Source organism: Macadamia integrifolia, unplaced genomic scaffold (genome assembly GCF_013358625.1).
Source record: "Macadamia integrifolia cultivar HAES 741 unplaced genomic scaffold, SCU_Mint_v3 scaffold553, whole genome shotgun sequence".
Classification (NCBI taxonomy): domain Eukaryota; kingdom Viridiplantae; phylum Streptophyta; class Magnoliopsida; order Proteales; family Proteaceae; genus Macadamia; species Macadamia integrifolia.
Genome location: NW_024870482.1, coordinates 456,866 through 514,383, shown reverse-complemented (window position 1 = coordinate 514,383; position 57,518 = coordinate 456,866). Strand labels below are relative to the sequence as shown.

The 57,518-nt window shown below is 38.8% G+C and overlaps 2 protein-coding genes across 3 annotated transcripts; one reads left to right on the top strand and one right to left on the bottom strand.

Moving 5' to 3' along the window:
* Positions 1–16,960: 16,960 nt before the first annotated feature.
* LOC122069197 (tryptophan synthase beta chain 1) lies at positions 16,961–41,118 on the top strand. Its single transcript, XM_042633151.1, has 5 exons — positions 16,961–17,333; positions 17,584–17,940; positions 22,334–22,776; positions 22,894–22,988; positions 40,687–41,118. The coding sequence occupies exons 1-5, from the start codon at positions 17,001–17,003 to the stop codon at positions 40,860–40,862; spliced, it is 1,404 nt and encodes a 467-aa protein (XP_042489085.1). The 5' UTR covers positions 16,961–17,000; the 3' UTR covers positions 40,863–41,118.
* Positions 41,119–45,479: 4,361 nt separating this feature from the next.
* Positions 45,480–49,106, bottom strand: LOC122069198 (glucose-6-phosphate/phosphate translocator 2, chloroplastic-like). 2 transcript variants are annotated; one of them, XM_042633153.1, is made up of 6 exons: positions 48,992–49,106; positions 48,144–48,827; positions 47,831–48,056; positions 47,491–47,713; positions 46,359–46,572; positions 45,480–45,851 (listed from the first exon to the last, which is right to left on the bottom strand). In XM_042633153.1, exons 2-6 carry the CDS (start codon positions 48,666–48,668, stop codon positions 45,840–45,842), a joined length of 1,200 nt encoding a protein of 399 aa, XP_042489087.1. In that variant the 5' UTR covers positions 48,669–48,827; positions 48,992–49,106; the 3' UTR covers positions 45,480–45,839. The 2 variants fall into 2 exon arrangements, with proteins under 2 accessions (XP_042489087.1, XP_042489086.1); XM_042633152.1 differs by having other exon boundaries at positions 48,144–49,067.
* Between the last annotated feature and the right edge of the window lie 8,412 nt (positions 49,107–57,518).

The following is a 57,518-nucleotide window of genomic DNA, read 5'->3' as shown; positions in this document are numbered from 1 at the left end:
GTAACCGCAAATGTACAAATCAGTGTAGCTACGGGTCAAACACAGGGAGAGTAGCCACTTTTTTTTTTTTTTTTTTTTTGCTCTTTTAATAATGCAAAAGTGAACCAATTAATGGTTGTGATCTAATTCTAATTACCGTCCTAAACATATGTATCTAAAATAACGTCTTAACCATTCGTCATCTAAGAATTTAAAGACGCAAGCCACTCAATTAAAATTAAATAAATAAATAACTGAAAATAAACAACCCACGCATTTAAAAAAAAAAACAATAAAGGAAAAAAAATGTTGAAATAAAAATAAAATAAAAGAAAGGGGATAAAACTAGAGAGAGACTCACAAGTAGGTTTCTCTACTTAGCTCGAGGGATGCATCATAATATGAGCTTCCCTACTTGACCAGAGAGTCACCCTCACAAGTAGGTTTCTCTACTTGGCTTTAGGAAAAATGAGACAATTAAAATAAAAACAATAAAATGATGGTTTTATGGCTTGGAGGGGCATAGCCAATACATACACTAACCATGAACCTTGGGGGAAAGGGATAGCAATAATGTAACGACTGAAATTAAAATCTTAAATTAAGAAAGAAAGGATAGTCAGAAGAGGGAATGAGAGGGAAGAGAGAAGACTACTAAAGGAGCCTACTTACTTGAACTTCAACCCTTGAACTGAAAACTTGATCGATTTGAGATACTACCAATACTAAAAACCAGTTATGGAATAAACCAAATCTGAAATTTCTAGTATTAGAGAAAACAAATTTGAAGAAAACTAAAAAACTTGAACTTCAACCCTTGAAAGACATGCTTCATAGCTTGTTCTTGTCACCTAGAACTAGAACTTGAAAATTACAACTTCAATTGCTTAAACAATAAAAATAAAAGACTGAATAAAAAACACAAGTGTTTGCATTAATTGAATAAAAAGAACTTACAAAATTGTTTAAAGCATAAACCTAAAACTAGAGCTAGAGAAAGAGAAAACTAGAGAAAGAGATAGAGCAATTAAGAAAAAACCCTAGAAGAAGAATGAAATGCTTCATCCCCTTGTGTTAATTGTATTATATCGAGAATGGGGGGGAGGGAAGCTAAAATTTTAGCTTCTAAAAAAAAAAATATATATATATATATATATATTATATATATATTTATCTTGTTGATTAGGTGGAGGAGAGAGACGATAAAGAATTATAGGAAGTAGGGAATCTCCAACGATTTTGCTTCCTTTTTCCTTCTTTTTTTTTATTTTTTTCTCTCTCTTCTTCAAATGTGGGTAGCATTTTGGATGATTTTTTTTAATTATTCTTTTCCTTTTTTTTCCCTTTCCTATTTTTCTCCCTTTTTTTCTATTTTTCTCTTTATTTCCTTATTTCTCTCTCCTCTTGATTAAGAAACCCTTTGGCCGACCTCCTTTGAGTGATGAGTAGGAAAGAGAAAATCTTCTAAAATAAAAACCACAGAACTTGAGACCTCCTAATAAGCAAGGGATTTTCCACACCACAACTCACCAACTACGTTAGGCAGTTGTTGTTATCAAAAACGAATCTTCAATCGCTTAAGGATGTAGTCCATCGATCCTTGTTGGCATTTGGAATATTCTTGTACCTCTAGGACAACTGCAAACTGGCTGGTTCTGCATCTTGGTTAAGTTCTGATCCATTATTCTTTTTCTGCCCTGAAAAGAATATGACCAAACAAATGTATGCTTTTAATTGAACATGTCCATCTTGCTTAGAATTTCGTCCTCTTCGCAACCATGAAAAAAAATAGGACTTCTTTACGTGTAAAATTGGAGATATCGTCCGATAGTCCTTAAGGCCTTGAAAATATAAAGCATGCAAAAAGAGAGTAGAGCCAAGGTAGCTCCATTCTAAATATGTAAAATGCATGTTTTACTACACTATATTTCACACATAAATGTATTCATCATATATCAATGCCCAAACTATCTTGCATGCAAATGACTGTTGTATATGCATTTAATGTCTTGCTTTAACATATTGTATGGAAGTATTACGTTCTAGACTCGGGATATGCGAGTATGAATGTTATTTGACATTGTTCAAATGAGAGAGATAGAGAGAGATCATATACCAGATTATAATGGAGGGAGAAGACAGTGCACAAGTACTAAGGAATTGCTCAATTATAGACATTCTTCTTTAAGGAATCAATTGTTTTGGGATTTTAAATCAAGATTCCCTATTTTAAAAAACATGCCTCAATTCTCACTTGATACCTTGTTGCGGACTTCATAACATCAAATCTGAACAAATAGCAGATGAACTTTTTCAACAATTCGGAGAAGACTACTAATGAAGAGAGAACTAGGAGCAGGAAGATGGGGATGTTGCTGGTACTTCTACATCAATCCATTAGGTTAGTCAATGTTCAGGAAGAAAAAAGATTTAAAAGCTAAGGATACAAATTGGAAATCATATGGCTATAGATAAGGGTTATCCCCCAATTTGATTTTTTATGTACTAAAATTTCAATACACCTATTTGTAATTCCTATAAACTTAAATGAGAAACTTTTGTTTTATTGTTAAGATGAATGTGAAAAATTTTTACACTTTTGTTTATGTATTTTCATTTAGTGTAATGGTATTTTAAAAAACAATTTCAATGACAAAGTATTTCCTTATTTAAGTTAAATTTCACCAGAATAGCATGTCTACGAAACCTGATTATGTTCTTTTCATATTCTAATGACAAATCTGGAAAAATTTTACCAAATGTTGTTTCTATTTATTTTTATTTATTTATTTATTTATTTATTTTGTATGGAAACATTGTTTTTATTCCACCAAAGTATTCTCGCAACATGAAATAAAAAATAAATACTTCTATAAAAGAACACTTTCTAAAAATAAAATATTATCAACCGGTACCTTAAAGATTTGCTTCTCCGTATATAAAACAATGATTATCGATTGAAGATTTTGTCTTCTCATTGTAAAATAATATGACATAATCTTATCCAATCTCTTTTTGGCTAAGAAAACTATATTGGTGCTGAATAAATGTGCTAGTTGGAGATATAGATCCGTCCTAATATTCATCTCCCTTCTACCAAAAAAAAAAAAAAAATAAATCAAGAAAAAACTAGAAACAATTTTAATTAAACCCGTTCGAGATTTTTTTTTTTTTATTTTATAAATCCTTGACAGACCATGTGTACACAATACCACATGCATTAATTTTCAAAATTGGAAGCAAGGTCACGTGCACCACTTAGAGCCGTTTGCAGCCAGATTTTGTTGGCACTTGATAAGATAAAATATGACAAGACTACCGTCCCTGGATTTAAGTATCGGCAATACTGATCCCATACTGATCTGGATAATATCGGGTTGGATCAAATTTATACTATATGGTTGGAAATATTTTACCTTTATTTTCATCCTACTTGTTATTGGAGTCAAATATTTAGAGCCTTTCCTTATACAAATTTTTGGGAAAAAAATACTAAAAATCTGAAAAATCTCGCTTAAGCTTATCTTGGAGGATAGATCGAATCTCAACTACTACTCTCTGGTTCCTCCCTTCCACCTCTACTTCATTACAATTTTTTAAGGGATAATTTACAATGCCACTCTCTAGAGAATGTCACTATTATAAGAACATCCCCTCTGTTTCATCAAATTAGACTCAAACCCCCTACCATCAATCACTGTTAAGGAATATACTTTATATGCTGATGTGAGCTACTATCTTTTATTTTAAATATCAAAATGTCCTTACTAAATGTGAAGTACTTAAAATACCCATGTAATAACGCCCTTGCGTTTCTTCTCTGCAAGCGAAACCCCTCATTATCCTCTCATTCCCGGTTTTGATCATTGCCAAAATCAGAAGAAGAATGATGGATCCACGTATAGGTCGACAATCTCCACGTCCCTAATCTTTTCGGACGGCTCAATGAACATTTCTCCCGACATAGTGTGATAGTATCAGCCCTTGTTGGAGAATATTCTCTAAAATATTCTTTATTATTGTCCTATATACCAATTAGGTTATTGACTGATACTAATCTCATAGAATTGGATTCCAAATAAGAAACCTACTCCTCATCAAATTAGGGAAAAGAGTCTTACCCTATTTGCACATTTTGATGGGAGGGTGCAAAACTTTATTTTAAAAGGACTCTAGGTCCTCCTCCTACTCTAACGTTAATCTCATTATTGGTTCCATCACCAAGAGAGCATTAAGAGAGCTAGTGGGAGAAACCTAGAAGATCCGTTGTGTTCATGATTGGGATTGCAAAAATAAAAATACAGGAAAAATATAATAGCGGCAAATTCTTCACAGTCGATGGTGAACGGTATACATCGACCATTATAGTTTAATTTTGTGATTCAATGATTGTATAGCAAGATCCTATCTGTTGTTATTAGTAGGAATAATATCCCTCCAGTGATATCAGAGCTTCATGGCTATGCCAATGCATTCTTGAATCACATGGAGAGTACTGTTCATGAATAGTATTTGGTACTGTTCATAAACAGTACCCATTTTATGCTAAAGTAGGTGGGTGAGGTTCGGTTCATTAGCGCCGATACTATTCGAGGCACTGTTCATAAATAGTGTCGATACTGTTCATGACAGTACTCGACCCATATTATATTTGTATGATCCGATTGATCGGATCGGCTTGAATGAGATGAATTATATTAATTTTGATATTAATTCATATGATTCATGACCAATATTATACGAACAATTGTAAAATCTTCTTTATGTTATTTGCATGGGACTCACAAGTATTGAAAATATTTAAACTCTAATTATAAATTAGGGTTTATTTGTTATACTTTATCCAAGGGTTTATTTTGTATAATATAATTTAGGGTATTGGGTTTGTGGCACCCTACTTTCAAAAAAAAAAAAAAACCCCATATGTGGGGTTTAATAAACTAAACCCATTATGAAAGCCCATATTATGGGATTTAATGAAATAAACCCATTATGTAAGCCTATCTTCTCTTTATGCCTTATTTCTGATTCTAATCATAATAGATATAGTGTCTTTGTACTCTCTATTTAAGTTTGTATATATTTCATGGATTGTACATCTATTTCTACTTATGCTCTATATTATCAACTGAATTTCTATGTTTTTTTAGAATACTTTTATGGTAGAAATAGATAGAAATAGATGTTGTCTATGTCTTTATGCATTATTTTAGAATACCTATAATGCTTGGATGACAATTTATGTTAAATTTAAATTAAAAGTGTATAATTCTCAATTTTAAATGCGTTTGGGGCATCGATGATTATGTGATTAAGTTGAATGGGAGTATCCATAGGTATACATTTTTCTTGATCACAATAATTATATATGTTAACCTTAAACATAATCGTATCACACATTCAATTTAAATCTCAAACTTTAAGGTCTTATGATGGTCGTTATGTAACGGTCAAGATAGAATAGGAATATCCACAAGTATACATTCTTGAATGACTGCGTTGATCTATATATGATAGTTTAACAATTAAATGGGATGGGAATATCCACAGGTATACATATTATTTGACAATTTTGATGACTTAAATATTTTACCCTAATGATGTCTTCCATCTAATGTAAAGTGAACCATTAGTAGGTTACTATCTCAATCCCACAGGATAGATTGTAAATTATGCAATAGGTTGCTTTCTAGAATTTTAATATTCTATTACTGAAACTCAAAGCATGATGATTGATATGCCACTTCTGAATGGATCAAACTTTAATGACTAGCATGAAGAACTTATTTATTACCTTGCTGCCATGGATCATGATTATGCCTTACATAATGAGAAACTTACTGCTTTCACTGATGAGAGCACTGATGATGAGGTTACATTACATAATTGGTGAGAGTGTTCCAACCGTCTTTGCCTTTTATATATCAAAAAGACGATTAGCAAGACTATTAATAGCTCCATACCAACTTCTGAAAATGCAAAGGATACCTAATCAATGTAGAGAACCGTTTTGCTACTGTTGATAAATCTTTGGCTGGGACTTTGATGACCAAACTAGTAACAATGAAGTATACTGGTACTAATGGGATAGGAGACCATATCTCTGAAATGGCAAGTATCTGTGCACAACTAAAACCCCTCGAATTGATAATGAATAAAGGTTACCTTGCCCGAATAATTCTGACTTCACTTTCTCCTCGTTTTGGAGCATTCAAGATCCACTATAATACAACTAAAGATAAGTGGACTCTAAATGAACTTCAGAGTATGTGTGTCCAAAAGGAAATGAGATTGAATGACGAGGGATGCTAGGAGATCAATTTTGTATCCAACCAGAATAAAAGGAAGAAAGAAAATTTTAAAAAGAACAATGCATCAAAGAAAGCCTCCAATCCAAAGTTTGATGACAAGGAAAAGAAAACTGATAAGTTGAAGTGTTTCTTCTGTAAGAAAGTAGGACACCTTCAGAAAAACTGTCAGAAACGCAAGATTTGATTCGAAAAGAAGGGTAATGATTCTATCCTAGTATGTTTTCAAACCAATCTTGTTGATGTTCCTTGTAATACTTAGTGGATTGATTCAGGAGCAACTGTTCATATTTCTAATTCTATGCAGGGCTTTCTTACAACCCGAAAACCAAATCAAAGTTAGAACGTTGTCTACAAGGGAAATCGGCAAGAGTCTGAAGTTCGATCCATCGACACTTATAGACTCATTTTGGACACCAGATTCCAGTTGGACCTTATGGATACTCTTTATGTTCCTTCTATTTCTAGAAATTTAGTTTCATTATCGAGACTTGATTGTGAAGGTTTTAAGTTTAATTTTGGTGATAATGTTGTAAACGTTTTTAAAGACACCAATCTAGTTTGCACTGGAATTTATGTGAAGTCTTTATAAACTTAATTTGGATTCTAATTTTTCTAAATCCATTCTTGCACTGTATGTGAATATTGGAACAAAGCGTAAATCCAACAATGATGATTCCTCATCCCTATGGCATAGATATTTAGGTCATATTTCTAGACCTAGAATGGAGAGGTTAGTGAAACATCAAATATTGTCAAATCTAGATTTCACTAATTTCACCACTTGTATAGATTGCATCAAAGGTAAGCAATCTAAGACAAATAAAGTTACTGCCAAAAGGACAAATTCACTTCTGAAATTGATACACACTGACATTTGTGGCCATTTTGATCCTTGTATAACTGGTGAAAAATATTTCATCACCTTCATTGATGATTACTCACGATATTGTTATGTCTAATTATTAAAAGAAAAATCTGATGCTTTAAATGCTTTTGAAGTGTTCTGTGCTGAAGTAAAAAATAAGTTAGATAGAAATATTAAAACTGTGAGATCTGATAGAGGGGGTGAATATTATGGTAGACATACTGATGTAGGGCAAAGTGAAGGACCATTTGCCCGATTTCTTAAGTTGAAGGGTATAACCACCGAATACACAACTCCTGGTACGCCTGAATAAAATGGGGTTACAGAAAGACGCAATCATACCATCACAGATATGGTACGTAATATGATGAGAAACTCCTCATTGCCTAAATTCTTGTGGAGCGAAGCATTAAAGACAACTGTGTATATCTTGAACTGGGTTCTTAGAATGGAAGGAAACCTAGTTTAGGGCATTTACATGTATGGGGTTGTCCTGCTGAAGCTAGATTGTACAATCCACATGAAAGAAAACTTGACCCTAAAACCATAAGTTGTTACTTTATTGGTTATTGTCAGTGGTCAAAGGGTTACAGGTTTTATGCACCAACACACAGTACCAGAATTGTGAAAACTCGAACTGCTAGATTCTTAGAGGATGGTAACATTAGTGGGAGTGAGAAACCACGTAATGTGGTATTTGAAGAATATCAAATTTCGTTACCAACTTATGTACATCGTGATAACATTGTTGTTCCACGAGTGACTATTCATAATGATCTAGTGGAACAATAAACTATAAAAGATGTACATATTCATCATAATGATGTTGTCCCACAGGCAACTATTGAAAATGATCCTATGGAATAACAAACTATTGAAGATGTATCACTCCATGATGTAGTTACCACTGATAATACTATGAATGTTTCTCAACTGAAAATTCAAGGAAGATCTCAAAGGGTTCGAAGGTCTGCTATTCCTGATGACTATATATGTATCACTCCATGATGTAGTTACCACTGATAATACTATGAATGACCCATTAACCTTTTCACAGACCATAAACGATAATGATTCTCTTAAATGGGTAGATGCCATGAAAGATGAGATGAAGTCCATGAGTGATAATGATGTGTGGGATCTCGTTCAATTACCAACGGGCTTTAAGGCAATTGGTTGTAAATGGGTATTTAAAACCAAACGCGACTCGAAGGGTAATATTAAGAGACATAAAGCTAGACTAGTTGCAAAGGGATTCACTCAGAAAAGAAGGCATTGATTACCATGAAACCTTCTTTCCTGTCTCTAAGAAGGATTCTCTGAGAATCATATTGGCATTAGTAGCTCATTATGATCTAGAGCTTCACCAAATTGATGTGAAAACTGTATTCTTCAATGGGGATTTAGATGAGAAAGTCTACATGAACCAACCTGAGGGATTTAGTGATCAAGGAAAAGAAAATCTAGTGTACAAACTTAAGAAATTCATATACGGACTTAAACAAGCTTCCAGACAGTGGTATATTAAATTTAACCATATCATTGTTTCCTTCGGATTTGTTGAGAACACTTTTGATAGGTGTATATATCTCAAACTTAGTGGGAGTAAATTTATATTTCTGGCCTTATATATGGATGATATTTTACTTGCTAGTAATGATTTTGGTTTGTTGAGTGATACAAAGACCTTTCTTTCTAAGAACTTTGAAATGAAAGATAAAGGTTTAGCTTTTTTCGTTATCGGCATTGAGATATTTCATGATAGATCTCGTCGGATACTTGGGCTATCAAAGAAAACCTATATTAACAAAGTTTTGAAAAGGTATGGCATGATGAATTACAAATCAGGTGTTTCCCCCCATTATCAAAGGAGATAAGTTCAGTCTAAATCAATGCCCAAAGAATGATCTGGAAAGAGCACAAATGAAGGATATTCCCTATTCTTCCGCAGTAGGGAGTCTTATGCATGCAATGACTTGTACTCGTCCAGACATCAGTTTTTTTCTGTTGGTATGTTAGGCAGATATGTGAGTAATCCTGACATGGATCATTAGGTTGCAGGAAAGAAGGTGATGAGGTATTTAAAGGGGACTAGGGAGTACATGCTTACTTACAGAGCATCTGATCGGTTTGAAGTGATCGGATATTCAGACTCTGATTATGCAGGATGCCTCGACAGTAGGAAATCTACATCAGGATACATCTTTCTACTTATTGGTGGGACGATTTCTTGAAAGTCCAAGAAATAGACTTGTGTCTCTACTTCTACTATGGAAGCAGAGTTTGTGGCATGCTTTGAGGCCACATCTATGGTAATTTGATTACGGAACATTATCTCAGGACTTCGGGTTGTCGACACCATTTCGAAGCCGCTGATAATGTATTGTGACAATGTTACTGCGTATATCATTTTTACTTATTTATTTAAATGATCATGATATTTGTTGTTTCTAAATATTTCTCACTTTATTATTGTGTGTACACATTTTATTTAATATATGTGAGATATTATGTTTGACCATTTAGTTACAAACTTTTCTAGTCTATTCCCTACTTTTGAACCTATTTGGATGAAGTTATTAGTGTTGTGACTATGGAAGGGAGTATGTCGTTATATAATGTATAATCGTCATGATCCAAATTAGTAGTTTTGTTCAAGTATGGTATTATGATTGTGATGACATAAAGTTGATGGGTTTACTTTCAAATACTGCAGTATAATGTTAGAATCCAAATTATGTTTGAGATTATAATTATGTGGTCATATGGTTCAAGTGGGAGATTGTAAGAATATTCTCTATTATTGTCCCATATACCAATTAGGTTATTGACCGATACTAATCTCATAGAATTGGATTCCAAATAGAAAACCCATTCCTCGTCAAATTAGGGAAAATAATCCTACCTTATTTGCACACCTTGATGGGAGGGTGCAAAACTTTATTTTAAAAGGACTCTAGGTCCTCCTCCTACTCTAACGTCAATCTCATTATTGGTTCTATCACCAAGAGAGCATTAAGAGAGCTAGTGGGAGAAACCTAGAAGATCCATTGTGTTCGTGATTGGGATTGCAGAAATAAAAATACAGGAAGAATATAATGACGGCAAATTCTTCACAGTCGATGGTGAACGGTATGCGTCGACCCTTATAGTTTAATTTTGTGATTCAATGATTGTATGGTAAGATCCTATCTATTGTTATTAGTAGGAATAACATCCTTCAAGGGAACCTTACCTTTTGTGTACCCAAGAGCCGCAACCACACCGGGATTTGGTACAACTATCATAACATCACAATCTACAGGCGCTTCGTGATTCATAGATTGATCGACCAAAAACCCAAATATCCTTACTCCTCAACCACTATCAATGGTTGATCACCCTGACGATTTAGATGAAATCCTCGATAAGTAAGCTTAAACAAAAAACCCTCTTTTTGTTTCTTCCTCTCAACCTGTTTGTCACCCAATCGGTTTGTTTATTGACCATTGAATGTGGGGGTTTTTTTTTCCAAGGCGCTTTGGACAATTTTCAGAATCTCAACCTTAATTCCTCTGTTCAAAGGTATGAACTTTTCTCGCTTTTAATCTTTAATCAAAGTTCCGCAATTATGGTCTCGGATACCTAGATTTGAATTATTAATTCATTCGTTTAGGAGTGAAGATGGTGGAGAGAAGCCTGCTTTGCCCGGTGGGGTTCTGACACGATTGAGATTAATCAGAAATGGATCAAACAAGTCCGATTGATATACTGAGTGAAGTCACTGAGAAAGATATTATTCAATGATTTTCCTTTTTCTTCTTCTTCTTCTTCATCTACTAATTAAAACCCTCTTCGTGAGTTGCAGAGGAGAATCATGAAGAAAGAAATCAGAAAAAAATTATGGGGAAAAGAAGAAAGGGAAGGAGAAAAAACTACATGTTCGCCATTGTTCCGAAAAAGGAAGTCCCTCACTCATGACGAGAGGAGCAATTTGATATTTATCTTCTCTCTCCTTATTCTCTGTACCACTGATCTTCCCTTTCCCTGTTCAATCTGAAGCTTTTATCACAGCAGTGTCCTGAAAGATCAGAGCTGAGGTGAAGGAATCTCTTGTTAAGTTTGTCTCGAATTCTTGACCCAATCCGACATATTTTGGTGGCTATCCGAATGGAAATTTTTTTGAGATCTGTGATGGAAGCAGAGGGGTTAGGCCAATAGGCCCAAGCCCGGAGCCCATCACTGATCTAGTATGGGGGTGCGGGGACTACGTCCCCGTGGTATAGTTCGATCGGATCGACTGCGACCCGATGGGTCGATTCTCGATTTTGGAGTATATATATAATGTACTGTTGCTTATTGAGAAAGTCATTGTATTCCAGGGTTTTCATGCAGCTAGGGTTTCAGGGCGAGTTTTTCCTCACCGCTGCTAGGGTATAATTTCTGTTATGCATAGTGAATCATCTTCTTCTTCGCCCGAGGACGTAGCACACCACCCTGGTGTGTGAACCTCGTTAAATCTCTGTGTCGTACGAATCTATTGTCTCTTTATTATTTATGTTTTTTGGTGTTTGATCTTACAAACTGGTATCAGAGCTCTGGGTTACTTGGATCCATGGCTTCAACGAAATATGATATTGATAGGTTCGACGGTAATATCAGTTTTAGTTTATAGCAGGTTCGAATGATGGCTATTCTCACGCAGCAGGGTTTGAAGAAAACCCTATTTGGGAAGGTGAAGAAACCTGCAACTATATCCGATGATGATTAGAACGATTTGGATGATAAAGCCCTTTTAGCTATTCAGTTGTGTCTTTCGAATGATGTTCTACAGGAAGTTCTCTCAGAGAAAATGGCTGCAGAGTTATGGGTGAAGTTAGAGAACCTCTACCTCACCAAATCCCTCACCAATAGGTTGAGATTGAAGCAACAACTGTATACCCTTCATATGGGTGAAGTTAGAGACCTCTACCTCACCAAATCCCATATATCTGAGTTCAATCCTATTGTTTCTGATTTGAAAATGATAGATGTTAAAATAGACGATGAAGATTTGGCACTATTATTGTTATGTTCTCTGCCTCCATCTTGTAAGCATTTTAGGGATACCATGATTTATAGTAGAGAGACAATCTCTATTGAGGATGTCAAAACGAATCTGCAAAGCAAGCAGAAGATTGATGATGAGTTGATATCTACCAATAAATCTGATGGTGTTGGTTTGGTAGCTAGAGGGAAAACGAATGAAAAAGGTTCAAATGGTGACAAAAAGAAGGCTAGATCAAAATCTAAACACAAGAATTTAACCTGCAATTACTGTAAGAAAAAAGAGACATATTAAATCTGAATGCTATAAGCTTTTAAATAAGCAGAAGGCAAGTGGTGGTGCCCAAAGTCAACAGAAAAGAGATGATTTTGCAGAAGCTAGTATTGCTGAAGATGAGAGTGAGTCTGATATGCTTTTGGTGACTGATGATAAAGTTAAATCACAGGATGAATGGATTCTTGACTCTGGTTGTTCCTACCATATGTGTCATAATCGTGAGTGGTTCTCCACATACGAATCAGTTGGAGGTGGAGTTGTGTTGACTCTGGTTGTTCCTACCATATGTGTCACAATCGTGAATGGGAACGATCAATATCAAGATGTATGATGGCATTGTCAGAACCTTGTCAAATGTCAGGCATGTCCCTGATCTGAAGAAGAATCTCATCAGTTTAGGCACTCTTGATTCAAATGGGTGCAAGTATACAACTGAAGGTGGAGTCATGAAGGTCAGTAAGGGTGTTCTCCTATTGATGAAAGGAATCAATGTTGACAGTTTGTATATATTGCAGGGTACTACAGTCATTGGGTCAAGTAACAGCTTCATCATCATGTCTGAATCAGATGTCACAATTTTATGGCACATGAGGTTAGGCCATATGAGTGAAAGAGTGATGACATCATTAAGTAAAATGGGCTTGTTGTGTGGTCAGAGTACAGGAGCAATAGAGTTCTATGAGCATTGTGTGTTTCGGAAGCAGAAAAGAGTTAGTTTCAGTACTGCTATTCATAGGACCAAATGAACTTTGGACTACATTCATTCAAACCTATGGGGGCCCTCTAGGGTTGCTTCAAAGGGGGATGGTGCAAGATACTTGCTTACTTTCATTGATGATTTCTCTAGGAAGGTTTGGGTCTATTTCTTGAAGCACAAAAATGAAGTATTTGTCACTTTCAAACAGTGGAAGAATTTGCTTGAGAAGCAGACCGGGAAACAAATTAAAAGGTTGAGAACCGATAATGGCCTAGAGTTTTGTGAAGGTGACTTTAATGAATTTTGTAAAAATGAAGTATTGAGAAGCAGACCAAACAAATTAAAACACCCCAGAGAAGCAGAGTGGAAACAAATGAAAGGTTGAGAACCTTGTTAGAAAAGGCGAGGTGTATGTTATCAAATGCAGGATTGAGAAGGAGTTCTGAGCAGAAACAGTTAACACAGCAACCTTGTTGGTGAACAGATCTCCTTGCACAACTATTGAGTGCAAGATTCCAGAAGAAGTTTGGTTAGATAAACCTGCAGACTACTCAAATTTAAAAGTATTTGGATGTCCTGCTTATGCACATGTAAATGAAAGGAAGTTGGAACCTAGGGCTAAAAAATGCATTTTTATTAGGTATGGATCTGGATACAGGTTGTGGTGTCCTAATCCAAAGTCTCCAAAATTTCTTATTAGCAGAGATGTTACTTTTGATGAATCTGCTATGTTGCATCTTAAGAAAGAAGCTCATATTTATTGTGATGAAGGTCAAGAAAAATCTAGAGAGAATGTGGAGTTTGAAATTGGTGGTTCATCTTCAAACAAAGCACAATCTACTTTAGTCCAGTTGCCTACTTTTACTAAAAGAGATGATGCTCAAGAGTATCAAGAAGAAGAGGGGACAGTATTGCCAAGGATAGACCAATGAAGAATATTAGACAACCACAAAAGTATGGGCATACTGAATTTGTTGCTTATGCATTGTCTGTTGCAAATACAATTGAAAATAGTGAGCCTGCAACATATTCTGAAGTTGTTGTTTCAATTGATTCTACAAAATGGTTGATTGCCATGAATGAGGAGATGGAATCTCTTCATAAAAATCAGACTTGGGAGCTTGTGAAGCTGAGAACAAAGAAGAAAATTATTGGTTGCAAATAGGTCTTCAAGAAGAAGGAATCTACCTCAGGTGTTGAAGATGCTAGGTACAAGGCACATTTGGTTGCAAAGGGCTACAGTCAGGTACAAGGAATTGATTTTAATGATGTTTTTTCACTTGTTGTTAAGCATAGTTCTATTCATGTCCTATTTGCTTTAGTTGCTATGCATGATTTGGAGTTGGAGCAACTTGATGTGAAAACAACATTCTTGCATGGTGAATTAGAAGAACAGATTTATATGCATCAACCTGAAGGGTTTGTTATTGAAGGTAAGGAGGACTATGTATGCTTGTTGAAGAAGTCCCTATATGGTTTAAAACAGTCTCCTAGACAGTGGTATAAAAGGTTTGATTCAGTTATGACTAGTTTTGGATACTCCAGGTGTCAATATGATTGTTGTGTTTATTTCAGAAAGCTCTCTGATGGGTTATTCATATATTTGTTGTTTTATGTTGATGATATGTTGATTGCAACAAAAGATAGGAATGAGGTCAATAGGTTAAAGGAACAATTAAGTTCTGAATTTGAGATGAAAGATTTGGGGGCAGCAAGGAAAATCTTTGGTATGGAGATCAAGAGGGATAGAAAAGCAACGAAGCTATCGCTACCTCAACAAAAGTACACTGAGAAGGTATTGAATCGTTTTGGCATGAAAGATGCCAAACCTGTAACTACTCCTCTTGCATCTCATTTTAGACTTTCAACTGCTCTATCACCTAAGATAGATGAAGAGGTGGAGTACATGTCACATGTTCCATACTCTAGTGCAATTGGCTCTGTTATGTATGCTATGATTTGCACTCGTCCTGACATTTCACAAGCTGTCAGAGTGGTGAGCAGATATTTGTCATGTCCAGGTAAAGCTCATTGGGAAGCAGTGAAGTACAAGCAGTCAAGTACTTAGGTACTTGAAAGGGACCTCTGGTGTTTGTTTGGAGTTTGGGAGGAATGGTGATAGTTTATCTGGTTATGTTGATTTAGATTATGCAGGTGATCTTGACAAGAAGAGGTCACTCACAGGCTATGTATTTACTCTTGGAGGAAGTACGGTTAGTTGGAAAACTACTTTACAAGCTACAATTGCATTATTTACTACTGAAGCAGAGTATATGACAGTGGTGGCAATTAAACAAGCTATTTGGCTTAGAGGTTTGTTGGGAGAACTCAGCATGGATCATGGGGTGACTGTTGTCCATTGTGATAGCCAAAGTGCTATTCACTTGACTAAAGATCCAATGTATCATGAGAGGACAAAGCACATTGATGTTCGATATCATTTCATAAAAGAGATAATTGTTCAAAGTAATATTCATGGGGTGACTGTTGTCCATTGTGAAGCCAAAGTGCTATTCACTTGACTAAGCCTTTATGTGTTGGTAAGTTTGAGCATTGCTTGAACTTACTTCGTGTTTGTTGTGTTTGAGTTCAGCCCTTTGGAGGGCTATTGGAGAAGTGAAGATATTAGCTATTTGTTTATCTGTTGGAGGAGAATTCAAGGCAATGTGGAGATTTGTTAAGTTTGTCTCGAATTTTTAACCCGATTCGACATATTTTGGTGGCGACCCGAATGAGAATTTTTCTGAGATTTGTGATGGAAGCAGAGGGGTCGACCCGTGATTTTGGAGTATATATATAATGTACTGTTACTTGTTGAGAAAGTCATTGTATTCAACGGTTTTCACGCAGCTAGGGTTTCAGGGTGAGTTTTTTCTCGCCGCTACTAGGGTGTAATTTCTCTTCTGCATAGTGAATCATTTTCTTCTTCACCCGAGGACGTAGCACACCACCCTGGTGTGTGAACCTCGTTAAATCTCTGTGTCGTACGAATCTATTGTCTCTTTATTATTCATGTTTCTTGGTGTGTGAACCTCGTTAAATCTCTACTGCCGCAGTCAAAGCCGTCGCCGTTGAGGAGGTCGTACAGAATATTGACATATACGGGCTTTTCTTCTGTGATTCCGGCGACAGAGGAAACACCATTAATTAACCTTGGGTTAACGGTTAATAGGGAGGGGTATAACGATTATTTTAATTCTTTATTTAACAATGACAAACGGTAAAATGTATGAGTCTAATTAGATGAAATAGAGGGAATGTTCTTATAATAATAATAATATCTAAGGAGGATATTGTAAATTATCTTTTTTTAAATGCATTTCCGGCTATGTTTTAATAAAAATATATTATTTTACCTTTTAAACGATATGAATAATTACTCCAAATCAATCAAATATATCAATACAATACGACCGATTCACGATACGGATACTTGAAAGTTGAAACGATGTTACAGTCACTTGTAAATTGCAATGCCTGAAAGAAGTACCAAGTAGCGTTCAGAAAATGTTTACCAAACGTAGTTTTCACAAATGTATGAAATCAACGGTCTAAATTCAACAATCATAAATGATGGCGACGGTCAGGCAGTGACCGTTGTGGGACCCAATTGTATCATCTTACGTAGGTTGCGGAGCCGCATAAATTGACTTCCGACAAGAACCTTCGTCCAATTCTCCCTGCTCGTGATCCTTTTACAATCCACACACGATGGGTCACATCTCCACGTGATGCCCCGATTTTCTGATTATTACGATATTGCCATTATTTAGTCCAAGAATTGGCGAGGATTTCCATCCTCTCTAAGTAAGTAGTAACTATTCTTTAAACTATCTCAGTTCTCAAATGGCGATTTCCTCCAGCCCCAGTTGTGGAAACTCAACGTCCCTTTACAAGTCTTGCTTATCTTCCTCCATTCATCCTCGGATTCCCTTCAAAATTGAGAAATTCCAGTCTGGCTCTTCTTCTGCCATTAAAGTTGCTTCTTTTTCCTGTGTTATGACCAGTGAATCAGCTCAAATGGAGGTGAAAGAGAAGAAACCGAAGGATTTTCAGAGACCGGATTCGTTCGGTCGGTTTGGGAAGTTTGGAGGGAAATACGTACCGGAAACCCTAATGTATGCTCTCACGGAGCTCGAGTCAGCGTTCCGGTCACTTGCAGGGGATCAGGAATTCCAGGTTTGTTCATTCAATCGTATTTTTTTGACTTTATGACTTTATTCTTTTACCGTTTCCTCTTTTCCAATTTCGTGACTGATTATTGATTAGTTTTGTCAGCAACTAAAAGTTTCGATTTTGATGATTTTATTTGGGTTGCCTTTGAATTAGTAATTTCAAACACATGAATTTCATTGCATTTGGTATTTTGGTTTTTGTTGCTGGCCCATTTCGTTATTTTGATTTTTAGTGGTGACTTATTTAATTGCAGAAAGAATTAGATGGACTTTTGAGGGACTATGTTGGGCGGGAAAGCCCTCTCTACTTTGCGGAGCGGCTCACAGAGCACTATAAGCTCCCTAATGGTGAAGGGCCTCACATATACTTGAAGAGGGAAGATCTCAATCACACAGGGGCTCACAAGATCAACAATGCAATCGCCCAAGCTCTGCTTGCCAAGCGCTTGGGAAAAAAACGCATAATTGCTGAGACAGGTGCTGGTCAACATGGAGTTGCAACAGCTACTGTATGTGCTAGGTTCGGTTTGCAGTGCGTTATCTACATGGGTGCTCAAGACATGGAGAGGCAATCCCTTAATGTTTTTAGAATGCAACTTCTTGGGGCTGAGGTTTGCTATCACCCTTAATTAATTTATTCTATCTATTAATGGTTTGAACGTTTTAGTATTTCTTCTTTAATGTTTAGCTGTATCTTGATTTGAGCCATCAATTACTCTTGTTCAATCTCTATCTTCTTTTGCAACAGAGAATTTCTTTTCATGGATTCATTTTAACAACATAGTAGATTTAGGAATCCCAAGCAAAATCGTTGAAACTAAAACCAGCAGTAGGAAAACCAGCATAGAAACTATGGATGGATTGTAGTAAATCTATCCAACCCTTATGGAAAAAAGGGAGTACCCAATGCACGAGGCTGGCGGGGTTTGGGGAGGGTCATAATGTACGCAGCCTTACACCCACTTTGCGGAGAGGCTGTTTCCTAAGTCGAACTCGTGACCACTTGGTCATAATGGAGAAACTTTATAGTTGCACCAAGGTCCACCCTCTAGAAACACTACTAAAATAAAGAATACAACTTTCTAAAATGGAAACTAACATTAATCCCATATAGACCTTAAATCCCTTGGACCTTAGGTAAATTGCAGGGTCATGTTATGTGCATGGGTTACAATAACTGTTTCTCTCACTACTAGAAAAGGCCTAATATAATCCCATTACTTCATAATTAAATAAACTACTCCCATGATAATAATAACCAACATCCTTAACTAATTGACACCATAATACTAACCCACGTAACATACTACTAACCAAACCCATGCACTTGCAGCCTTGTGTAACCCACACTCATAACATTCCACCCTCCTTAAATTTGTCCTTGTCCTCAAGGGAGATAAGGTACAAAAGGATTTTTTTTTAAAAAAGGAAATACCACCAGGATCCCAAACCTTGGTGGAGTCTTTTTCGCCATTGAATTTAGGTAAGTCAAATCTCACAAACTTGAGAAAGAACCTGACAAAATCAAACTGCCCTTCACCAAGAAAGATTTTTGAGCACTTTACTTATGATGTTTAACAAGGGAATTTGCCGTAATTGGATCCTCCATAACGACAATGATTTTGTTCAAACTCAAACCCTTTCTAGGTTCCTTGGGCTCGTCTAATAAGATTTCATGAATTTGACAATGAGCTTCTTTCCTTGTCTCCTTCCTCAACTCAGACAAATTATGTTGGACACGGTGACAAATTTTAGTCATCTTGTTGGAGATCGCCATCATGTCCTGAATGGATTACCACATGGCTTCGATGATCTCCATCTTCGTACCCATAGTCGTAGGAGTGACCATGCACTGATACCATGATACCAGATGTTGCGTACACAAGAGAGAGAGAATGAGGATTTTTGGCTAATTAGGAGGCAGCCGGCCTCTTGGCTTTGCGGAGGAAGCCTGACCCCTTTTCTCACAAGAGAGAAAATGTAGGAACCAATTTATCCAAGTCTAACTATTTCATTGATAACAAGATATTTAAAGAGAATTTCAATTGGTTGCAATAACCGTTCCTCCCACTACTAGAAAAGACCTAATATAATCCCATTACTTCATAATTAAATAAAATACTCCCACGATAATAATAACCAACACTCTCAACTTAACTAATTCACACCACAATACTAACCCACGTAACATTACTACTAACCAAACCCATGCACCTGCCACCATGTGTAACCCAAGCACATAAACAAGTCAAGGCTAAGGCAAGGCTGTACTGCTCAAGGCCATGATATTCGATGACTATAGGATTAACCCAAAAAGCAAACAACCTAATCACTTGTTTTTTTGGGGGCGGGGGAAGGTCAGATCAGCAGTCTTGTGAGTGTTTTTTTTTTTTTTTTTTGCGAAATCACCATTGCGTGGTATTTCTATTGCTTTCATGCCAATATTTCTTAAATTTCTCTCTCTCTCTCTCTCTCTATATATATATATATATATATATATTAATGAAATATCTTTCTAGCAGTTGGATTAGTAAAAATATCACCTGCATTTGGTAATCCTTAGCAACCATTGAGAATTCTGTGCATTTGAAGAGACCATCTGTTTGTTTACTAAGATTGTCATTTTTCTTTATGGAATTAAATGGTTCTTGAGCAGTCCAAAAGGGCTTCATATTTTGTCGAACGACACTCTACTTGTGTTATACGTCAGCCCTGAGGCACTGCCTATTTGGAAACATAAAGCCTTCTGCTTCGCTATTGAAATTATAATTGGATTCTGCACACATTTTGGCCCATGCAATTGACCTGGATTTTGAAACTTGACAAGTGGCCAATCCTAAGGGTCCTCTATGAAGTGGACTGTCTAGATTGGTTAGATCAACATTCAATGTAGCTGTATTCAGAATAATCACCTGTTAGAAATCTGTATGAGGCACCTTCAAAACCTTTCTTGTACCAAATATGTAAGGCATATGCAATGAATTTCGGAATCATTCTGAGTGTTGCTTATCGGAATCATGTGTTCATGTAGGGTAATAAAAAAAAAATTCACCCAAAAAAAAAAGGCATATGCAATGAATTTCATATTGTGGGATCGAATGGCAACACCCAAGAGGGGCTGAATTGGGAAACTACTTTTCTTGCTTTTTACTATCAACTAATTTTTAAATTTGGAGAATAATTAAAGTAAAGTGTAAATAAAAGAAGCAAGTAGGAAAGCAAAGGAGAGATAGAGTAAGAGACAATGGAGTACTCAAGCAGTTTGGAGTGATTTGGAACCAAGATCCATTGGACCAAGGATTTCTTCGACTATGGGGTTTCCTTTCCAAACGGCAAGAATCAAGCCTTACAACCAATCACAGTCCCTCAGATTGGTACCCAAATCACCGGCCAAGGATTTTCACAACTCAATCACAGTCCCTCGGATTGAGCACCCAAACCACATTAGCTAAGGATTTCCTTCAAACCCAATCACAGTCCCTCAGATTGAGTACTTGGACCATCGGCTAAGGATTTCGCACTTGTACACACAGTACAACAATGAGCTTCTTCAAGCTTACAAATACAGTGCAGACTTCTTTACAAGCCAGGTGTTGAACCAGTTTAAGCTCAAATGATTCTCAGAGGAAATTCTTTTCCTTTTCAAAACATTATATTCTTTTAAGCTTTATATATCTTATGTTTGTTTCAAATGACTCAAGTCTTTTTATAGGCAACCGACTAGCCATTAAATTAGTTGTTAAGAGTCAAACACAGTCTTCTTAAGGTGGGAAATATTCAAGTTCAAAAACAAAACCGTTTCAGTTTCAATCTAATGGGAAGTATTAAATCATCTGAAATGTTCAAGACCTAATCTTAGTTCCAAGAAAAACTAGATGTCAGAGCTTATTAACATCATTTAAGATGTCTAGAGTTCCCCAAAGTTAGTTAGAGTCCAAGTGATGCATTAAATGTTTAATCAATGAGTTAAACATCACTAGTGCGGAACAGTAATTTCTCCATGCACGGAAGATCGTCAGTTTCCATGGTTGGTTGCAAAACAAAAGACTCAACTGATTGCTTCTGTTTTGACGGAAGGACCCCACAGACTACTGTCCATGAGTCCGTCTGATTGACTTAGAATTAATCAATGAAGCACGAATGATCGCAGCTAGTCACAAAAGATTGGGAATAGCATTTCATAAAAATTTCCAAGTCAAACCACTTAGTTTCTTGGATTTGTTCATTTAGGTTCTTTTATGTCTTTTATAGGGCTTTCATTCTTATGGACATCAATATCTAGATTACATAGAAATAACACTTTTCAATCTCAGATAATCTTGATCTACATAAAAAGACTTCTTCTGAATTTTCCTTTGAAGTGCTTGAGTCTCTAATCTGTAAATGCATGCACGGTCACCAAATTGGCAATCAAAGCCAATCTACATGAAATTTTGAATTTGTGATAAAAACTGCACTAGTAAGTCAATCCAAGTTATACTGATCTGAAATATGCCTTCTGTTGGCTAATGTGTTAGATTAGCTGTATCACTAAAGTTTATGACACTCTAGGTATTCTGCCCATCACATTTTTTTTGCCCTTCTTATAGTTAAATTGCCTCAGAAAACTACTATTGTTCAGTGATATTAGAGTCTTGAATTTTTTTTGTCCATGAATTGTATGTTTTGACCTTCCTGGTTGATTCTTCATTATTAACTTAATACTTAATACATATTGGTAATCATAGTCACACTTAATACGTAATACATATTGGTAATCATAGTCGCAATAGTTTACAAATGAATTAACTTTGGTAATCGTAGTCCCAGTAGTTTACCTCCTTGTGGGTTCCTAATGTAAATTCTGTTACCTTGCTCAACCTGAGAAGGTGATATGTGAATATACTGTCTCTTTTTCATGTGCAAGTTGATTGCTTACTTGTTTACAGTTTTATTGTCTGTTCTTTTTTTTTTTTTTATTTAATTTAATTATTCATATTTTTTTTGGGGGGGGGTTTAATGTAGGTTAGAGCTGTCCATTCTGGGGCCGCCACACTGAAGGATGCCACATCACAGGCTATACGGGACTGGGTAACTAATGTTGAGTCAACCCATTACATTCTGGGTTCTGTTGCTGGACCTCATCCATACCCTATGATGGTCAGAGATTTCCATGCTGTGATTGGGAAAGAAACAAGGAAACAAGCTATGGAGAAATGGGGTGGCAGGCCAGATGTACTAGTTGCTTGTGTTGGTGGAGGTTCAAATGCAATGGGGCTATTCCATGAGTTTATTGATGATGCAGATGTTAGGTTGATTGGTGTGGAGGCTGCTGGTTTTGGTGTAGATAGTGGTAAGCATGCTGCTACTTTGACAAAAGGGGAGGTAGGGGTGTTGCATGGAGCTATGAGCTATTTATTGCAGGATGATGATGGACAAATAATTGAGCCGCATTCTATAAGTGCCGGGTAAAAAATAAAAACTTATTGTCTACCTATTCCATTGGTTCATTCTGTTTATTTTGTGCTACTATTTTCTGCTTTTGATTTATGTGGCGATTGTAAATGAATGCTGGGTGACATTAGGTTGGATTACCCTGGGGTTGGACCAGAGCATAGTTTCTTGAAAGATATTGGGCGTGCTGAATACTATAGCGTCACTGATGAAGAGGCACTGGAAGGTACGTACATATGCGTTAGATCTGGATAATTTTCTGCAAGCTAGTAACCCCCCCCCCTCTTCCTCCCCACGGTGGGATGATGAAAACACTTCACCGCAAAGACCCCGAGGGCAAACTGAACAAGAAGCACCTTCTCTTGGAACATGGGAGAAAATTTGATAAGCAATATATGAATGATAAAGAATTACTTGCACATAGAAAATGCGTAGCCTCTTTTAATACAGATTCCTTAGCTAGAGAATCAGCTATGGAGTTGGCTAATCATGGCTTCTACTGGCGTGGGATGTTTCAAGATTCTTAATGACCTAGCTTGCCAGATAAAGTTTGATAGCCTGCATGGCCAACCTCTAACAGAGGAAATCAGACAGATAACCAGCTTTAAATTGCCTTCTTTTTTTTTCTTTTTTTTTTTTTTGGGTAAAGTTTAAATTGCCTTCAAAAGATTATTGTCCCTCTGCTTATATTTGATGTTGGTCTGTTATGGGTAGAGTGAGATGCCATGCCAAAACATCATATATGTGGTTCTTTCTGTTCAATGCCCATCTGCTTGTAGAAACTAGCTTGATATGTGGTTGGATGGTGGTTAATGTGCTGAGCTTTTCGCTTTGAGTATAAGCTGAAGCTTCTAGTGAGGTGGGCCGACCATGACTCAGCTCAGGCTCAGCTAAATAACCACAAAACAAGGCTCAGGCTTGGCATAAGTGACTGGAGCAGAGGAATGAACAGAGGTTGACTGAATAATTCAGAATCCTAATCATTGTTGAGGCTTTTACTTTGTTGCTTGAAAATTTGATGTTGTTATTTTCTGACTGTAAAAACTGCATGCACAATGCCTGTCTTCTCTCCTCCAAAGAAAGCACATAAATAATCTGTTTTTACCAGGGCATCTCGAAAAAATTAATTTCGACAAAATTAAGATCCCTTTTGTTGGCTATACTTCGCTATTGATGAAAATTTCCTGCAGGATAATCATTTCTTAACTAATTTCTTGATGAACTTTTGGTGTTATAATCCAATGATCCTGAAGTCTCTGGTTCAGCATCAGTCAACTTTTGGGGTGTGAGATGCTGGGAATTTAGGGCCTGGGCCATAATCTACAAAGAGGAGCTTTTCCATCCTTGTGTAGGATGTATCTAGTACATAGCATTGTTTACTATCTCACTTGGATCGTTTTTAAAAACTGTCCTATCTTATTTTACTGTGTCCACCTTTTGTGGTTTGCAACTTTATCTCTTGAATTTGTGAAGATGTTACTCATGTGAGTTGGTGCTTATGTTGGCAAGCCATGGGCTATCTTCTGGATATGTAGTATTATGACTGTGTGGGTTGAATAAATAGAGACTTACAGGATCCTATTTGAAAACTGTATAATGTTGGAAGCTATGAATAAACATTGAAAAATCAGAATTACTTTATGTTCTCTAAGCCTGAGTACAACTGGACCTTTGGTAGCTCTTTTGTTGATGAGGGCTTGCCAGAAAACAGTTGAGTTTCTTATGCAGATTAGTCACCTAAATGGGTTATTTATTAGAAATAAGCTTTGGGTTGGGTTATATATGTGTTGGGTTTTTTGTCCAATGGATTTTCTTTGTAATGGGCTGCTTTGATGGGCATATAATATGGGTAGAAGTTAGGCATACAGGATTAGTTAGTTAAGTGTCTAAATTCGTAGTTGTCAAGGTGACAAGGTGTTCCAAGCTGGTGGAGGGGTGGCTAAGCGTTTAGGCGATTAGGCATAGGCGCCCATGTATTATTTTTTTTTTATTTTTCCTATTTTCTAACATTATTTAATATGCTACAATATATCCCCTATAACGTGAAAAATCAATATTAAGCAACATCAAGTCATAAAAAATCGACAGACTCATCAAGTCATCAAAAATATTTGGAATATGACTAAATTGAGTTAATCACTACTGTTGGTCTCCATTATTAAAATCTCTTAACCATGAACTTAACTTTAACAAGAGATTGATGGGACACCTGAATGGCATACTGAAATGAGGTCTCTGTTACAGTTGTATAAATCCACATAAATAAGAAGTAACACAATTTGTATAACATTCAAATTTCAGAAGAAAAAAAAAATCTCGAAAATTGTTTCAAGAACCCAACTAATGATTTTGCAGCCAAGTAATAGAGAGACAGAAAACCTGCTCGAATGGGATAATATCACCAAAAACAAAACCACAGCCAGACAAGAAAAAAAGAACCCATAACACAAAATATATCATGAATTGAAACTCCAATTGAATAATTGATTGAATTGATTTTTCTTAACCATAACGTAAAATATATCTTGAATTTAGAATGAGTAAGAGAAAAAACCCAGAACAGCACTCAGAAGAAGAAGCAGGCTCGGTAAGGTTAAAAAAAATACAAAGAACTCACAACCCAGAAGCAGCCAAAAAAAAAAAAAGAACCCAGCCACTTACCCACAAGGCCATAATTGACTTAAAAAAGAGAGAGGAAGCAGTAGAGGAAGAAGAAAAATAGAAAAAACAGAAGACGACGACGAAAAGTCGAAAAAACAGAAGAAGAAAGATAACTGTTTACATACCTTGCCAGCATGGTTTAAGATCTCGGCAAGATCTCGCTAATATCTCTCTTTTTAGGTTTTTTGAGACAGATGATTGGCGATATACAAAATCAACCATATCTTGACCAAGATCTCAAGATCGAGATCTTGCCACCTCTCGACCACATTTTGTCGAGAAACAGCCCAAAACTCACCTGTCGCTACACTTTGAAGAAGAAAAAAAACGTTGTTGATGGGATTTTGGTGCTTTTTCCTGCCTAACTTCATTCCTACACTACATGTAATATATCTACATGTGTTATGTAATATGTACTATGTCTATGTAGCTATGTGGCTTATAATATGTCATTTCAATGTATGTGAATGTGACTCAGCATCAGTCATGAATGTTAAATGTTAAACAATTAAGTAATTATCTATAATGTCTTTTAAATTCTTATAAATATTTACACTTTTTAAATTGATTATATGTGTTCTAACTGCTAAAAGTATTAGATGTGTCGTGTGTGGAATGTGGATTGTGAAATACAACATATTAGCCTAGGGTCCGAATATTTGAAGACTACTTACGTAGGGTACGAAGTCAAAGTATCATTTTAGGTTTATGTGAGGGTAGCGGCCCGCGAATCGATCACTCTCTCCCTGTCGGGGGAAGGTTTCCGTTCGGGCCCTCTCTCCTCTCTCTTTATCTTAGAGGATAAGGAAAGTGTTGGTTGTGTGTGCTTCTACTGGCCCCGCACTGCTGTATCGCTGCTCAGAAATACGTGGAGGCCTATTTCGCTGGTGTGTCGGGTTCGTTGTAAAGACGGGGCTTGATGATGGTCCAATACGGGGGATTGGGATCATGCAAAAAAAAAAAAGGGTTGGAGTCGCCACCTAAGATTATGAACCCGGGGGTGGGCCCAATTCTGGAGAAAATGGCCCGAAAGTCGATCTGGTCTAGAGATTCGGGGAAAGAGTCAGGTTGTAGAATTGAGAAGGTGTTAGGCTCCCAATTTACCCGGTTCAACCAGTCTTCCTACTAGATGCTTAAGAACTAATATTTTCCACAATTATTTCTATTCCACATGCATGGTTAAATTATCAAACATATGTACATTAAATAAAATTAACTATTTATGTATACTAAAACGAAATTAATTAAATATCTACATTACGCTAAATGAGGAGAGAGATTATAATTGGATTTGACCCCTATTTTGGGTCAAAAGGGGTGGGCCCCTGGTTGGCGCGGACTTTCTTGTAGATTCTCCCGGCTCAGGGAAAGATGGTCTTGACCTCCAACTTCCTGTTTTGAGAGATGCTAACTGTGGTAGTGTGCGGACAGAGGTCTGGCTTAGGGTTGGTTACATTTGGGCTGTTGATTCCGGTAGAGCTTCCGCTGGGGATGGGCTACTTCCGAGAAAAGTCGGGTTGGAACTTCGGTAGAGCTTCCGCTAGGGATAGGCTCCTTTCGGGAAAAGTCGGGTCAAAATTTCGGCAGAGCTTCCGCTAGGGATATGCTACTTCCTAGAAAAGTCGGGTTGGCACGAAGGGTAGGGGTTCGGCTAGGATTTTTGAAAAAAATATATTTTTGGAAAAGATGATTGAAGTGCTTTGAAGGCTTGAAGAACACTTTGGATCTTGATGAAGATCTCTCTGCAGACTAGAAACACCTTAATAGGGGAGGGGATTTAGGAGAGAGAAAGTGCTCTTCACAAAGAGACTAGAAAATGGCAAGTGGGTTCTTTTTCAAAGGAAGGGGGTATTTATAGCGTTTTTATGGGCCAAAGGGGTGAAGGGAAATTTCGCTTCACCCAAAATGGTGAAAAGATATTTTGGGCTAAAGGGGTGAAGAGAAACTTCTCTTCACCCAAAAAGATGAAAATATATTTTTGTTGTCCAAAAAGGTGAAAAGATATATTTTTTTTTAAAGAGGTGAAGGGAAACTTCTCTTCACCCAAAAAGGTGAAGATATTTGGTACACTAGTGGAAGCGTGTGGATCGTGCAAGCGGGTAAAGGGGGGATCTTTTCCCAAAATCCAGTTTTTAGCAGAAAATTTCGATCGCCGGTGGGATGTTATGGGAAAATGCGGGAGTGTGGGACAGTTGGCGGGCACCAAGCAGCAGACAAAGGTGTCCAACAGCTGTCGGGGGCGCGAAGGGCACAGAACAGGGGGTACAGCCCTGGACAGGGCTTTGCAGCTCTGTATAGGGCCGCAGGTGGGTGGCTGTCATGGGTGGATGGCTGGGGGTGGTCGGTTGTTGGTGGACGACTGTGTATGCATATGCGGGACAACTTCCGAGAATGATTGCGGAAGATCCGTTGGTCCGATTTTGATGCACCATATATCATTGGAATCGTAATTCGGAGCACTATCCATCCATACGATCACATTGGACCGAATTCCTTTGCATATGCGAAGTCAAAATTTGGACATTTTCTCTCCTGCACATGGTTCTGGGATTTTGTTGGGGTAAGCAGGGATTGGTTGGGTAAGGGAATCTCAGTCATCTGTATCTCTTTCAACTGGAAATGAGAAGTCGCAACCAAGATCCGTGTATCGTCATTGCTGGGGAAGGGTGACAAAATTTGGTGTCTGTCGAAGGGCAAAGAAAAGAACGACCACATTTTGTCACCCAAAGCATGTACTGCCATCATCTTGCTCAACAATAACGGAGTTGAAAATGCAACAGGTAGTCTCTTCTAACTATTCAAAGTTTAGAATCATACCTGATTCATTGGTTTTGTGTCATTGTTTGTAGGGATTCGCACCATTCCCACAAAAAATGTTAGTATCAAGTCATTACCTATAGGGATTCGCACCATTCCTACAGAAAATGTTAGTATCGAGCCAATGTTCACAGGGATTCGCACCATTCTTGCAAAAGATGTTAGTGTCCGATTCTTGTTTACAGGGTTTCGTACCATTCTTGCAAAAGATGTTAAGACCGAACCATCATTTACAAGGTTTCGCACCATCCATAAATGATAACAAGGCATGTCCTGCAATGCTGTCGACCAATACATCAATATGAGGCAATGGGAAGTCATCTTTCGGGCTCACTTGGTTGAGATCTCGAAAATCCACGCACATACGTACCCTTCCATCTTTCTTCGGAACTGGTATGATGTTGGCCAACCATTGAGGGTATTTTACTACTTGTAAGAACCCTGCATTCCACTGTTTCATGACTTCTTCTCTGATCTTCTCACTCCATTCAGGACGCATCCTTCTGAGCTTCTGCTTGATGGGCTTTGCCCCAGGGTAAGTCGGCAAGCAATGCTGTACAATGTTGGGGTCAATTCCAGGCATATCTTCATACGACCAAGCAAAAATTTCTACAAACTCCTTCAGGAGGCTGATCATCTGCTCCACTTCTTCATCTTCTAGGGTGCTACCGATTTTTACCTCTCGAGGGCATTAGTCAGTTCCCAAATTAATAACTCGGGTATCCTCATGGATGGGTTGGGCTTTCTTTGGTTTGCATTGTTTTATTAAGTTATGATATTGATTAAGATCATCATCAGAAAAAAGGAGGCAATTCATACTCGGAATTGGAAATTTCATTCATGAATGAAGGAGTAATAAACTCGACATATATGGACTCATGACTTCCCTCAAGAGGGGCAACTGACTCACCAATAGATGCAGAAGTTTCAACAACAAACTTAACAACTGACTTAATAATGCTATTATCAGTGGTACTTAGGCCGGTTGTCTCAGTAGCATGGGTGAACTTGAAGTCCTCTCCAATGCTTGTCCAGTTCAAAAAAGGTTCAATGGACTGGTGGATGAGGAGGTGAGGCAAAGGGATGTCTTCTTTTCCTTCCAGGCTGATCAATGCTATCTCCTCTACTGTGCTGTGGCTGTCTTGTTTCTTCTTTGGGCCAAATGTCATTTGGCTGGTCTCATATTCCCTGAAGCCAAACTTGCTGAGGGGAGAAAAGCGGTCAAGGCTGCTCAGCCCCCTTTCTATGTAATCCATCTTCTTGAGCCTGTTGAGCGAGGCCATCCCTGTTCCTTGGTCACACCTTTGACCACTTTCACAGGTCTTCCCGTTGCAGTTGGTTCGAGCACAGTATATGCCGACCGTCATCCTTTGTGCTCTTCTTTGCTTAGCATAGACACTTCTTCCTCGGAAAGATCTAGGCTTGAGGTTATGGAGCTCCTGAGCTCGAGGTTCTTGTAGGAGAGAATAGATGTGAATCTTCAGATCAGTGGGAAGGCGTAAACTCCAGGCGAGTCTTATCTTCTTCTCCCACTCTCTTTTCAGGAGAATCCGAGGGCTCGGCGGGTCTTTTGATCGGATCAAAGTTGTAGGATTGCCACTGGAAGACCATTTTCAATCAGTACAACTTCAGTTATTCCAGTAATGCAGCTCTCTTGATCATTTCTTTTGACTTGTAGCTGTTCCATCTCATGAGTTACCCAGTCGAACTCATCTTGGAAGAACACTTCAAACCCTGGTTGCATCTTAGCAGCGGTTTCATCAAACCATGGCTCAACATTCCCATAGAATGGGAAATCTTCTCCTTCCTTCACAAAGTACCCATTAAGAGTAGGGTAGTATGTGGCTGATATCTTCCTGGTCATCTTCAATACTCTGTGGCCCTTCGACCCACTGAAATTCTTTCTTTTGTTTGGAGGAACATATCCCAACCCGTTCTTTCCCTTGTTTGCAAGGCGATTGGCAATTTGGATATCCCCTGTGCATACTTTCCCAATCCCATGCCGGGGAAGTATTGCATGTTCTTCGTCATCCGGCCCACTGCAGGACTCAAAGATGTACTCAACTGGGATGTTTTCTTCAACTGTCCCTTTTGCGAGCACAGCACAAGTCCCTTCTATTTCAAATCCACCAAGGCGGACTTCATCTGTCTACGCTTCTCCTTTATATTTGCCAAGGTATTGACCACTTCAGGGTCTCCTGAGACAACAATCACCTTTTATCCATGTAGGAATTTGACCTTTTGATGGAGATTGGACGGCACTGCTTTTGCATGGTGTAACTAGGGCCTTCCTTAGAGCATGTTGAAGGAAGCCGGTATGTCAATAACTTGGAAGTCCACATCAAACTTTGCTGGGCCAACTATCACAGCTATGGTAAGCGCTTCCAGAATCTCCCTTTTGGTGTTATCATAAGCCCTTTTCGTTTGGCTTGATGCCTTCATCTTCTCTATGTTGACGCCGATATTGTTGGCCGATCTCAATGGTAAGACATTCAAAGCAGACCCATTGTCTATGAGAACCTGAGGAACGGTCTTATCAAGGCAATCCACAATTATGTATAGAGCTTTGTTGTGAGAAGCCCCCTTACTGGGAATTTTAGAATCTGAGAATGCAAGAGACTTCATTGCATATGTTGCCCCTACTATGTGGGAGAGCTGCACTGGATCTATCTCAATTGGTACTTGCACATGAGTGAGGGACTTCAACACCGCCTCACGATGAGAGGGAGAGGCTATCAACAATCCTCAGATTGAGATATTGGCCTGAGCCTTCTTTAGCTGAGCCAAAACTGGATTCTCCGGTTCCTTCTTCAAGCCACTGGAACTTGCTTCATGCCTGCTGGGTTTCTCCACTGCTAGGGCCTTGCCCTTGTAATCTTTCCCACTTCTGGTCTCTATCACCCTGGCGGGCTTCTTTACAATGATTTCAATGGGGTATTGATCCTCATCGTCACTATCTGTAATGGTGATTATTCCAACCATTGGATCATCTACGGACTCCCCTTCTCGGATCGGAGTGGGAAGTCGGGTTCCTTCGCAAATATCGAGTCCTGGCTCGCAATTTCTTGACTGCATTGGAAAGACACTGGAATGCGGCATCTACTGCTTCTGCAAATGTGTCCTCTGGCCCTATTTCCTCCAGGTCATTCAACTGCTCATTGTGGTCACCAAGCATGTGGTCAATTTCTTCCACTCTTTCTTGTATCCTCCCCACTTGTGAGTATACATCACATAGCTTTTCTTCCATATCTATCATGGAGTTCAATTTGCATATGAAAACATTTTCCTATTCTTCCGACTCATCATTATTTCTTAAATCTGATATGGAATCATCCCCTTCCATGCAGAGGGTGGGAAGAATACCATCAGTTGGATCAACTATCAAGTCATCACCACCGATAGCATATACTGAGTAACAAGTTTGATGCTCGGGTGAGTAATATTCAGACTCGTCATCCACATCCTGGTTTCATGGCCCGAGGTAATCATCCCAGTCTGGATAATTATCATCACTGTAATTCTCATCTTCCTCACACTCAGCCCCATAGTCATCGTCATCGTTATTGTCGTCATCGTCATCGTCATCGTCGTCGTCATCCTCTCTTCAGTGACATCCCCCTCAATGGGTTCCTCATCTGATTCCTCCTCATGGCCCTCAAACTCTCATGCATCCAATCGTTTGTAATACTTGGAATGTATGGATCGGAGGATTTCTATGGGGTTTGACCCGTTGTCATCAGCTCGAAGCCGGGTTAGATCTGACTCATCCTTTTCTGTGTTGCTCCCTATGTAGATTAGGGAAGTGTGCTCTTTAATCTATTCTCCCACTGATAATGCTATGACTGCCCTGAGGAGATCATCTTTAACTTCCTCAGCTATCTTTGAATTGTCTTCTTATGATGACCTTGACTGAATTAAGGGTCTGGGGTCCATGGCTTGAACTTCCTCGAGAACATTTACCGAACCCGAAGATTAAGTCATTTTTGGAGAGTCAGGCAATACTTGCATATCCTTCCAATCATATCCACCAATCCATCCTCGTTTTGGGTCATGGATTGAACCCTGGGAATGAGAATCATATGAGGTTGATGAATGATATGAGGCAGGGTGATATGATGATGATGTGATATGAGAGGTAGGGTATCCTGATGGAGATAGTGAATGATAAGATGGAGCTGGAGTATGATAAGATGGAGATGGGGTTTCTAAGGGTAAGGTAAAGGTTGATGGTGTTGTAGAGGGTGATAATATTGTAGAGGTGGAGGTTGATGATTATTGGGGTTCAATGTAAGCAGTAGGATAGTTGGATGGAGGTAAAGGTTGGTAGGATGATGATGGAAGGTTCAATCCTGGATAATATAGGGAAAATGATTGGTGTGGTAAGCTGCATGAAGCAATGGACTTCTCAACAGGGGTTGGTGATGAAGGAGGAAAGGTGGACATTTGCTCTTCACTCCCTGTTTCTTCTTCTAATGACTTCTCTTCCTTGGGAAGTCTCAAGGTTTTGCCTCTCTGCCCCATGATCTTCCAATAATCATGGGTGGTCAGACGACCCTTTTGCTTTTTAGGCTCAATGAGTTGAGTGGGGTCACTTTCTGTGGATTCATCGTCATCTAAATTAGTGAATGTACCATGATCTAGGAGCGGGTTGGTGGTAACATTGGGAGACTGCTTGATTTTAACTTCAATAGTTCCGTTATCGATTAGATCCTGTACTACATGTTGTAGCCCTAGGCACCTCTCTGTGGAGTGCCCCTTCTGCGTATAGTAGGCACAATACTCATGATCCCGATACCAAGGTGGGAGAGGAGTGGGAATCACCCTCGGAGCCACTGTCCCCAATAACCATTACTTCTTTAATTTCTCACACTATTGTTATTGGCATTCCTAAGTCTGAAAACTGCCTTCTTTGACGAGGGGGCTTCTGAGCCTGAACATCTGCCTGTATCACAAATGGTTGTGATGGAGAGATGGTTGCTACTGATTGTTGGGCTGAACTGACAATATTGGTTTCAGGGCCTTTCCCTTGTCCAACCTTTGCACCCTTTCCTCTATCCTGAGGAGTCCCAAGGTATTGTGCTTCCCGTAGGATTTTGTTCTCAATACGTGTCCCAGTGGCTATCAATGCTTCAAAGGTTTGCAAATGTTGATAATAAAGGACATCATAATATACTTTGGACATATTTTCAATCAACATCTCCACTTGCTCTGCTTCAGAAGGTCGCTCTGCCATGTTGGCGGCCTTATCCCTGAATCTCATAAGGAAAGCAGTGAATCCTTCCCTAGGCTGTTGCCTTAAAGTCTCTAGCTCTCGCCACTTCACATCCACTTTTGTGTTATAAGAGTATTGCTTGGTGAAGGCTTTCACCACTGTTGCCCAGTTCTGTGTTTGTGCAGACTCTAACTGTGTTAGCCATCTCAAAGCTGGACCTGATAATGTCAACATAAATGCCTAACCAATCTGGTTTTGCTAGCTGCCAGGACTTGGCGATGCTGAGGAAGACCTTCAAATGAGCTTTAGGATCCCCAGACCCCATCGAACCTATCAGTTTGCCATTTGAACTTCTCGGGAATCCTTGCTACAGAGAAAAAGCTTATCTCATTAGAATCTTCTATCTGACTGTCCTGACTTTTCCCAATTCGGATCAGATCCTCCAGCTTCTCTAACTATTTTCTGAGCTTCCTCTCCCTTTTCGTCTCGAGAGGTTCCATTCTGACGTGTGCTGCAAACTCTTCTTCTTCTTCATCATCAATCACCATCCTTGGAGTAAGCTCCTCGCTGACCATTCTGACGGGTGGGTGAAACTCCTCCTTGACCGGGGCCTGGCCACATCTGGCTCTCCTGATTCTACCCTGTAGGAAGTTCCACAATGCCCCGTGAGCCTATTCTGATCTCTCTCCTGTAATCGGAGTAGGGTCAACCTTGGGAGGGTTCCGAAGTAAGTGGAGCACTTGTGCTAACCCATTCTTGAGTTCAATGATCTCAGCTTTCAATGTCTCGACGGGGTGAACCCATGCTTGATCAGGAGCTTTCATGACTGCCGGATCCATGTGTACCAGAATACAATCACTTGGAAATAAGCTATCTTGAAGAGACGACGTAGGTGACACTGGACTTAAACGAGTCAACCGATTACTCTGACATGTCCAAATTGACTGCGCGGAATATTTGAGGTGTGGGATTGTGCCTGAACCAAAAATTGGCTTATTTTAGGATTCTTGTATTCCCAGGCTTTTGTTTATTCATCCACTCAATTATCAACCAATAGGCCATCCAAAGTTAGTCCACTTAATGATAGGGAGTGGGTAGGGGTTGATGCCCCTAGTCCACTCAATGTCATAAGTGTAAGATTTACACAAATGACTTGACCAAAATATCCCTATTAAGACATTATTTGTCGATAAAGTCATGCTTTCCTTAATCGTACCCCACTAGGTGACCTTCCTCCTAGTTTCCTCGGGTCTTTTAGATAATTCGGCATTTTACGGGGTTTTGACAAAAATCAGCCCAGATTGCGTATGCCAAATCATCCATATTTCATTTCTAAGGAGGAAGGACACCTTTTATCCGAAACCCACTTAGGAGAACATTTCTTTATGACTAGAATGTATCATAGGAAAATTCCTTTTCAAGACCGCATACAAATTCTACAGATCAGCTTGTGGCGTTCCTAGCGTTCTCCATCTATTTCCTACATGATGCGAGCATGCAGTGGATGCAATAGGACCGACAAGGCTTCCTTGCCAGGATCTATATACGCAAAGTGCATGATCCTTTTGATATACCCATAGGTACGAGATCAAGGGGGTGACTTCCTTGCCCATTACTTGTGACTACACACGAGGTTAAGCAACTGGCCACGGGGTGGTGGAATCGTGAGTGATTGTGTGCAAAAGTGTGGTGTGGGAATATCATTATTCGATCTCAGAATGTCATAAAGTGCACGAACCTCCCCGAGGGTGCTGGCACAATTACGAACATCCTCGCCGTTTAACAATATCCCACACCCTTGTACATGAAATGGCTACCATTTGCTCTCAGAGTGCTCTCATAAAGTGCACGAACCTCCCCGAGGGTGCGGGCATGACAAGGAGTCCCTCGTTAAATGATTTCACTTCGAGCACGATGCATGATGCGGTTAGCGAATACAATTGCAAACATGGGGTTAGCCAAACATGTTTTCAAACAGATGTGGTGGAAAATGTTCTTGCATTTAGAGGTAGCATCTAGTATCGGAAGCTTGACAATTCCCTAGCAGAGTCGCCACTGTGAGGGTATCGGCCAGTGAATTGATCACTCTCTCCTCGTCGGGGGAAGGTTTCCGTTCGGGCCCTTCTTGCATTTAAAGGATAAGGAAAGTGTTGGTTGTGTGTGCTTCTGCGGGCCTCACACCGTCGTATCGCCACTCGAAAATATGTGGATGCCTATTTCGCAGGTGTGTTGGGTTCGTCATAAAGACAGGGCTTGATGATGGTCCAATACAAGGGATTGGGATCATGCAAAAAAAAAAAAGGGTTAGAGTCGCCGCCACCTAGGTTTATGGGCCAAAACCCAGGGATGGGCTCAATTCCGGAGAAAAGGGCCCGAAAGTCCATCTGGTCCAGAGATTCGGGGAAAGAGTCAAGTTGTAGAATTGGGAAGGTTTTAGGCACCCAATCTACTTAGTTCAACCGGTCTTCCTACTAAATTCTTAAGAACGAACATTTTCCACAATTATTTTTATTCCGCATGGATGGCTAAATTATCAAACATATGTACATTAAATAAAATTAACTATTTATGTACACTAAAACGAAATTAATTAAATATCTATATTGCGCTAAATGAGGAGAGATTGTACCTGGATTTGACCCCTATTTTGGGTCAAGAGGGGTGGGCCCCTGGTTGGCTCGGACTTTCTTGTAGATTCTCCCGGCTCAGGGAAAGATGGTCTTGACCTCCAACTTCCTGTTTTGAGAGATGCTGATTGTGGTAGTGTGCGGACAGAGGTCCGGCTTAGAGTTGGTTACTTTTGGGTTGTTGATTCCGGTAGTGCTTCTGCTGGGGATAGGCTACTTCCGGGAAAAGTCGGGTTGGAACTTCGGTAGAGCTTGCGCTAGGGATAGGCTACTTCCGGGAAAAGTCCGGTCGGAACTTCGGCAAAGCTTCCGCTAGGGATAGGCTACTTCCGGGAAAAGTCAGGTTGGCACTTCGGTAGGGGTTCGGTTGGGATTTTTGAAAAAAAAAAATATTTTTGGAAAAGATGATTGAAGTGCTTCGAAGGCCCAAAGAATACTTCAAAGATCCAAAGAACACTTCGAATCTTGACGAAGATCTCTTGAAGACTAGAAACACCTCATAGGAGGAGGGGATTTAGGAGAGAGAAAGTGTCTTCGCAAAGAGACTAGAAAATGGTAAGTGGGTTCTTTTTCAAAGGAAGGGGTATTTAGAGTGTTTTTGGGGGCCAAAGGGGTGAAGGGAAATTTCTCTTCACCCAAAAAGGTGAAGATATTTTGGGCCAAAGGGGTAAAGGGAAGTTTCTCTTCACCCAAAAAGGTGAAAAGTTATTTTTGTTGTCAAAAAAAGGTGAAAAGATATTTTTTTTTAAAGAGGTGAAGGGAAACTTCTCTTCACCCAAAAAGGTGAAAAGATTTTTTTTTTAAAGAGGTAAAGGGAAACTTCTCCTCACCCAAAAAGGTGAAAATATATTTGGTATAGTAGCACGAGTGTGTGGAGCGCACAAGTGGGTAAAGGGGGGGTCTTTTCCCAAAATCTAATTTTTAACAGAAAATTCCGATCGCCGGTGGGATGTTCTGGGCAAATGTGGGAGTGCAGGACAGTTAACGAGCACCAAGCAGCAGACAAAGGTGTTTAGTAGCTGTCGGGGGCGCGAAGGGCACAAAACAGGGGGTATGGCCCTAGATAGGGCCTTACGGCTCTGTACAGGGCCGCAGGTGGGTGGCTGTCACAAGTGGATGGTTGCAGGTGGACTGCTGGGTACGTATATGGGGGACAAATTTCGGGAATGATTGTGGGAGATCCGCTGATCCGATTTTGACGCACCATATATCGTTGGAATCGTAATTCGGAGCACTATCCATCTGTACGGTCACATTGGACCGGATTCCTCCGTATATGAAAAGTCAAAATTTGGACCTTTTCTCTCCCGCATATGGTTCTGGAATTTTGTTTGGGTAAGCAGGGATTGGTTGGGTAAGGGAATCTCAGTCATCTGCATCTCTGTCAACTAGAAATGAGAAGTCGCAACCAAGATCTGTGTATCGTCATTGTTGGGGAAGGGTGACAAAATTGGGTGTCTACAGTTTGGTTTTTAAAAAACTGATGAATCCACTATGTTTAGAAGGCCTAAAATAGGGTAAATGGCAACGTTCAGAGGCTACAAAGATCATATGGCCACCGAGACCAACCACCGAGTCGACCGGGAAAAATACAAGATCTCGGCGAGGTCTCGCCAGATCTCTCTTTTTTAGCTTAGCGAGATTAGGGGCGAGATCAAGATCTTAAACCTTGCTTGCCAACCAGAATCACCGAGCAGGAATCAATGGAAGAAAGTTGTCAGAGATAGTGGTTTAATCTCTACTATCTCGTTCCCCCCCCCCCCCCAAAAAAAAAAAGAGCTAGGAATATATCGAGGCTTTTATTGAAGTTGAATAGTTATTTTCTTTTATAGGCTTGTTAACATGTATGTGCATGTATAGAATTAAGATACACCAGCCAATCAATATAGAAAATAGAATTAGGGCTAAAAAGTGGAAAATGTAAATATATATATATATATATATTACAAAGTGACAAAAGGTGACCACCTTGGACTGACTCAAGGTGTCCACAAGGCGACGCCTAGGTAACCAAGGTGGTTAGCTTGGACGCCTAGGCGACGCCTTGACGACTATGCTGTATTTCTTTATTTTAATTGTTGTAAGGAGTTTTGTTAGGCTGGATTAGGATTCTATAAGTCCAATCTTGTATCGAATCAGTTTTTTAATCAATTTAGGTTATTTTATTAGTTAAGGATTGGGTTAAGCTTTTCCCTTCTAGTGTTGAAGTCTGTTTTTGAGTCTTTTATATAAGTTTGTAATGAGCCCTACCATTGTACGAGAATTGTGATTAATGAAAAGCTATCTTTGTTGCTCTCCTTCTTGTGTGAAGAATCCCTTGTGTTCGGTCAAGGAACCTTGTGTTTGATCAAGGTTAGTTGGTGTTTAATCCATTCAACAACCTTGCGGTGTGTCCAGGGGTTATTGTTATTATTATTATTCCTCCGCCTTCTCCTCCATTAACCAAGTAAGTGCTCTGAATAATCTGTAATTTCTATTATGATCTAGAATTCATATGTAAGGGTTTTTTTTTTACTTGAATTACACTTTAGTAAATTTGGCCATCAAACTATGGGACAAGGTTATTGAAGCCCGCTTGAGAATAGAAACTAAGATCTCGGAGAACCAATTTGGATTATGCTAGGTAGATCCACGACGGATGCTACCTACCTATTGAGGAGGCTCGTGGAAAGTTATAGAGCACCCAATAAAGATCTCTACATGGTCTTTATTGACATAAAAAAAGCATATGACAGAGTTCCTATAGATCTAATTTGGCATGTGCTAGTAAAGAAAGGTGTCGAGTATGTATATGGAGATAATTAAGGACATGTATGAGGGTATAGTGACTAGCGTGAGATCTATTGGAGGTCAAGGCAAGGAATTCCCAATTATGATTGGGCTACATCAAGGATCAGCCTTAGCCCCTATCTATTTTAGCTTATCATGGATGAGTTATCCAAGAGCATTATAAACGAGGTCCCCTAGTGTATGCTCTTCACCGATGACATCATTTTAGTTGATGAGACTAAAGCAGGGATCAACACTAACTTGGAGTTATAGAGATCAAACTTGGAAACTAGAGGTTTATCGCGTACTAAATAGGAGAGAAAATAGTATATCTTTTTCCGTCTTTACAAAAGAAAAAAAGAGAGCAATAAGATTTAAGATTAGTAGATCGAAAACGGAGTATATGATGTGTAATTTCAGCCACCCTACAATGGATAATGAAACAGTGAAAATTGAGGAGACAAAGATTTCATAAAGTAACTATTTTAGATATTTGGGCTCAACAATAAGTAAAAGTGGTGAAATAGAGGATGATATTTACCAAAGAATTAAAGTGGGATGGATGAAGTGGAGAGGTGCTTTTGGAGTGTTATGTGATTGGCGTATCCCTTTAAAGCCTAAAGAAAATTCTATAGGATTGTTGTTCGCCCAACCATGATATATGGGGCGGAATGTTAGGCAGTTAAGATGTGTCATATAGAGAAGCTAAGTATAGCTGAGATGAGGATGTTGAGATGGATGTGCGGCAAAACTATGAAGGATAAAGTAAGGAATGACCATATTTGAGCTGATTTGGGAGTTGCCCCGATCAACAACAAGATTCGTGAAATTCGCCTGAGGTAGTATGGCCATGTTTAGAGGAGGCCCGAGGACGTCGTAGTAAGGGGGAGTGATCATATATAGTTGGAGGAGCTAAAAGAGCAATGGGCAGGCCTAAAATTATCATAGGCGAAGTCGTGAAGAATGACATGCACAGTCTCGGTTTTGTCCCAAGTATGATTTTGTGTTATAGCAAACACCAACAAATACGAAAATAAACAAACACAGATCCGCACAACACACAGAGATTTAACGAGGTTCACACACCAATGTGGTGTGCTACGTCCTTGAGTGAAGAAGATGTTTCACTATGTAGAAGAGAGGTTACACCCAAACAGCAGCAAAAAAACTTGCTCTGAAACCACTCCATTAAGTTGGGATGAGGCTGAGTTTGTTGTTGTTGTTGTTGTTGTTCTAAAACATAAAGGAAGAACTTGATAAAAAATTCTCCTTGATCATACCTGATGATCTGGAGTTATTTCATTATTCCAATTCTGCCCTTTATATCCAGATTTGATTTTTGTGTAATTCTGGTTATTGTATCGATTTATTGTTCTGGTATGCTGCTGAGATTTAATTCTTAACTTCAGTTCCGATCGATTGATACAATGCTACTGTTTGTTTAAAGATCGGACTTGTGAATTTACTGTCATACCCTTACCCAAGTATCACTAGGATTGCTGCATAACTGCTAATCCATCATTTAAATCAATCTGAAATTTTCAGAAACTATTCTATACTCTGAATAGGAAAACTTGATCTGAGTTTTGAATCATTCTAACCATCTGATTTTTGTCTACGTGATTTCTTCTAAATCTGGGAATATATTTTCTGTATTTTGACCCTGTTCTTGGCACTGTTTTTATTATTCAATTACAGTATTACATTAATTTCCTGTCACGTTGGGCTTTGATTTTAGACTCTGTGCATGAGTGTAAATAGAGTTGGTGGTTTGTCAGTAAAGATAGTTATTATCTTGGGCTTTTTCTTATTTGTTTGGCTTTGTTGCACAATTGCAGCTTTCAAGAGATTATCTCGACTAGAAGGCATAATACCAGCTTTGGAGACATCTCATGCATTGGCTTATCTGGAGAAACTATGCCCCATGCTGCCAAATGGGACGAAGGTGGTGTTGAACTGTAGTGGTAGAGGTGATAAGGACGTTGAAACAGCCATTAAACATTTGCAGGTCTAGAGATTTTGTCACTATTCGCTTCTTGTCCACTTTGATCAAAATTTGGTTTACTTCTTTCATCATTTTTTTTTCCTTGGGGGTTATATGTAGAATCCTGTCAAACATTTCTCCAACTCTATGATTTGTAATTCTGTTTTTAGCTGCCACAGGGTCTAATATCTATACTGCCATATATCTGCCTTTTTTTTTTTTCTAGAAGTGATAATGAATACATAGAATTGTAACCTGTGTATAAGTTTATCAGGAGGGTTGAACATGTCTAAAGTCCATGGGGGCTGAGCCTGATATGCTTCTATTACGGTTTTTCGGCAGCGTATAAGTTTATCTGGAGGGTTGAACATGTCCAAAGTCCATGGCGGCTGAGCCTTGTATGCCTCTATCATGGTTTTTTTTCTGCAACATGGAAGGCTGATGCAATCCAGACTGCCAAAATTATAGCTCATGGATTTTACATTGTTTTAATTCTCAAATTATAGTTCATGAATTTATTTCCCTCCAATAATTGATTTCTAGGAAACAGTTGCTCATTTTGCCACCCGTCAGAGGAAGAAACCGGAGAGGTTCAGAGCTTCATATCTATTTATATAACCACACTCTGAGGTTCTGCTCATTATTACAAAGTGTAGTCGGAGATCTGTGGGTTTCTGGGTTTCTTTAGGTACATCCCCAGATTTATTGATACTCAAGCAAAACAGGAAACCCAATCACCCCATGATCGCTTTGCAATATCCTCTTTTGTCCATTCAAGTGATCACTTACTCTACTTCAATCCCAAGTATACCACCCCAAAGCCTTGTTTTTTTTCATTGTGAAATTTTCCATCTTCAATTGCAAGGAAAATTTAAAGACAAGGGAAATGAAATTTTTAAACTTAAAAAATAAATTTTGTAATCATTATTCCATATGATACCATGTAATTGTATAAACTATTTAAATTTTTTATTGTATTTAATAATGGTGCTTTTGACATATAATTTGTATTTTGCATTTTATACCAAGGAGTTTTAGATGAAAAGGAAAGTGATATGGAATGATTCGGAGTTAGTGATAGTCATAGGGGGTAATGATTACAATTTTTTTTTTTTTTAGTTTGAAAATTCACTTCCTTTCGTTTTACTTTAATTCTCTTTGCAACCAAATGGACCCTGTTAGATCAAACTCCAAGAAACACGAATAAAGAGAGACAATAGATCCGTACGACACAGAGATTTAACGAGGTTCACACACCAGGGTGGTGTGCTACGTCCTCGGGCGAAGAAGAAGTCCAAGAAACACGAATAAAGAGAGACAATAGATCCGTACGACACAGAGATAAAGAGAGACAATAGATCCGTACGACACAGAGATTTAACGAGGTTCACACACCAGGGTGGTGTGCTACGTCCTCGGGCGAAGAAGAAGATGATTCACTATGCAGAAGAAGGATTACACCCTAGCAGCGGCGAGGAAGAACTCGCCCTGAAACCCTAGCTTCGTGAAAACCTTAGAATACAATGACTCTCAACAAGCAACAGTACATTATATATATATATATATACACCAAATAGCGGTTCGACCCATCGGGTCGCGGTCGATCCGGTCGAACCATACCCTCTGCTTCCATCACAGATCTCAGAAAAATTCCCATTCGGGTCGCCACCAAAATATGTCGGATCGGGTCAATCTTCAAAACGGGTCAAGAATTCGAGACAAACTTAACAGACCCTAAATGATATAGTATAAGTATAAAATTTTCTTATTTGTCAATGTCATTTTTGTATCTGCATCTAAACAAATAACTGAAAATCGTATTTTACAGGAAGATTTCCTTCTCTGCCGTTTCACATTGAAACAAATGGATGTCAAGTGGATTCAACTGATGTTACCATGCCCAAAATCCCTCAGCTTCTTGAGTTTTGATTTATGCAGACATATCTTGCTGATGCGGTATGAGGGAAAGAAAATGGAAAAAGAATGCTTCTTAGCACATAGGCATAAATAGGAGTTGGGTTGAGCACTGCTGGCCAATGGCCAGTTACTCGCTAGTAGAGCCAATGATCACCTACTTTTACACACACAGTTAAATACAATAGGGTTCGATCATACAACCTCCTCTCTTGGGCACTAGCTCTTCAAACCGAAGTTATCACCACTAGACTAGGCTATAGGGCATATAGCACATATCCAAGGGCTGGAAGCCCTCCCACATGCAGCCCAAGCCTTGGAGACGTAGCCCAAGGTGCTCCAAGTCCTTGGATCTGCGATACAAGGCGTGTAGCATTACAATGGATTTGGTTTCCATCTCGTGTTTGGACATAGGGGCTGCTGAATAGGAAGCATCCCCCCTTCCTTCCACACACACCAAAAAAAAAATCTCCATTAGGATCTCAATGGGCGCTGGATACCCTAGCACTCTAGTTTTCGCTATGCGCCCAACCAAAATCAGTATTTAAGTTTACAGAACTTCATCGAGGAATGGAATTGGGGAATTCTGAGGTCTCAAATAGTGTTTTGCCGCTACTGTTTTGAATTGTACTGGTTCTCTCAGACCAATTTGAGCTAGATCCATGTCTTGCAGAGCCCTGATATTTTCTTACTGGTTGCAGCAATTATCTTTCTAAACCATTTCTAAGTCCCTTTTCCTATAGCTCTGTTTTATTGTATGTGAAATTGAAGGGAAAGAAAAGGAAGGGAAATTTTCAAACCCAGTAAATAAACTTTTGCAATCATTATCTCACATGATTATGTTATTAATTAGAAATCATTTTTTATTTTATTATTAAATTTTATTTTACTTCACATCTAAATTCTTTAGATTTGAAAAGTAAAATAAAAATTACCAAAGAAATCATTAATAAATAGGATAAGAAATTTAAGTAGTTTATACAACATGCAATAATTACTGAAGTTTTCATTTAGATTTAAAAAATTTCACTTTCTCTTCGCTTCAAATTTCCATGCAACCAAACAAAACCTAACGGAAGGACCACAGACTTTTATTGGGTTTGTATATCACTACTGCCTACTGGTATTGATGATTGGCAGATTCAAAATTATGCAGATCCTAGGGCTAAAAACTTAAACGCTGTCCCAGTGATGTATGACCACGATCCTGCCTGTATAGTGACTCGTGAGTCATTTTCAGTATGTGTTGGATAATGGCACTCTCCGGCATTATTTTTTAAATTCAGATTGAATCGGTTAGGATCTCCTGGATCTGATTGGTATCTGTCAAGATCCGTGAGATCACTCTATGGTCCATGGGACCTATGGAGAGGAATCTTATCCCCTGATCAGATACTTATCTGTTGGTAATGTATAAGAGTAAAATGGTTTCTTTTTATTTTTAGGTTGGGGAGGGAAGTAGGTAACAACTAGGAAACTCGAACTTCAGACCTCCTAGTGAACATGGGATTTTTGCACACCACAGCTCACGAACTACGCTAGGTAGTTGTTTAAAATGGTTTAAATACTTTTTTAAATTCATCCAACCGATCGTGACCTAAATCGATATTGGTACAATCATTGGAATTCTGGAAATCTTCTCTTCTTAGTAACTATGCAGGTTTCATTGTATGATATCAACTTTCCCTCTCTCGGCCCCATTGACTTGGCATTGTCAACCCCTCTCACTAGATCTTAGAGTTGGTTCAACCGTCACCAACTGAATCAATTTACCAAATTAAGCGTGGACACGTGGCATTCGCCTAGGTAGCTATGGGCAAAAGCTGGGCAATGGGCACTCAAGAGAGAAGCTGGATCCCCTAAACTTCTAAGAACCCACATTATGAATTAGTCAACTTCATAACTGAACTGCCCATGTGGGACGGTTGAGAGGGGTAAACAGTTCAGAGGCTTGATGCTAAATACCTAAACACTTAGGCCCTCTTTGGTATCATTTTTCTTTTTGATTTTTGTTTACAAAAATAGTTTTTGCTACATTTGGTATCATTTATGGAGCTTGTTTATATTTAAAAAAAAATTGATAAAACACAAAAATCAAAAAGAGATCAAGAGTCATTTATGTGTTTTGGCCAAAATTGATTTTCAGTTATTTTTGCATTGAACTTTAATGAGCACGTACTTAAAGTCTCAATATGGAAGGGTAAATTAGTCATTTGCTTTGTAATTAGAAATCCAAGCCCCATGCCCCCTCTTCTTCAATCCAAAGTGGAGAAAGACAGTTATTAAAAAGATGAGTGCAGAGAATCTCTTCATCCATTTCTTCAAAAAATCATTTTGCATATAGAGGTACCAAACTATTTCTTACAAGAAACCATTTTTTCCAACTAGTTACCAAACTATTTTTATGTTTTGACAAAAAATGGTTCTCATTAATGATTTTTGTTAAATAAGTAAAAATAAAAAAGAAAAATGATACAAAGAGGGCCTTAGGTGATTATATACTAGAAATAATTCTCAGGGATCAACCAAACAAGTTTCACAGTATTACATAGACAAGCCTCTCAAAAAACCAGAAATACCAGCCAGGAAGAAACTGATAAATCCTCCCAATTAAACTGGTATAGACATAGGAGACCAGACATGAAAGGAACCTACCAGTTAACATACCATTGGGTCATATATTCCCATAGAAATAATTATCAATCACCAAAAACTGAAAATAGATACAGATAATTTGAATGTGAATGAATCACCAAAACATGACATTATTAATTCCCTCAAAAGGGCACATCTCTGGAGCTTATTCATATTTCACTGAACAAATAGTTTTGTTCCAAAATCCCACTCACCAGAAAAGGAAAAAGAAGAAAGAAGAGAATAACTACCTATCTATTCCCCTGTTTAGTAATACAATTACTTTTTAATCTTTCTTATTTTATCTACAAGAAGAAACTCCGTTGGCCAACCGACCAAAATCCCAATATTATTGGGCATCAAATAACTACTATCAACAGCTTTAGAAATCTCTCCAAGACCATCTTTCTCCTTCACGCAGAATTAAGGAAACGAGCTAAGTTTCTTGCTCCCGTTATCCTACTGTTTAGCCTGCACAAATACAAAATAACATAAATATCAACAAGCAACATATATCATGCCTTCGTGTAGCTTCATCTATCTTTTGAACTCACTACATCATTAGTCATCTACATGAAGAGGGTGAGGGGGAGATTTAAGAAAAGTATGCTTTGATGTTCATTGCATTCCAATGGTGAATGGAATGGGCAAAGCTGATCCTAGCCTCAATAAATGCATCAATTGAACCAGTGTATTTTTTATAATGTTTCCCTAGCCTCAATGGAGCAGGGTTCACTAGAAAGGTTGTGGCATTTTCTCTTGAAATATCTTTTATACCACATACTCACATAGTAGCATCAAAGGATGCAAACAAATATTATTTGTCCACTTATCTAGTAAGACAATTCAATTTGAAAAAGTAAAGGGCATTTTGTCCTTTTCTTTGCCAATGGCATGCTAGTCCAATTGAACAATAAAATTGTTAAGAACTTTTTTGCCAGTCATAATCAATTCATCAATAATTGAATGCTAATTCACCTGGGAATAGAGGAAGGTTCCAAAGACTGCGATGGCAGCTCCGAGGGCATTGACTGGTTGGATAGGCGTACGGAAGATGATGATAGAGGAGACAATGACGGAAATTCGCTTCATGGTGTTTCCAATGCTAAACGTCAAGGGTGAGATCTCATCCAGGGACATGTATGAAACCTGGTTGTACAAGTGATAGAACACACTTTGTGCCGCCACCCACCTATCGTGAAAAATTCAGAGCCACACAACCACAAAAAAATCATTCTCTTTAGTAATATGCTGAGGGAGAAAGAAATTTCAAGGTTTGAAATTAACAACTAAGAACAAAGAATGAATATGAGGATAACAGATTGAATTAAACACACTCTATTACGAATGAGACCACCATTGCTGCATAATTATTCACAATTGGTCTAAAGAAGGCAGGTTATGAATTGACATTTGTAGAACATAAAGTTGACAAAATGAGCAAATTGAGAGGCAACGCAGAGTACCTAAAAAAATTCAGTGAATTAAATAGAAAGAGTGACAACAATTCAGGCAATATGAATATTTACACTCAAAGACATTTTCACCAAAACTTCAAAAGTTGGAAGCCAGAATTATTTAGATTAGTGTTCCCTGAAGTTCCAAGGTACAAAAACCTAGAGTGGTTCTAAAGAAGCACAAAAAACCCCATTAATCCTACATTAGATAACTTTTAACAAATTTGAACAATGGCAGTGAGTAAATGATTATAATCACCCATCTGATGTCTCTGAGCTCGAAGAGGGATAGGTTACTCTCATCATGTGCACATTCAAAACATTCAACATCAAAACTCAATTTTGTAAGACTAGGGTTCTCTAAAATACTCCCGAGCAATGCCGAAAATTCATTCAATAGGTAAAATTGGTCTTCCCCTGATAACATTGCACTACTATAAGTCCTACTGCTACCACAAATTTAGAAGATCACTAGATTTGAAACTGGAGATTTTTTCTGGAGGACAAAAGTGGTTCAACATAAATCAATTAGTATCAAGACGAAGGAAAACCAACTGATAATCATATCAAACAGACAATTAAGCATACACAGACAAAGCAGCAGTACAGATATACAGTACAAACAAAGAGGGGTTGGAAGCTCTCGCGATTACCAAATCAACTGGGGTCCAATCGTTGAGACCGATTGTTGCCAGCCAGTTACCCAGAGCTGCGGACCCTCCACCGCAATCGCGAAGGGTGTGAGAAGCACCAGAGACATAATGGACAAACAAGCGTAGTAGTTCATGCCACTGACAGAATTGCCCTTCATTCCTTTCTTGGAGAATATGTTTCTGAACACGAACGCCAAATTTGATATCATAGCCCCCATAAACCCTAACAATAAGATTTGAGATAGACTTTATTCAGAACTTAGAAGAGCAAGAACTTCCAAAGGAAGAGGGAGTTGAAGGAAAATTCCAGTTCTTTGAAGAAAAAATACAATCTTCTCACCTATCATGTTGAAATTAAGCTCGGTGACAGCCGCAAGAGCGCAACCACCAATAATTGGCAGAAGTGACAGATACACGGGCACTGGAAAAGTTTCACCCAAGATAAACCTCGAAACCAAGACGCTGAAAGCAGGTTCACCGCTCTTGATGATGTGAGTGAACGAAACCGCAACCTTTGACATGCTCACAGTAGCAGCTACATGTCCGATGGTATGTGCCACCGCAACCTACAGGGCACAAACCAGCGAAGAACATTAAAAACAAATCAAAAGAATCTGAAACCAGGAGACCAAAACAACCCTTTTTCTCCTTACCGGAAAGAGAGTTTTCCAGAATTCCAAGTCAGTTTTGGGGGCTTCAGCAATCCGCAAAGCCCAGGAGACCAACATAATCAACGATCCCGCTGCGAGAGATAGTGTAGAGGTGAGCCATGGGAATGGGTACGCGTTGAGGACCTTCTTGTTGTATATGTTGAAGACAACGTTCAAAGCCCACCAAGTCGCAAAATAGATGCTGATTTTTAGCTTCTGAGCAGCGGCTCCTGGTGCCTTCTTGTCAGGTACTTCAACATTGGCATCTAGTGGTTGCGATTGATCAGAAGCTTTGCACTCAAAAATAGGCTTGCGAGGTCTAACAGTCTCCGAAGATCCAAAAGCTTTGACTGATGAAATATAGAGGGGTTTCAGAGCAGCACCAGCAACAATGGAGTTGGACCCTCTTGGCGCTGACAGAGAGGGAAGCGAACAGTATTGTGGATGCAGTCCCGATGGCTTAGGCCGTAGCCGTAAGAGATCGGGAACGCCAAGAGCAGCTGTGGATTGCTTGACTGAGCAGATCATCTTGTTGATGAATACTCAATCAACAAATATTTGATCGAATTTCTGAAGAAAAGACCTGCAATTCCAGGATCGTCCTGAAGGGCTTTCAAGAACTAGCTTCTAGCTATGATCAATGATCCACCCACTTGTGTAGACGGAGAAATCAGAAGATCCAACAAACTAGAACCAGGCAAAACGAAGACTTTTGTTCAGCAAACACTACAGTGAAGTAATAAATAGAAGCAGAAATCCCACCAAAAATAAATAAATAAATAAAATATAAACAGAAGCAGAAAGCGAATAAGGAATCGTTAATCTCAGATCCTCTCCGTCTCTCTCCTCACTTTGTTATTATATAGAGGAGAAGGAGACGAGCATTCTGCATATCAATAGTCAGCAGTCGGTAGTTGAGACTAGGCAGGGCAACAAAATAAAGTTGGGATTTTATAAGCAGGTGAGCGAGGGGCAGAGAGCGGCAAAGTTTTATAATATCTCAATTAAGTCCTTGTTAATTTATAGAATCACAAAGATATCCCTCTGGGCTACGGATTTTACTCTTCATCCCTTGGCTTTAGGTCTAAAATCAGAACTTCCGACTGCCTTAAGTTTTATGATCTATTTTACGAGAAAAACAAAAAGCAAAAAAAAGTTGTATGGATCTATTTAATCCCTTCCTCTGTGACTCAGTTTGAATTTGATCGGGATCTTCTCCTTAGCGTTGATTGAATTCTTTCTTTAAAGCAATAGCACAATCTACCAAAGAATTTGTGTTAAGCATATATCTATTGACCCAACACGGAATATCGACTCTCAAGGCTTTTTTCTAAAACTATGAAAGAAGAGTTGTTGTAGAGATTGGTCCAGATTAAACTAAGCTATTTCTCACTTTCTTATTCAACTATGGCTAATCCCAGGTCGCGCCCATGGCTACCTGGGTGATCGACATGTGTCCAAGCGTTGATCTAACGATTATGCTTTTATCCACTAGAACAAAGGTGTTATGCCCAGAATCATTAGATCGGCGCTTGAAAATATGTCGATCGTCCATTGTAACTATGGGCCGACTTGGGTGATCAACGCTCAGGAAAGGAGTCGGATATGTTTGAGTTAGCATGAGAAGCAAATATTTTCTCTCTAAGCAGGCTTTTACTGAAAGCAATAAAGAGCACTAAACACCCCGTGTGAGTGGCCCAAGGTGTACCTAGTGGGAGTCGAACTTAGGACGTCTGAATTTACTGCTCGTACCAAGTTCATTGCTCACCAACTGCGCTAGCCCCTTGGGTTGACCAATGGATGTTTAATAAGCATATGAATACCACAAAATATTATAGGGGATTCCACATCTTATTGTTAATGATGGCAGTTATAATAGGTCCAATGGAAATGTTGGATGGTTGTCAATACTTCTAAATAACACTTGTTGTATTATAGTGTAACGCAATTATGGTTTTGTAGAGAATTCGCAAGAGTCAGAGGTTCAAGGGGTTTATTAGGGGTTGTAAGGAGCAAAAGAACAAGGATGAACGCACATAACAATCTAGATTGATTGTTGAGAGGTGGTAGATTGGGTGCTAAGAAAGAATAAGACTTGGTTGTGGGAACTTTTACATTCATTATTTGACATATGTAACTTAGTAGATGGTTTTGAGTATGTAGATTTATGAAGATGGCTAGAGATCGGATTTATATTGCTTATAAATGGGATGTGAAGTCTAGGGCTTCTTAACATTCAAAAGTTGCCAATGTGTTTGTTGAACCTTTCTTATTTGCAAACAAATTTTCCTTCATCCTCCAGGCTAAGGAAAGAATCTCTTCATTCATGGGTTGTGATATTCGGATGAGATCTCAAAATAGAGAAGGAAAAAGCTTTATCGCACCATTGGTAAAGAGAAAGTGCATCCATATAGTCATAAATGTTCTACCACATATAGTATGAAGTCAATAATATCCCTTGATTGTTCTCCGATACCCTATACACACCATCCGAACTCCTCTGTTAAGGGTTGGCTGAAGAAAAACTGCTTCCAATAGTGAAAAGAGTATTTTGTAACTGAATTGAATTCCCTATCCGCTTGCATAGCATACACTAGCACATACCTGTTTCTATCTCTCTCCTCCCACAACAGGAGCAAGTATGTCATTACATAAGAGAAATGAGAGAGATAGATACATGAAGGGACTAGTGTATGCTACGCAGCTTAACAATGTTTTTTTTCCCTTTGAAGACTTCAACAATAACTGGCAAGGTGAGACCATAGTGATGAGTGTAGGGATTCTGCGGGTGAAGAAATGCTTTCCTAAAGTAATATTATATTAGAAATCGGATAGTTAGTCTACGCCCTTTTATATAAGTTTTCTAATCTTTTCGCTAACACTCTCTTTCTTCCATCCTCCCCTGCCTTCTGTTGGAAGAATCATTGTAACTCCACCCATGGTCCACTTTGGGTTCCTTCCCAATCTAATAGAATTGTCATCCATAGGTGTTCTCTTTCCAGGGAGAAACTAAAGTGTGCAAGATCTTGGGATCTATCTGTAGTCTCAAAAAAGCTTTCAGGAGTTGGAACATCCATTTTGATCATGTTGTCAAATCATTTGGGTTTGAATAAAACATTGACGAACCATACATTTATATAAGGTTAATGGAAATGAGTTTATTTTTTGGTGTTATATGTGGATGATATATTGCTTATCGGGAATTATATGAACATGTTGCATTTGTATTGGTGACAACATCTTAGGGCTAAAACCTATGAGAGATCAGGAAAAAAAAAAAAAAGTGATGTTGGGCTTGTCACAATCTATTTACATAGACAAAATATTGGTGAGTTTGGCATGCTAGATTCCAAAAAAAGAAGTATTCCTTTCAGGCATGAAATCACTCTCAAGTCACAATGACATGAGATTGTTAAGGACAATGAGGGACATTGAGGCATTGAAGAAAATTTCTTCTGCTTTGGCAATAGAATCTCATAAATGCCATGATATATACCAAGGTAGATAATTTTCAAATAGTAAAGATTGTTGGCTGGTAACAATTCAACCTTGGACAAGAACATTAGACTGTTATCAAGTGTATCCTCAAGTTACTTAAAGAGGACCAAGAATTATTTCCTGGTCTATGGCTTTGACCAATTGTTAGTTATGGGTTATAAATACTTAGATTTCCAAATTGACAAAATGACTAAAAATTTCATCTTCGGGACAGTCTTTGTTACAAGTGGCGGGGCTATTATTTGGAAGAGCATTAATAGAAGTTAATTGCTAACTCCACAATTGAAGTTGAGTACATGGCATGTGATACCCTACTCTCTAAACCCGATCTAATTTTTTCGGTTGGTCCGGTTTGGTCTTACAGGACTTGAACCCAAGCTAACCGAGGTGAATTCCATATGGAACATGATGGCAAGGGTGACTCTGAACTCAGAATGGCTAGATGAGTTGGAGTCAGTGATGGCTAGATGAGTTGGATTCGGTGCCTAGTGAAGTCCATGTGCCCAAGTTGTGCACTTGCACGTATCACCGGGCTATATACACACAATAAAGGTACGTGGCCATATTTTATGTTAAGTACACATGTTAATCAATTATCGAGAGTGAAATACGTGTCGGGGCTAAGCTTCATCGAAAATCCCAATGTTTTGGCTAAGTTTTGGCCGATTAGTGGGTGGTCATGGGTGGGTCAGACCCACCAGTGAGATCTACCACTCTACTCACTAGATATTTTGACCCATGTATAAATAGCATTTGTTACCTTTCTTTCCCTCATTTATTGTTTTACACAATGGGTGAGAAAAGTAAAGAAGAGAGAGAAAAAGAAGAAAGAGAAGGGAAGGAAAAAGAAAAAGGGAAAGAAAATGCTCGTTGTGTAACGTCGGGGTTGAATCTTTCGATTTCGACATTGGATTAGTGATCCTCATCTCGAGATCTACGATTTGAGGTGAGTAAAGTCTATATTTTTTAAACCCCTAAGAAACCCTAAGTGAAACCCCTTCGATATGGGTAGGAATCCTTTAGATCTTGTTAATATCTCTTGAGAATGTGAATCTAAGGTTTAATAAATGACCTACATGTTGTTTATGAAGGATTTAAAGGAAGAAATTGCAAGATTTGAAAAATATTTGTTAATCTCTTGAGCTAAAGAGAAGATTTGGGGTTTTTGAAGTGTTCTTGAGAAAAGAGGTAAGATCCATGCTTGAGACTTAGAATCGACCCTAGATCTAGGTTAGAATCATAATATGAGACCTTAGATGTGAGGAAAATATGATCGAATCGACCCCTTGTGGTTTCCCCAAGGTGGGATGAAGAATGAAAATGAATAGCAAAAATCTCGATTCTGAGTGGTGGGTGCCTTGGAAGTGGTCGGACCCACCAATCCAGAGCTCGCTTATCCTAGTTGAGCTACTGGCTTGACTGGCAAGCAAGACTGGTGGGCACATGGCCCGCTGCTCGTGGCAGAGCTGCTAGCTCGTCCGACGAGTAAGATCAGTGGGCACCTGGTCCGTCCCACTTGGCCCGTTGGTCCAGGCAGACGCTCTGGGTCGAGCGGCGAGCAAAGACTAGTGGGTGCCTTACCCGTCGATTGACCCATCAATCTGACTTTTTTGGTTCCAATTAGGCCTAAATTTAACGGGCAACATTCTCTAATGATTTTACACACATTAGGATCATCATACCTCATTGTTTATGAGCCTAAAGTGGAGATATACTAAGCTCAACCTCTTTTATGATCGGTTGTATTAGAAACTCACGTCGTCGAACGTCAGATCTTCCTCGTACATGGGTGATCATTGTACACAACTAGGTAAGTGGGAGGAGGACATTGACTTTATTTTTGGAGTGTTATTGTATCATTCCATTATTGCCGTAGACTAGCCATGTCATCATTTCATTATTGTGTGTAGCCTAGTCATCCTTGAATGCCATTTACATGCATTGATGTGTGCAGTATGAAATTCATTTATGACTTGATATGCTGATATTTTTAATTGTTAAATGTTTATTCCTACTTTGAGATATGATATGGATGACTTTAAATTATTGAATATGATGCATTGCTAGACTAGATGCCATAGTCAGCTTAGACACAAATGCACTGGTGGCCCGTGGAATGGGATGCAGTGGCACTATGCAGTCATTCTATCTCATATAGGAGCATGTGGTTAGGAATGAGATAACCCTGTGCTACGACCCTTCCCATTAGGGGTTTAGGTGTTAGGTATATCACTGGGGGAAGGCCTGAGGTTGTGTACCAATGGTGGCGATTAGAAGTACGTCAGGCCAATCACTAGGACGGTCGGTAACTTTTGTGATATAATGAAAGGGCCAACTGTACTGCTTTTAGATTAATGCTGGGCAAGGCCCATTTTACTTTAATGTAAGGTAATGCTCATTTTACTTTTATGTAGAGCAAAACCCATTTTACTTTTATGTAGAGTAAGACTCATTTTACTTTAATGCAGAGTAAGACCCATTTACTTTTCTGGTACCCACAACTGACCTTCCCTGACTACCCTATGGGCGTATCACGGGATAAGGTTCGTGGCTCGTACCCGGGGCATACGCGCACTATGGTTGCAAGTAGCACATGACTTATAACTTAGATGTGATGTGTAGGTGGTATAAGATAATAAAAATAGACTTGCATACATATAGGTGCATTGTATTGTGAATGATTGCTTGGTCTTTCTTTTCACTTACTGGACTAGTGAGCTCATCCCACGTGTACACCACTTTTTAGATGATCTTGCAGGTTATCCGACGAAGAGCTAGAGCCGGGACCCACTGTGGAGTTTCTAACTGAGGACTGATGGGTCCCTAAAGATCTTGGACACGGGCCAAGTGCCCGTGCAAGAGTTGTGTTACAGGACAACAATACTGAGACCAACCCGGGATTCTTTTCAATTATTTTGTGATGTTACCTCTTTTGTGCTCTAGATGTTTAAATTGTATTTCTTGTGTATATATCATGCTTACGAGCCCATATGTAAATGAATTATGTAATACAATTTGGGTATCAAGAGTATTAGGGTATTTACAGGTATATACATGTAAGACTTCCACTGAAATACATGATTTTATTTGTTTAGTTGTGAGTATGTTGTGCTGTGGTTACTATATCAGATGATCTTGGTAGGTTTTGGGTTAACAGGTGTTAACTCAGTTATAGGTCTAGTTCTGTGAGAACGAGGTGTGACATGGCAATAGGAGAAGTAGCCAAGGAAGATGTTTAGCTCAAGAAGGTCTTACCTGACCTGGGAGTAGTAACTAAGCTTGTAGAGAACCCTATCACATTATATTGATAGTAGGAGAGCTATAACACAAGTAAAGGAACCATATCTCATCAGAAGAACAAGCTTGTGGAATGGAATTACCATATCATTCTAGAGATCATTCAACGTGGTGATATAGCCACAACTAAGGCTAACTCTGCATAAAATTTATTTGATCCCCAGACAAAAGGTTTCTTTCCTTCCATTTTTTAAAATGCATATTTGTTGGAACTCGGCATTCACTGAGAGGGGGTGAATCAGTGAGTTTGATTCTGATCCTCAAAAACCTATCCCAAAGTCTGACTTGGCATACCCTGATGTACCTGTCTCTGTTCACACACAGGGGTATGCATAGTCTCTATAAGCACTTCTAAGTATGTACACCCATTCCATATTTCACGCACTTCAATGTATATGATGCAAACAATGGGCACACCCACAATATAGGATTTTTATGAGATTTGGCAATATGTCTACATCCATGGAGTAGTTCCTGTAAAGGTTTCGTACCTACTCAATATACCACTTTTGACTGGACTTATAGTTGAGAGCACCACACCCAATTTTCTCAAGCCGTAGCTTAGATGGCACACGCAATGCCGGTATGATATGCAACACCCACTGCACAAGAGCATCCACTCCTAGTGTTTATCACCCACTAAGCACTCAATATAAGAACACAGTAAATTGGGGCTTATATCAATGCCCTGCATTAATCTAGGGTGAGAAAATCTCATAACTGGTTGCTTGGGATGACTGAAAACCTTCACTGACAAGCTCAAGGTGAACTTGACTCTTTAAGTGCTCATTGCCAAGCTAAGTGCACACACCCTCTCTCCTCTTGTCTTCTTGCTCTTCAAAGCACCAACAACCAAACCCTCTTGGCTTGGAGTCGATGCTCCATTAACACAACTCAACCACCTCTTCTACCTACTATAATGGACTAAGAACAACTCTTTTCAAGCATTCAAGGTCATTCAAAGATAAAACAAAGGGAGGGGAGATTCTCTTGCAAAAAGCATAGCTTTATCTCACTCAAAAGTATTTTTTCTTACTTCCATGAGATAGAGCTTGAAAAAAATGAGGAAGCTGCAACTTGGATGGACTCATTTGGCCTTGGGTTAGAAAGTTATGGCCATTTCACCTAGGTGTTTGGTGCTCTTCATTGTTTTTAGTGAAATTCAAATGGTTCTCATTCTACCTTAGTATGACTCAGTCCATGCAGTTATGGGGTCAGTATGGGCTTACAGGACTAGTCAATCCGAAGGCCTGGATATCCGTTGTTAAAAAAAAAAAAAAAATGTGAGAAAAGCTTAGGCTTTTATGAAAACCTTGAGATTGAGGTGATTGTGGTGGTGGCCACCGTAATAGGAAGATAACTTGGTGATAAGGCTAAGATTACGTGGAGGTTTAGTGATTATGGGGCTGAAGTAATCATGATTTCACCTTGTTAATTTAAGTTTTAAATGGTCAATCCTTTTGGTAGGAAGATTCTTGTCCATTCCTAACAGGGGGGAGACATAGGAGGTGTTGATTGTGTTTTTGACGTGGGACCTAAGATATTTTGAAATGATTAAAATGTATCTTCTCTTCACTCCTACTTTGTTTATAATTGTTCCCTTAATGAACCAGTGTACTAAGAAATTTTATCAATCCCTTGTAATGTTAACATTTTTTGTTTCCTTTATCGGACTTAGTTTCTATTCACCCATGTGAATGAGAGAAACTGAGTCCAATAAAGGAAACAAAAAATGTTAACATTTTACCTGAGCTTCCATCAACCCCTGAAGCAGCCCTTTTGTTGTGGCCTCCCCAACTTTTCCTGTCAACAAATGATTTTCCTAGAGTGGGAGACAATTTCCTTTTGAATAATAGCATATGCCCATCTGCAAATATTATTAGGTATGTCTGAGAACCTCTATGATCACAAGGATTTTTGAAAAGTATAAGGGAATGGGGTGGGATGTACTGAAATGGGAGGGGTGATTAGTTACTTGAGCAATAACATATTTTTCATTATATCCATGTGTGAGGGTAGCGGGCCTCGGATCAAAGATATCCCCGTCAGGGGGAAGGTCTCTGGGATTCTGGCCTTCTCTCCTCTCTCTTGATATCCTTTGGTGGAAAAGGTAGGGAGTGCTTTCGTGTGTGCTTCTGTGGGCCCCACATCACCGTATCACCACTCAAAAATACGTGGAGGCTTATTTCACAGGTGTACCAGGTTTGTCATAAAGACGGGATTTGATGATGGTCCAATGCGGAGGATTGGATCATACAGAAAGGGTGTGGAGTCGCCACATAGGGTTATGGGCCTAGGACCTGAGGGGTGGGCCCAATTCCTGAGAAAATAGCCCAGAAATTGGTCTGGTCCAGAGATTTAGGGTAAGAGTCAGGTTATAGAGTTGGGAAGGTGTTAGGCACCCAATCTACCCGGTTCAACCGGTCTTCCTACTAGATGCTTAAGAACGAATATTTTTCACAATTTATTCATATCTGCATGCATGGCTATAGTATCAAACATATGTACATTAAATAAAAATAAATTTTTATGTACACTAAAGCAAGGTTAATTAGATATCTACATTATGCTTAAATGAGGAGA

Excerpts from the sequence above, each read along its gene's own strand:
- LOC122069197 (XM_042633151.1), top strand. The coding sequence starts at position 17,001 with ATGGCGATTTCCTCCAGCCCCAGTTGTGGAAACTCAACGTCCCTTTAC. Across the intron at positions 17,334-17,583 it reads CAGGGGATCAGGAATTCCAG|AAAGAATTAGATGGACTTTT; the intron begins GTTTGTTCATTC and ends ATTTAATTGCAG. Across the intron at positions 22,777-22,893 it reads CCGCATTCTATAAGTGCCGG|GTTGGATTACCCTGGGGTTG; the intron begins GTAAAAAATAAA and ends GGGTGACATTAG.
- LOC122069198 (XM_042633153.1), bottom strand. The coding sequence starts at position 48,668 with ATGATCTGCTCAGTCAAGCAATCCACAGCTGCTCTTGGCGTTCCCGAT. Across the intron at positions 48,057-48,143 it reads TCTGGAAAACTCTCTTTCCG|GTTGCGGTGGCACATACCAT; the intron begins GTAAGGAGAAAA and ends TGTGCCCTGTAG. Across the intron at positions 46,573-47,490 it reads ATTGGACCCCAGTTGATTTG|GTGGGTGGCGGCACAAAGTG; the intron begins GTAATCGCGAGA and ends TTTTCACGATAG.